Raw genomic sequence first — 71288 nt, forward strand, 5'->3', positions numbered from 1 at the left:
TGGTACATGGGACAAGAGGTGCATGCAGCCTCTCTGTGTGGCTGGGCTTCTTTATACCTGACCACCTCAGAGCAGTCATCTCAGGGCTCTGAGGGTGAGTGTTCCTGCGCTCAGGGTGGGATTTTATGATGGGACCTTTATAGGAACCACCTAGGGTCCCTTCTGACATACACCGTTGGCTATAGCAGTCACAGCCCTACCAGATTCAGAAGGACGGAACACAGACCCCATCTTTCTATGAAAAGAGGGTTCAATAATTTGTGAACTTGTGTCAAAATTGCCACAGATATGGCCCTCCCTTTTCACTGCTCAGTTCAGCCATGGTGTGACCCAGTGCATGGGCTCCGTGTGTCCTAGAGCACCGTCCCTCCCACCCCTGCAAACCTGGGGCAGAAATGCTCCTGGTGTTTATCCTACCCGAAGCCTCCATGTCAAGGATGTATAGGTTTTTCTTTTAAATCTCAACCAGAAATGTCTCTGTCCCTAGATAGCGGGGCTATTTACAGTAACCCAGGTGAGTTCTCTTGCTAAGGGAAGGCTCCTCTGTACTCCTCCCTCTGCCCCAGACTCATCCTGCTAAGGGAAGGCTCCTCTGTACTCCCTCTGCCCCAGTGTGCGACCCTTACTCTTGACATGTGCTTTCTGCTTCTCCTGAGGGCTGGAGGGGTGCACACAAAGCTACCTGCTGCCGTGATTTCCAGATGTCATGGTTACTTTATTTATCAAAGTATAATTTTCAAGAATTTGTAAAACACAAACCTCATACCAATGTATGAGTATGCAATGTAAGTGCATGTCAAAGACCTAATACTAATATGGAAAAAATCAGGTGATAAACCGTTTGTCTTTGAACTACCTTTATTTTCTGAAGAAAGATGAGGAATGAGATTGCTAGATACAAAACTGGTAAATGCACCTTCAGAGAACTAAAACTTAACTTCAGAAATTATCTTTTTTATGAGACAAAAATAATTTGCATTTGTACCCTAGCAAGATTCTAAAAGTTGTTGGAAACAGTGAGTTCCTCTTCAAAATTTACTCTTGTCCTTTATTTTCAAAGCCCAACTACCTTGCCTCCTTGCCCTTAGTTACAGTAAACAGCCTTCCAGCCATTCCCAATCTGTAACCCACATCCATTCCCAATCTGTGACAACCCACGTCTGTTCCTTATTTGGCACCCTTAATTCTGAAACGGCTCTTCCTGCTGCGGCAGTCCCCACCCCTGCTCCATTTTGAAGTAGCTGATTGGGATCGGCTTAGATTGTGCTGTCTGACCCCAGCCAGTGGGGACCGGACACAGTAGTAGGAACTGACTGCGTTAAGGATAAAAACCTGTTCCCTCCTTTGTTTGGTGTGCTCTCGCAGTGACCAGAAGGAGGAGCAGCACGCTTCTGCAAAAGGGTAACTCTAGTACCCTACAGCTCTACAGTTCTGGAGTCTCATACAAGCCTTGGTGGGCTGCGTTCCTTCTGGAGGCTCTAGAGAGAGTCTCTTTCCTCGTCTCTTCCAGCTTCTAGAGGCCACAAGCATGCTCTGGCTCACGGGACTCTTCCTCCACCTTCGGAGTCAGTGGCAGGGGCTGAGTCCTTTCCACACTACGTCTCTCCGACTCTCTTCTGCAGTTACATCTCCCTCTCAATGTCTTCAACAATCAGATCTGTAAAAGTTTTCTTTTGCCATGTAAGGAACATATTCATAGGTTCTGGGGAGTAGGACATGGGTGTCTTTGGGGGCCATTATTTTGACTATCACACATGGCAAAAGAGCCATTCAAAATTCCTGATAGAGCAATGGATTCTAAAGGAAGAGTGAGAAAAGTCAGAGATTCCACGTGGCAGCTAACCTTTTAGAAGCTTTAGAGTTTGTGTCTAGTATCTAAAAAGGTATTAAGATACTCTTCCCCTCCCCAAATACGTATCTGTGTAGAGCTGAATTTTCTCTGTAAACTTTAACCAAACACCATATTGTAACAGACTGCATGCAAAAACAAATATAAGAATCCAACTTTCTTTTATTGAACCAGACATTAAAAAGATTTGCAAAAATATAAAGCAATGCTATTTTTCTTTGGAAAATATTTTTAAAACAAATTTTTAATAAAAATATATTAACCTAATGGGTCATTATAGTTACTTTTAATTAATAAATATTTTTAAACATTCTCAATTTTAATTTCTAATAAGGTGAATATCAGTAGACATAATGTATAGACACTGGAGTTCTTTTGGGTCCTCTATAAGTTTTGAGAATACAGCAATCCCGAGCTGGGTGAAATGGCTCATGCCTATAATCCCAGCACTTTGGGAGGCCGAGGCGGGTGGATCACCCTGATGTCAGGAGTTCGAGATCAGCCTGGCCAACATGGCAAACCCTGTCTCTATTATAAATACAAAACATTAGCTCGGTGTGGTGGAGGGCACCTGTAATCCCAGCCACGTGGGAGCTGAGGCAAGATAATTGCTTGAACATAGGAGGCAGAGATTGCAGTGAGCCGAGATCCACACCACTACACACCAGCCTGGGTGACAGAGCAAGACTCCATCTCATAAATAAATAAATAAATAAATAAATAAATAAATAAATAAATAAAAAGAAATAAAAAGAATATAGCAATCCTGAGACCAAAAAGTTTAAGAACCACTGTTCTAGAGTATACACGAATCCTTGATGGGCCTGTTACACAATGTGCCTGGATGACAATGGAAGGACATGTTATCATCTCTTGGTGGTGTTTCCAAATTGTTAATAACATTTCTTTTTTCTTTTTTTTTGAGATGGAGTCTTGCGCTGTCACCCAGGCGGGGGTGCGGTGGTGCGATCTCAGCTCACTGCAACCTCTGCCTCCCAAGTTCAAGTGATTCTCCTACTTTAGCCTTTTGAATAGCTGGGACTACAGGCGCACACCATCATGCCCAGCTAATTTTTGCATTTTTAGTAGAGACCAGGTTTCACCATGTTGGCCATTGAACTCGACCTCAAGTGATCTGCCTACCTCAGCCTCTCAAGGTGCTGGGATTATAGGCATGAGCCACTGCGCCTGGCCTATAGATAACATTTCTTAACAAATATTTTCTGGAACGTCTGTGTCATGGAAGAAATGTTGATAAGGACTTGACATTGGACTGTGTCACTGTTTATGCATTAACTGGCTGTGTCTCCCTCAGCACACACTGAACTTCACAAAGCCTCAATCTTCTCCTTTGTGAAATGGGCATAAATACTTGTTTCATCCAGCCACAGGGTTGTCAGAAAACAAAACAAGATAACTAAAGTAAAATGTATTCTAATAAAAAAATTGCTACTTAAATGTAAGTTGATTTTTAAAGCATCTATAGGAGGGTATCCAGGGACAAACTGCTTTTGGCTGAGTGGATAAAGGGATACAAAAATAATAAATGAACAAATGATACTAAAACAGCCGGGCGCGGTGGCTCAAGCCTGTAATCCCAGCACTTTGGGAGGCCGAGACGGGCGGATCACGAGGTCAGGAGATCAAGACCAACCCGGTGAAACCTCGTCTCTACTAAAAAAATACAAAAAAAAACTAGCCGGGCGAGATGGCGGGCGCCTGTAGTCCCAGCTACTCGAGAGGCTGAGGCAGGAGAATGGCGTAAACCCAGGAGGCGGAGCTTGCAGTGAGCTGAGATCCGGCCACTGCACTCCAGCCTGGGCCACAGAGCCAGACTCCATCTCAAAAAAAAAAAAAAAAAATGATACTAAAACAATGAATGCCTACCCTAGCCACAGCACAGGGGTGTGTAAGAATTATAAGACACAGCTGTGTCCTGAGGAGTTTATAATTTGTTGAAGAGAGTGATAAATCAGTATATGTGAGTATATTTTCAATGGCTTTAGCCTTCAAGGAAAATAAAAGTTCAGATAAATAACTGAAGGCCTTAGATGAAAGGGGCCAAGTTTCAAGAAAAAGATGAAATATGAGTTGCATTTTGACAAATGAAGAGGATGTGAAGGGCAGAAGGAGCAGAAACTACCAGCAGAGATGCTAAGATGAAAGGTTAGTGTACCAGTAGAGACAGTCAGACTGGGGAAAAGCCTAATATCTAGTATTCTGAGCCATGCGCCATGGCTGGCTTTGGTTCTGGTGCATTTTCTATTCCTGTTGCTTGTCTGGTGCAGAGCAACCTTCAGTCTCTTCCCCTGTACCTCCCTTTAATGTTCTTTCCCCTGATGCTTCTGTTTGATGTTGATATTAACAGACATGTACAGAAAGTTAACACTATGATGAGCCAATTAGCCATCCCACACACATACTTATTAGGACAATAATGAAAGCCAAAAGATGATGACATCTGGTTTACTTCAAGCTAGTGAAGACAAGTCATAAGCCATCATCTTAATCTGGTCCGGGTAAACAATTTGTGGTTTAACTAGCTTCCCAAGCCAAAATCAGCTCCAAGGGTACAAGTAAATTACTTTAATGAAATAACTATATTTTGAAGAAGGAACAAGATAGTATTTAGACTAAATAGACTCTACTTTTTAATCTGTGGCCAAATGCTTGAAAGAGATTAAAGGAAAATGCAAAGATAAATCAATACAAGGAAACAAAATAAAATAAGAAACAAAATAAGAAAGCTCTTTTATTCCTAAACTTGATTTTTAAACATTAATATGGACTTGTGATGTATTTTCTTTAAAACAAACATAAATCAAGGCTGGGCACGGTGGCTCACGCCTATAATCCCAGCACTTTGGGAGGCCAAGGCAGGTGGATCCCCTGAGGTCAGGAGTTCGAGACCAGTGGAGACAGGGTTTCACTCTGTCTCCCGGGAGGCGGAAGTTGCAGTGAGCTGGGATCGTGCCACTGCACTCCAGTCTAGGCAACAGAATGAGACTCTATCTCAAAAAAAAAAAAAAAAAAAAAGAACCAAAAAAAAGAAAAAAACCCATAAATATAACAAATGAGCAAACAAAATTTATTTCCTAGCTCTATCTGCTGAAAAGAGTTAGAAACAAGGACCAACCCAGTGGCAATAAGCACCCCTTGGACCAGGACTATGACCTCTAAATACAAATTTCAACTAAAAAGAATGAGGGTTCCTTTTAACAAAATAAGGCAGGAGTAGCAATATGTGTATTAACTGATATGAAATTTGAGGTTAAGCATATGACAGTACAAAACAGGACTTTAATGACAAAAAGATGAATTTTATAAAGAAAATCAAAAGAAACTGTATCAAGAAAAATAAAATTTTATAAAGAATGTCAGCTGGGCGTGGTGGCTCACACCTGTAATCCCAGCACTTTGGGAGGCCAAGGTGGGCAGATCACGAGGTCAGGAGATCGAGACCATCCTGGCTCACACGGTGAAACCTCATCTCTACTAAAAATTTTTTAAAAAATTAAAAAAAAAATTAGCCGAGCGTGGTGGCAGGTGCCTGTAGTCCCAGCTACTCGGGAGGCTGAGGCAGGAGAATGGCGTGAACCTGGGAGGCACAGCTTGCAGTGAGCCGAGATTGCGCCACTGCACTCCAGCCTGGGCGACAGAGTGAGACTCCGTCTTAAAAAAAAAAAAAAAGAATGTCATGGCCAGGCACAGAGACTCATGCTTGTGATCCTTTGGGAGGCTGAGGCGGGTGGATTGCTTCAGCTCAGGAATTTGAAACCAGCCTGGACAACAAACTGAGATCGTATCTTTATTTTGTTTTGAAAGGCACAGAGAGGCAAGTTGTATTGAAAAAGCAAGACCTATCTCAGTGCTGACTTCAAAAGACTCATCTCATACATAATGACACCCATAGGCTCAAAGTAAAGGATTGGATAAATATTTATTATGCAAATGGAAAACAAAACAAAAAAAAGCCACGGTCACTATTCTTATATCAGATAAAACAGACTTTAAACCAACAAAAGTAGAAAAGGACAAAGAAGGGCATTAAATAATGAAAAAGATTTCAATTAAACAAGAAGACTTAACTATCCTAAATATATATGCACCCAACATTGGAGCACCCAGATTCATAAAACAAGTACTTCTAGACCTATGAAAAGACCTAGACAGATATACAATAGTAGTGGAGGTTTTACACACCCCAGAGACAGCATTAGAAAGGTCATTGAGGCAGAAAACTAACAAAGAAATTCTGGACTTAAATTGGACACAACCAACTGGACCTAACTGACACCTACAGAGCACTCCACTGATCAACCATGGAATATACATTCTTCTCATCTGCACAAAGAACATACACCAAAATCAATCACTAGCTTAGCCATAAAGCAAGTCTCAATAAATTCAAAAAATCAAGATCATACCAACCACAATCCTGGGCCACAGTAGAATAAAATAGAAATCAATACCAAGAAGATCTCTGAAAACCACACAATTACATGGAAATTAAAAAACTTACTCCTGAATGACTTTTGGGCAAACAATAAAGTTAAGGCAGAAATTTAAAAAATATTTTAAATAAATGAAAACAAAGACATAACATACCAAAATCTCTGGAATGCAGCCAAAGCAGTATTAAGAGGAAAGTTTATAGCACTAAACGCCTACCTCAAAAAGTTAGAAACATCTCAAATTAACCATCTAACATAATTCCTAGAAGAATTAGAAAAACAAGAACAAACTAAACCTAACAGTAACAGAAGAAAATAAGTAACTAAAATCAGAGCAGAACTAAACCAAATTGAGACCCAAAAATCCATACACAGAATCAACAAAACCAATAATTGGTTATTTGAAAAAATAAACAAGACTGACAGACCACTAGCTAGAGTAACAAAGAAAACGAGAGAGATAAAAGATCCAAATAAGCACCATTAGAAATGACAAAGGTGACACTGCATCCAACACTACAGAAATAAAAAAGGACCTCAGAGACTATTATCAACACCTCTATGCACACAAACTAGAAAATCTAGAGGAAACGGATAAATTTCTGGAAGCACACAACCTCCCAAGATTGAACCAGGAAGAAATTGAAACCCTGAACAGAACAATATCAAGTTCCAAAATTGAATCGGTAATAAAAAACCTACCAAACAAAAAAAGCCCTGGTTCAGATGGAATCACCGATGAATTCTACCAGGTGTTCAAAGAAGAGCTAGTACCAATCCTACTGAAATGATTCCAAAAAATCAAGCAGGAGAAACTCCTCCCTAATTCATCCTACAAAGCCAGAATCACCCTAATACAACAAAAGAAGTGAAAACCACAGGCTAACATCCTTGATGAACACAGACAGAAAAATCCTCAACAAAATACTAGCAAACCAAATCCAGCAGCAACATACATAAATCAACAAAAGTAATACATCACATAAAGAGAACTAAAGACAAAAACCATATGATCATCTCAATAGACATGGAAAAAGCTTTCAATAAAATTCAACATCCTTTCATGATAAAAGCCCTCAACAAACTAGGCCTCAAAGGAACATACTTCAAAATAAGAGCCATCTATGACAAACTGATAGCCAACACACTAAATGGGAAAAAGTCAGAAGCATTCCCCCTGAGAACCAGAACAAGACAAAGATGCCCACTGTCACCTCTCCTGTTTAACGTAGTCTTGGAAGGGCTAGCCAGAGCAATCAGTCAAGAGAAATAAAAGGCATCCAAACAGGAAAAGAAGAAATCAAACTATCTCTCTTCACTGATAATATGATTCTATACCTAGAGAACCATAAAGACTCCATCAAAAGGCTCCTGGAACTGATAAATGACTTCAGTGAAGTTTCAGAATACAAAATCAAGATACAAAAATTAGTAGCATTTCTATATACCAATAATGTACAAACTGAGAGCCAAATCAAGAATGCAATTCCAGGGTCAGGTGTGGTGGCTCACACCTGTAATCCCAGCACTTTGGGAGGCTGAGGTGTCCAGATCACTTGAGGTCAGGAGTTCGAGACCAGCCTGGCCAACATGATGAAAAGCTGTCTCTACTAAAAATACGTTAGCCTGGTGTAGTGCCAGGCACCTGTAATCCCAGCTACTCAGGAGGTTGAGGTGAGAAAATGGCTTGAATTCAGGAGGTGGAGGCTGCAGTGAGCCGAGATGATGCAACTGCACTCAAGCCTGGGCAACAGAGTAAGACTCTGTCTCAAGGAAAAAGAAAAAAAAAAAAGGACAGTCGCAGTGGCTCACATCTGTAATCCCAGCACTTTGGGAGGCCGAGGTGGGCGGATCACCTGAGGTCAGGAGTTCGAGACTGGCCTGCAACATGGTGAAACCCCGTCTCTACTAAAAAGTACAAAAATTAGCCAGGCGTGGTGGTGGGTGCCTGTAATCCCAGCTACTCAGGAGGCTGAGGCAGGATAATTGCTTGAACTTGGGAGGCTGAGGTTGCAGTGAGCCGAGATTGCACCATTGCACGCCAGCCTGGGCAACAAGAGCAAGACTCCATCTCAGAAAGAAAAAACAAACAAACAAAAAGAATGCAAGTCCATTTATGATAGCCACAAAAACAATAAAATATCCAGGAATACATCTAACCAAGGAGGTGAAAGATTTCTACAAGGCAAACTATAAAACTCTGCTGAAAGAAATCATAGATGAGGCTGGGTGTGGTGGCTCATTCCTGTAATCCCAGCACTTTGGGAGGCCAAGATGGGCAGATTATGAGGTCAAGAGATTGATATCATCCTGGCCAACATGGTGAAACCCCAACTCTACTAAAAATACAAAAATTAGCTAGGCATGGTGGTGCGCACCTGTAATCCCAGCTATTCAGAAGACTAAGGCAGGAGAATCGCTTGAACCTGGGAGGTAGAGGCTGCAGTGAGCTGAGATCGTGCCACTGCACTGCAGCCTGTGAGACTCCATCTCAAAAAAAAAAAGAAATTATAGATGACACAAACAAAGAGTAAAGCATTTGATGCTCATGGATTGGAAGAATCAATATTGTTAAAATGGCCATAGTGCCTAAAGTAATCTATAGACTTAATGCTATTCTTATCAAACTTCCAACATCATTTTTTCACAGAATTAGAAAAAAACTATCCTAAAATTCATATGGAACCAAAAGGAGCCTGCATAGTTAAAGCAATCCTGAGCAAAAAGAACAAAGCTAGAGATATCATACTATCCAACTTCAAACAATACTATAAGTCTACAGTAGGCCAGGCTTGGTGGCTCATGCCTGTAATCCCAGCACTTTGGGAGGCTGACTCGGGTGGATCACAAGGTCAAGAGATCGAGACCATCTGGCCAACATGGTGAAACTCCGTCTCTACTAAAAATATAAAAAATTAGCCAGGTGTAGTGGCGCGCGACTATAGTCTCAGTTATTCAGGAGGCTGAGGCAGGAGGCGGAGGTTGCGGTGAACCAAGATCGCACCACTGCACTCCAGCCTGGGCAACAGATTAAGATTCCATCTCAAAAGAAAAAAAAAAAAAGACTACAGTAAACAAAACAGCACGGTACTGGTACAAAAATCGACACATAGACCAATGGAACAGAGTAGAGAACCCAGAAATAAAGCTGAATACCACATACTTACAGTCATCTGATCTTCCACAAAGTTGACAAAAATAAGCAATAGGAAAAGGACTCCCTATTCAAAAAATAGTGCCGGGATAGCTGGCTAACCATATGCAGAAGAACGAAACTAGACTCCTATCTTTCACCAAAAGTTAACTCAAGATGGTTTAAAGATTTAAAAGACCTCATACTATAAGAATCCTGGCCGGGCGCGGTGGCTCAAGCCTGTAATCCCAGCACTTTGGGAGGCCGAGACGGGCGGATCACGAGGTCAGGAGATCGAGACCATCCTGGCTAACACGGTGAAACCCCGTCTCTACTAAAAAATACAAAAAACTAGCCGGGCGAAGTGGCGGGCGCCTGTGGTCCCAGCTACTCGGGAGGCTGAGGCAGGAGAATGGCGTGAACCCGGGAGGCGGAGCTTGCAGTGAGCTGAGATCCGGCCACCGCACTCCAGCCTGGGCGACAGAGCCAGACTCAGTCTCAAAAAAAAAAAAAAAAAAAAGAATCCTGTAAGAAAACCTAGGACTCACCATTCTGGACATTGACCTTTGGAAAGAATTTATGACCAAGTCCTCAAAAGCAATTGCAGCAAAAATGAAAGTTGACAAATGAGATCTAATTAAAGAGCTTCCGCACAGCAAAAGAAACTATCAACAGAGTGAACAATCTACAGAATGGGAGAAAATATTTGCAAACTATGCCTCTGACAAAGGTCTAATATCCAGAATCTACCATAAAATTAAATAATTTAACAAGCAAAAAATAAATAATCTCATTAAAAAGTGGGCAAAAGACATGAATAGACACTTCTCAAAAGAAGAGATACAAACAGCCAACAAACATATGAAAAAATGCTCAATATCTGTGATTGTTAGGGAAATGCAAATCAAAACCACAACACCAACCAGAATGGCTATGATTAAAAGTCAAAAACCCTAGCTATGGCAACATGGTGAGGCCTCCATCTCTACAAAAAAAAAAAAAATTTGTTTTTTTTGAGACGGAGTTTCACTCTTGTTGCCCAGGCTGGAGTGCAATGGCGTGATCTTGGCTCACCAAAACCTCCGCCTCCCGGGTTCCGGAGATTCTCCTGACTCAGCATCCCAAGTAGCTGGGATTACAGGCACACACCACCATGCCCAGCTAATTTTGTATTTTTAGTAGAGATGGGGTTTCTCCATGTTGGTCAGGCTGGTCTCGAACTCCCAACCTCAGGTGATCTGTCCGCCTCGGCCTCCCAAAGTGCTGGGATTACAGGCATGAGACACCTCGCCAGGCCTACAAAAATTTTTTTAAAATTAGCCAGGTGCTGTGGTGTGTACCTGTGGTTCCAACCACTTGGGAGGCCCAGGTAGGATAATTACTTGAGTACAGGAGGTCAAGGCTACAGTGAGCAATGTTCACGACATTATGCTCCAGCCTGGGTGACAGAGTGAGACGCTGTCTCAAAAAAAAAAAAAAAAAAAAGCCAAAAAACAACAGATGTTGGCAAGACTGTGGAGAGAAAGGAACATTTCTACATTGTTGGTGGGAATGTAAATTAGTTCAGTTACCGTGGAAAGCAGTTTGGAGACTTCTCAATGAATTTTAAAAAGAACTACCATGCTCAGGTGCGGTGACTCACACCAGTAATCCCAGAACTTTGGGAGGCTGAGGCTGGTGGATCACCTGAGCTCAGGAGTTCAAGACCAGCCTGACCAACATGGTGAAACCCCATCTCTACTAAAAAATACAAAAATTAGCCGGGCAAGGTGGCAGGTGCCTGTAATCCCAGCTACTTGGGAGGCTGAGGCATGAGAATTGCTTGAACTTGGGAGGAGGAGGTTGCAGTGAGCCAAGATCATGCCATTGCACTCTAGACTGAGCGACAAAGCAAGACGTCATCTTAAAAAAACAAACAAACAACAACAACCAAAAAAACTACCATTCCACCCAGAAAAAATCCTGTTACTGGCTATCTATCCAAAAGAAAACAAATCATTCTACCAAAAAGATACATGTACTCTCATGTTCATCACAGCACTATTCACAATAGCAAAGACATGGGATCAACTTAGGTGCCCATCCATGGTAGACTGGATAAAGAAAGTGTGGTATGTACATACCATAGAATACTACACAGCCATAATGAAAGAATGAAATCATGTCCTTTGTGGCAACATGGATGCAGCTGGATTATTCTAAGCAAATTAATGCAAGAACAGAAAACCAAATACCATACAAAAAGTGGGAGCTAGGCTGGGCGCGGTGGCTCACGCCTGTAATCCCAGCACTTTGGGAGGCCAAGGCAGGTGGATCACCTGAGGTCAGGAGTTTGAGAACAGCCTGACCAATATGGTGAAACCCCATCTCTACTAAAAATACAAAAATTAGCTAGGCGTGGTGGCCCACGCCTGTAATCTCAGTTTAGGCAGGAGGATAAGACAGGAGAATTGCTTGAATCCGGGATGTGGAGGTTGCAGTGAGCTGAGTTTGGGCCACTGCACTCCAGCCTGGATGACAGAGCAAGACTCCATGTCAAAAAAATAAATAAGTAAGCGGGAGCTAAACTCTGGGCACCTTGTTGACAAGGTGGCAACAGCAGACACTGGAGACTATTATAGAAGGGAGGCAGGGAGCACAGCAAGAGTTGAAAAACTAACTATAGGGTACTACGCTCACTACCCAGGTGACAGGATGAACATACCCCAAACCTCAGCATCATGCAGTATACTCGTGTAACAAACCTGCACAGGTACCCCCAAATTTAAAATAAAAGCTGAAAATTTTTAAAAAATACTTACTAAATATCTATTAACTTAACTGATTTTGTTTGTTTTGTTTTTGAGAGGGAGTCTTGCTCTGTCGCCCAGGCTGGAGTACAGTGACAACATCTCGGTTCACTGCAACCTCCACCTTCTGGGTTTAAGCGATTCTCCTGCCTCAGCCTCTCGAGTAGCTGGGATTACAGGCACCTGGCACCATGCCTGGCTAATTTTTTTTTTATTTTTAGTAGAGACTGGGTTTAATCATGTTGGTAAGGCTGGTCTTGACCTCCTGACCTCAGGTGATCTGCCTGCCTCGGCCTCCCAAAGTGCTGGGATTACAGGCGTGAGCCACGGAGCCCAGCCAAAATTAAATGTTAATGTAATTTTAAACTATTATTTGTAATGCAGAAGGGCTTATCTAAAGTAAAACATCTCAGTTAGTCTAAAATGCCTTGCTTATCTTTTTAAGATAAATAATTATAAAACAGCTCAAGTTAAGGAAGGAGACCACTACTACTCCTGCTGCCCTCCTCCCCTCACCTTGCCTAGTTCACAAGACAAAAGAGAGAAAGCAAAAAGTTAGAAACAAAAGTAAGATAAATAGCCAGACAACCTAGGCACCACCACCCGGCCCTAGGAGTTAAACAAAGTAATAATAATAACATCAACCCCTGACCTAAACTACTTGTGCTATCTGTAAATCCCAGACACTGTATGAAAAACGCGTTGTAAAACTTTTTGTTCTGTTGGCTGATGCATGTAGTCTCCAGTCACGTGTTTCCCGCGCTTGCTCGATTTATCACAACCCTTTCATGTGGACCCCTTAAAGTTGTAAGCCTTTCAAAATGTCAAGAATTTATTTTTCGGAGAGCTCGGCTCTTTAGATGCGAGTCTGCTGATGCTTCGGGCCGAATAAAAAACCTCTTCCTTCTTTAATCCGGTGTCTGAGGAGTTTTGTCTGCGTCTCGTCCTGCTACAAAACAAGCAGCCTAATATCCACATGTGTATGAATATGTGTGTGTATGTGTGTGTGTAAGCTCATGGGTCTTTATCTTTTCCTTTTCAGAGTAAATATGCTTTGAAAATTTGACATCCATGATTAAATGTAATATGTTGCTTTCCTTCACATTTCATAGTAGCATGCTATTTGATCTGATTTATTCTTATTGTCCAGTTCCAAAAAGTTTTTTTCCCTGTGATTCCAATTAGTTAAGTCACACTTGAAGAACAAATTATATTGTGAGAAACACGTGATCGGTCTTTTCTGTTTCTCTCCTGTCCTCCTTTTGTCATAGCCACAGCTCAGAATAAAAGAGTTCCACAAAATGTGTACCACAGTGGCCAGGCTGGCATGGCAAGGCCAAATGTGCTGGGACACCCTGACCAACATGGTCAGACTCCGTCTCTACTAAAAATACAAAAATTAGCCGGGCGTGGTGGCACACACCTGAATGCCCAGCTACTCCAGAGGCTGGCGCAGGAGAACTGTTTGAGCCTGGGAGACAGAGGTTGCAGTGAGCTGTGATTGTGCCACTGACTGCGCTTCAGCCTGGCTGACAGAGTGAGACTCTGTCTCAAAAAACAAAAAAGAAGAAGAAGAGAAAGGGCAGGGAAACACTCAGCAGCTGGCCTTACTTTCTCAGTAAATAAGTAATTCAGAATGCAGAGGAGTTTTTAAGGTGAGATTCTTTCAAGTGTGACAAAGCTCTTTCGAGCTTGAGAATCCTAAACTGTGCAGTTGTGCCATTGCTCTGCCACTGGAATGGCCAGCACCAGATATGGGCTGTTCCTACAGCCTCGGTTCCACAGTGAAAAAGACCGGGGACCACAGTGGCGTCTGACCCACAGCCAGCATGGAATGTGAGCAAATGAATGATAAACGATCAACTTCCGTTGAAGTGAGACACTGAGATTTGGGGGCGGTGTATTATTGTAGCATAACCCAGCAAAAGCTGGCATGGAAACAGGAAACCTGGAGCTAAAGCCGAGAAGAGTTTTGTGGTGAAAGTATCTCGGTCTCTTCAGAATTAACACGGATTTAAGGATGTCTGTTCACAGACATGGATGTTGCCATCCTGTCCCCCTCCCCTCTCCTGAGGACATGTTTCTACACAAGCCAGCAGCATCTTTTAAATCTCATAGTTTTACCCATTTACACTACGTTGTGGGAGCCAATGTAATTCCCATTCTGGCCCCTGCCCACCTGCTTGATGCTGGAGCCCTCTTTGTTTCTGTAAAGCTGGGCGGCTTCCAGAGCCAAATCCAGCCCTTACAGCCGCTGCCTCTCCCCTATGTAGGGTTCTGTTTAGGATCCTGGTAGGTGGAGAAGCAGTCAAGGCAGATGACAGATGCTCCAGGTTCATACCCAAGTTTTTGGGGGTTGAGAGTTTTCCATTTGGATGTCCTTCTTCAAGAACAAGAAGGTAAAATTGTGGATACAGAATGAGATCTGGGGTCTTGGTGGGGCCCAGGCCAGCGAGGGGCTGAAGTTCCTCATTAGCTTCCCATGCAGGGGTGGGGGAGTAGGAGCGGGCAGTACAGGAGGAGGTGACAGGAACTCTCAGGGGTAGGGAGAGCTGTGTCGAAAATAAACAAGGAAGTGCAACAGGAAATGACTGAGTGGCTCTTTCAGGCTGGGTAGGACGCTGCTGAATTTATCTGAGCCCTGTGATCCGATTAAAAATCCCCTCTCTGAGAGTTCTGGAAAATGGCTTCCTGCGAGAGACCCCCTTCTTCCCCACATGACATAGATAAGAGTGATAAGAGTGACGGATGCGGCCGGGTGCTGTCTCCAAAAAAAAAAAAAAAAAAAGAGTGACAGATGCTCCCTCACTCCACCCCCGCACCCATTACTTAGGACAAAGGCAGACATAGATCCTCCAATTCCCATTCTTCGCCTCATCAATGATGAGCTGATCAATAGGAATAATACACTTGCTAAGCAAACTTGGTGAGGCTCCTCTCTTCCCCGGAGGCTGAGCCTCATCTTAGCCTGAGTCAGTCCCTCCTGAGAGAACAGGCTGGTCACGGGGTCAACCTTCTCTGACCTAATGTCCTATGAAGGTAAGTTCTCATCCCACTTCTCCTTTCCCAGTTCGTTCTTTCTCTCTCTTTGTTTTCTTTCTTCCTGTTTTCTTTCTTTCATTCTTTTTTTTTTTTTTTTTTTTTTTTTTGAGACTGAGTCTGGCTCTGTCGCCCAGGCTGGAGTGCTGTGGCCGGATCTCAGCTCACTGCAAGCTCCGCCTCCCGGGTTCACGCCATTCTCCTGCCTCAGCCTCCGGAGTAGCTGGGACCACAGGCGCCCGCCACTTCGCCCGGCTAGTTTTTTGTATTTTTTAGTAGAGAGGGGGTTTCACCGTGTTAGCCAGGATGGTCTCGATCTCCTGACCTCGTGATCCGCCCGTCTCGGCCTCCCAAAGTGCTGGGATTACAGGCTTGAGCCACCGCGCGCGGCCTCTTTTTTTTTTTTTTTTTTTGATGGAGTCTCACTCTGTCACCCAGGCTGGAGTGCAGCCCAGGCTGGAGCGATCTCGGCTCACTGCAACCTCTGCCTCCCGGGTTCAAGTGATTCTCCTGCCTCAGCCTCGGGAGTAGCTGGGATTACAGTCACATACCACTCCGCCCAGCTAATTTTTGTATTTTTAGTAGAGACTAAAGGCCCCCAGGCCCCTGCAATAATGCTCCTCATAATGCCGCTCCTCCCTGAATCCAGATTTGCTTTATATCTGGCAGTGGTCACAACAGCCCCCCTTGACAAGGGGATGTTTAAACAGACTGGACTGTGATTTAAGGGAAAATGAGGATTCTGGGAAGTACTTTTGTTTTAAGAAAATTATTTTTTAGTTTAAAAGAAAAGAGAAAAAGAACTGTGGCTTGTGTCTATATCCTTGAGAGGAAGGAATGAAAAGAGCCAGAAAGAAGTCGTTAAGGAAAAGGAGAACGAGAATAACACCATGACCTGTCGGAGGTCCTGGAGGAGCTAAGGAGGTGTCGGCCGTCCCCCATGTGTTCCAGAGGTGGCATTTTATTGAGGACCAACTGTCCCCCATCCACTGTGCTCAGTGGCGGGGACTCAAGGTGGGCAAAATAGACATGGGTCTCGCCTTGCAGCCTAGAGGGAAAGACAGATATTAACTGAATAATTATTTAAATATTTTGTTTCAAATAATGGTGATGTATGCAGGCAAGGTCCAGGCCTGTGGGAGAGCTGGCTACAAGCCCACCTGCTATTTAGACAGTTACCAGTGGTAGAGGACTCCGAGGAAGCTGCAGTTTACTTGACATGTAAATAGGAATGGCCTTAACTAGCCGTGGGTGTGCGGGCTGGGAAGGGAGAGAGGAAAAACATCTGCAGAGACACTTCCGGGTGCACAGCCCGTGGGCGGGGCGGGGGTGCGGGGGGAACCCGCGCCTTTGAAGGGCTGGGAAGGCCAGGGTGTTGGGGGAAGAGTCCGGGCCTCTGGGACTGGGCCTGGCTGCGCCAAGGTGGGGCTGCCATGAAGTCCCCTTCATCCGTGGGGGGTGGCCCGTCCCTCTAGGAGGGGATCCCTCACAAGATGACTTCCCAGGTCGCGCCCCGAGGCGGCTCTTTGCGGACCCCACAGAGATGCCTTCCGGGCTCCTGGGGCCTGCGGGGAGGGGCAGGTGACGCCCAGAGCTGGGTGACAGCCAGGCCCTTCTAGGAATGTTGGTGCTCCCAGCACCTAGCACCGGGAGACCGGAGAGGTTTCCAGGGGAGTGGCCCGAGTAGGTCCCCTCCTAATTCTGGAGCCGTCCCTCGGGCTTCTCAGTGGTGCGCCGAGGAGGCCGGAGGCTGCGGGAAGCCTGGGCGGCCAAGCACCGTCTGCAGTCAGGAGGTCCCGGGCAGTTTGCAGGGCGCAGTTTTTGAGAGCGGGTGCGGCGTGCGGGCCGCAGATGATGGCTGTCCCTGGAGCGCCGGGTGACCCTGGGGCCCGCACGCCCACTTGCTGGCGGGGGTGGCGCAGACACGGGCTGTCCCCCCGAGGGCAGTCCTCACGGGTGGTCCAGGCTAGCTCCGACCCGGGAGTGGGGGAGTGGCGCAGAGCTGCGTGGGAAGGCGCGGGGTGCCTGCGTGGCGAAGGAACACAGCTGCCTGACACGCCCGCAAGGCCCGCGGACCTGCTCTGACCTCTGCCTCTCCCCGCCAGCCGCGGGGCGGGGCGGGGCGTGAACGCCGGGAGGGGAAGGGGCGTTCTGGGGGGCGTGTCCGCCGGCGGGGGCGTGGCGTACTGGGGGCGTGGCTCTCTGCTCCGGTGCAGGCCAACAGGGCGTCCTTGGCTGGGCTGGGCTGGGCTGGACGCAACTGACCGTGGTCGTGGGCGGACGGTGGCCGCAGCGCGGAGGAGCTGAGGTCGCGGTGGGCCCGGGACGTGCGCGCTTGGTGCACGAACCTGAAGGGGAGCTCCAAGGGGCCTGGGTCGCCAGGGCTGCTGCTGCAATTCTCAGAGCCCGGCGAGGGGCCCGCGAGTCACTGGCTCAGGCCGTCCCAGGGCCCCGGGCGCACCCGGTGGCCGCTGCTCAGCGGAGGGAGCGCGGCGGCGCGGGATCTCGGAGACAGCTTTTCTCCCGGAAGCCTTCCTCAGGCCGCAGGTGGAAAGTGGGGGCCGGAGCGGCAGCAGGCCGCGTCCTCTCCGCAGGTCGGCACCATGCGACCTGCAGCCCTACGCGGGGCCCTGCTGGGCTGCCTCTACCTGGCGTTGCTTTGCCTGGGCGGTGCGGACAAGCGCCTGCGGTGAGTTACCTTGCGAGGTAAAGTGGGGAGCGTGGGAGCCGGGCCCTAGAGCTTTCCACGGGGTGCAGGCTGCTACTCTCGGAGTCGGCGCTCGCTGAGCCCCGGGCAGCGACTGGGGAGGGCAGGGAGAGCCGAGCACGCTCCGGGGTGACCCCTGGGAAGGAGTGGGTTGAGGGGAGCCCTGAGCACGCTCCGGGGTAACTCCTGGGAAGAAGTGGGTTGCGGGGGGGAGCCCTGAGCACTCCCCGGGGTGACCCCTGGGAAGGAGTAGGGGGTAGGGTGAGGTTCTGGGTACACTCCGGCCTGGAGCAGGACTGGAAACTGGTCCCACAGACAGCTCCCAGCCTAGAACGGGACAGAGCAGGTGGCAGGCTTGATGGAGCACGGTTCCTGCACTCGAAGTTCTCCCAGAGGTCGAAGTCGTGGAGGGGACGCTTAATTTTAGCTTCCACTGCAGCGGGTGGTGAAACGACTGTTCTTCCTCTTTTTGAGTGTCCTGTTCTGAATCCCTTACCCTGGCTCGCCCTCCCTCTTTGTGTCTGTGTGTGTGTGTGTGTGCGCGCGCGCGGGGGGGTGGGGGCGGGCAGCCGCCCAGATTAATTAGGGGTAAACAGGCGTTGCTGCAAAGAATTCCAACTTTAATTCTGTGGAAGACACCAATATTTGAATACCATAGTTTTTTCCTTCTATTTGGGTAATGATCGGGTTAATAAAATGATTTCTTACTTACGTAGAAGTTGTTGAAAAGGTGGGTTTTACTTGTTATTTATTTATTATTATTATTCTTTTGAGACAGAGTCTTGCTCTGTCTCTCAGGCTGGAGTACAGTGGCGTGATCTCAGCTCACTGCAACCTCCGCCTCCCGGATTCAAGCGATTCTCCTGCCTCAGCCTCCAAATAGGTGGGATTACAGGCGCACACCACCGCCTGGCTAAGTTTTGTATTTTGTATTTAAGAACTTCTGACCTCAGGTGATCCGCCCGCCTTGGCCTCCCAAAGTGCTGGGATTACAGGCGTGAGTCCCCGCACCTGGCCAGGGTTTTACTTTTTAAACACCTTAGATTTTTAAAAAATCATATACATTAAAAGGTAGCATTATATTTCAATGTTCCAGAAAAGTGTTTTCTGAAAAAGAGCTACATTTATGTCCTTATTTATTGGCCATGAGGTTCAGAGCCTCTCATTGGGGAAGTCTGTGGCGTGCTGACCGGTGCTGGCTGAGTGGGAACTGCTAGTTCACAGCCAGGTGTGGGACGTTTCAGCTCTTTGCTTTGCAGTTTCCTCTTTTGTAAAGTAGAAATAGTAACAGTCTGCCTCACAGAGTTGGCTTCAGGAGAAATCAGTTAAGGCACAGAATGTACTTGGAATGATGTCTGACTGTAAGTAAACGTTAGCATAAAACAGACTGTCATATGTGGATCCCCCATCCCACCCCATAATTCATGCAGCTGATATAATCGGACAACCTTGAGCAGGAGAGATTTGCCAGAATGTGGTTGATTCAGACCACCAGGGCTTCACAGATCAGCGGGTATTTTCCCAAGTTCTAACCGGGTTTGAGACCTTGGTGATTTTTCTTTCTTCTTAGACTTTCTTTAGCTTCTCCATTACTTTCTCCATGAATAGGGGAGGGGGTGTGTGTGTAGGAGGGTGTCTCCTGCACTCACACCACTCTTTGCTTGGTTGTAGATGGAGAGTTTGTTACGAATGTCTGAATCTTGGTAGTTTTATTGTAAGCATATTGATAGTCTCATCTTCCTGGGCGTTGCTAAGCTTTCCAGCCTCAGTTTCCATCTATGTAAAATAAGGTTTTGCACCCAAGGGTAAAAAATCTTTAATGCTTTTCCCAGCTTTAATTCTCACCCTGCAGCTCATCCTCTTTTTTTTTTTTTTTTTTTTTTTTTTTTTTTGAGACAAGGTCTGGCTCTGTTGCCCAGGTTGGAGTGCAGTGATGTAATCTGGGTTCACTGCAACTTCCACCTCCTGGGCTCAAGCTATCCTCTTGCCTTAGCGCCTTCCAAGTAGCTGGGACTACAGGTTCATGCCACCACACCTGGCTAATTTTTGTAGAGACAGGGTTTCACCATATTGCCCAGGCTGGTCTTGTACTCCTGAGCTCAAGCAATCCGCCCGCCTCCGCCTCCCAAAGTGCTGGGATTATAGGTGTGAGCCACCGTGCTTGAACCCTTTTTTCCTTTTGTACTGAGCGCTTGCATAATTAGTTCCAAGGTACAACTAAGTTTTCATACCATCTTAATTGTAAATTTTATACAAATTCAACAGGACTCAATTATTCACAAAAGCTAATGTGTAACAACTTGATCTTTTTACTTGGAATCTTCTCTTCTAAAATTTGATTTATCCTGAAGTGTCTGCTTGACTTATATTCCTGTGTTGCTGCTGGCTTTTTCCATGTGCATTTTTTGCAAGCTGCACTTTTTACTTCAGTCTCGTTGTTAAGTCTTGCAGAATTGGCTAGAGGCCTCCTGCCATGAATAAGCTGAAGCTCCACAGTGGCTTCTGTGAGGTCTTAGAGTCAGATGAGTTTCACAGTGTTCAGGTTTGTGATCTAGTGTGGCCCCGTGTTCTGGGTAACACATGTGATGCAGTGCTGTGTGCATACCATGTCCTGGGTAACATTCAGGATGCAGTGCACATACTGTGTTCAAGTTAACAGTCCTGGTGGCATCTGAAGTAGCACCCTAAAATCAAAGGACACATCCTGCAGAGAGGCAAGTGAAGTCTAAAAACTGAGTCAGGGTAGTGATGATAAATAGTGTTATGCTAGTTCAGGTTATGTTTTGTTGCCGAGTGAATTACAAAAAACTGCCAGGTTTCAAGCTTTTATGGGTTTCACGAATGCAAGGGAGGGATGGTGGGTCTGCGTTTCTCTTGAGCATCCTTAGGAGAAAGGTGCTTCGTGGCTCAGTGGCTTCCCTTCAGTGAGGACCTCCCTGGCTGCCCTCCTAGCTTGCCCTGCCTCTGCTTCCCTTCCTCTCCCCTCCTCTCCCCTCCTCCCCTTCTCCTATTCATGTTCACTGCCACTCAGCACTGGACACCACCACGTGTGCCTTCTTAGTGTAGGTGTTTACCGCCTTCCTCACAGGAGTGTGCGCAGCAGCAGGGCAGGCAGTGTTCCTCGTCCCACAGGCACTCAATGCTGAATGAATGATTGAAGGGATGGATGGGTGGATGAATTTTTTCTGTAACTTTAAAAAAGTTCTTGAAAAATAAGTTTCTTGTGTTTTAACAGTGACAACCATGAGTGGAAAAAGCTAATTATGGTTCAGCACTGGCCTGAGACAGTATGCGAGGTGAGTGTTTCTGCCTTGACGGGCCCTGGGGCCTGGGGAGCCCTGTGAAGAGGGGTTTGCGTGCACGTGCCCATCCAGGGCACCCACGCTGCTGGTGCAGGAGGTGGGCACTGCTCCGGTGGGTGGGCAGTGTCTCCTGCAGGGACTGCCCCCAGGAGGGCTGTGTGTGAGCTTCCCAGGGCTGCTGTAACAAAGTGCCACAAGCTGGGTGGCTAAGAGCCTCAGGAATCTATTCTCACAGTTCTGAAAGGGGAAGTCTCAACCTAGGGGTCAGAAGGGTTGGTTCCTCCTGGAGGGCTCTGAGAGAGTTTGTTCTTTTTTTTTTTTTTTTTTTTTTTTGAGACGGAGTCTGGCTCTGTAGCCCAGGCTGGAGTGCAGTGGCCGGATCTCAGCTCACTGCAAGCTCCGCCTCCCGGGTTCACGCCATTCTCCGGCCTCAGCCTCCCGAGTAGCTGGGGCTACAGGCGCCCGCCACCTCGCCCGGCTAGTTTTTTGTATTTCCTAGTAGAGACGGGGTTTCACCGTGTTAGCCAGGATGGTCTCGATCTCCTGACCTCGTGATCCACCCGTCTCGGCCTCCCAAAGTGCTGGGATTACAGGCTTGAGCCACCGCGCCCGGCGAGAGTTTGTTCTGTTTCTCTGCTAGCTTCTAGTAAGGACCCGTGGTCCTCTGCGTTCCTGGGTGACCCATCACCCCAATCTCTGCCTCTCCTTCACAGTGTGCTCTCCACTTTGTGTCTCTGTGTCTCTTCTGATGAAGACACCAGTAATTGGATTTAGGGCCCACCCTAATCTGGTATCACCTCATCTTAACTTGATGACATCTGCAAAGACCCTGTGTCTGTTGGAACCGAACTCTCGATTCCCTCCTGGGTAGGGGTCGCCGCGAAGGATCACCGACACGAGGTTCACAGCAGAGAGTTATTTATTGCTAGCGCGCTAGGGTCCCAAGCTCTAAGTTGGCCCTGGGACCCCGACTGCTTGTTACAGGCTGTTTATATAGGCAAACACAAGTTCAAACACAGCTTATGGCGCGAAATTCAAACAAAGCTTAAGGCGTAAAATGATTGGGTCTAGCTATAGCCTGAGCAAGGGGTCTTGGTTTAATTGGTTAGAGCAGGACCTTATGAGGTTCTTTCCTGGAGTTGTTGATTCCGGGAACTTCGAGGCAGGGTGAGACCCCTGGAATTGGCAGGGTGGGACCTCATGAGGTTGTTTCCCGGAATTGGCAGGGTGGGACCCTATCAGGGTGGGACCCTATCGAGGCAGGGTGGGACCCTATCTAGGGCCACCTGGTGCTAACTTTTTAGGTTTTGTGAGGCCTAGTTTCATGTCCATGTAGGGTCATGTTCACAGATGGGAGGAGGGGTTAGGACGGGGATATATCTTTTGGGAGGACACAGTTCAACCCACAGCAAGTCTCAGTTCGACTCCTCCCTCTGTGGGTGGCAAGCCACCAAGGTGCCAAGGCAAGAGACCGAGGGCACAAGCTGTTCCAGTATAATAAAGAAAATACATAAAACAAGAATAGCTATACTAGAAATAGATTATAGATATGATGATATATGAATATTATTAATCATCAGTTTGTAGCATTACTCTTTATTCCAATATTATAATAATCCTTGCTCTACAATTATAACCTAGGAAAAACCAGGCCATACAGAGATAGGAGCTGAAGGGGCACGGTGAGAAGTGAGCAGAAGACAAGTGTGAGCCCTCTGTCATGCCCATACATGGCCACTAGATGGCTCCTTGGTCTAGCGGTAACGCCAGTGCCTGGGAAGGAAACCGTTCCTTAGCAGACCTTGGTCTAGCGGTAGCGTGAGTGCCTAGGGAAGGCACCCATTACTTAGCAGACTGGGAAAGGGAGTCTCCCTTTCCCGGGGGGAGTTAGAGAAGACTGCTCCACCACCTCTTGTGGAAGGCCAGACATCAGTCAGGCCCGCCCACAGCCATCCGGAGGCCTAACCATCTCCCCAGGATGCTGTGCTTCAACGATCACACTCCTGTTTCACTTTCATGTTCCACCCTGTACACCTGGCTCTGCCTTCTAAATAGCAGTAGCAGAATTAGTGAAAGCACTAAAAGTCTTTGAAGACGAAATAATGGCGTAAGGTGTCCTCTCTCTCTCTCTCTCTCAAACAGGGAAGGGCCCCCTGTCCGGTGGACACGTGACTCACATGACCTTATCAATCATTGGAGATGACTCACACTCCTTACCCTGCCCCTTTTGCCTTGTATCCAATAAATAACAGCTCAGCCAGGCATTCGGGACCACGGCTGGTCTCCACGTCTTGGTGGTAGTGGTTCCCCTGGCCCAGCTGTCTTTTCTTCTATCTTTTTGTCTTGTGTCTTTATTTCTACAATCTCTCACCTCTGCACATGAGGAGAAAAACCCACAGACCCTGTAGGGCTGGTCCCTACATCCCTCCATGTATTGGACATTATTGAACATCTTATTAACATGTCCTGTGAGTGAAGAGGACCCAAGAGCATCCCTGCCTCCTTTTCCTGTGCTTGGCACCCATGGCACCCACGGCCCTCCAGGCTGGCCCCTCTTCATCTGGCTCCGTTTTGCTCCATGCGCCACATCCCTTCAATGTCCCGTCAGTGTCCGGGCCCTTCTCCTTGGAGCACCCAGAGCCAGGACGCTGCCTGGATCTGCCCCTCAGGGCCTGCCCTGCTCAGTGTATCAAGCCGACCCTGGGGTGCCTCGCACACTTCTACAGTGTTTCATCGTATTGCTGAGCTAGCTCCACATTCTGTCAGGAGCACGCAGGCTTTATGTTTTGCCTCTAGCACTAAGTGTTAATGATTTTCTCTTCTACTTCCTCACTGATTTTTCTGATGACAAATGAAAATGAAATTTTGCTTATCTGGCTCAAATTATGCTCTTGCTCATTTCTGTACATGAGATTGCCCCGTTTTCAGTTTTGCGGACTTAACGTTGCGCTCCTGGTGCTGTTTCCTTGCCTTGGGGTAGGGGCAGCGGACAGGAGGAGCCGGAAGCTGCTTGGCACCAACTTTCAGTTGTTGGGAGTGTGGCTGGCGTTCTGAGATACAGTGAGGGATTCCTGGAGTCCTTGGTTCCTACGGAAGGAAGGACCACCAAGGACCATGGAGGAGGAGCTCGAACTTAAGCACTGTCTTTGACCCACACTGAAGGATCTGCCTCCAGGGCCTGAGACCCGGCTACTCTGCTTTCAGGGAGGCATTTACATGACAAAATATGGGTGTGTCCCTGCACACTAATGTAAATATGCGTGGAGGCACATCTTTGCCTTGAGGCTTTAGAAAAAGATTTTTTTTAAAATCTGTAGCAAAATGTCCTTGTTAGGGAGTGTATCTCCTACCAGGCAGCCATGGTGAAGGGTTCTGTTTCAGCCCAGGTGTCCTCCTAGGCAGTGAGGGCCGTGCCTGGTGCCCTGTCTGATGAGATGCTTGTGTCAAAGGTGCTCGGGCTGTCTGGGGTTCCGGGTGTCCTGGGCTCTCCCACAGCTCCACGCACGCAGGCCTGGGAACCGAGTGCTGTGCAGAGCCCTCAGAGCCCCGTGTGGTGCAGGCTTTGCTCTCCACAGTGCCCCCAGGAAAGGAGCCCAACTTCTGGCTTTGAACCGGGTTCCCTGAGGGATGGAGTTGGGCGGCAGAGGTGAAGTTACAGGTTTTGGCCTCTGACCCTCTTCCTCTAGCACTGAGCAGTAAGGACTTTCTGTTCTACTTCCTCAACTGATTTTTCTGTTGACAAATGAAAATGCAGTTTCGCTTATCTGGCTCAAATTATGCCCTTGATCATTTCTTTTTTTTTTTTTTTTTTTTTTTTTTTTTTTTTTTTGAGGAGTCTCGGTCTATCGCCCAGGCTGGAGTGCAATGGTGCGATCTTGGCTCACTGCAACCGCCGCCTCCTGGGTTCAAGCCATTCTCCTGCCTCAGCCTCCTAAGTAGCTGGAACTATAGGAACCCACCACCATGCCCAACTAATTTTTGTATTTTTAGTAGAGACAGGGTTTCATCATGTCAGCGAGGCTGGTCTTGAACTCCTGACCTCAAGTGATCCACCTGCCTTGGCCTTTTAAAGTGCTAGGATTATAGGCCTGCACCTTTGCACCCAGCCCAGTCTTGCTCATTTCTAATACTAGAGATTGCTCTGTTTCCAGGCATTTTGCCGCTCAGGCGTTCAGTAGCTGACACCTCTCAGCTGAACCAGACTCCCCCTCCTTTCCAGATCAACCGTGAGCTGAAGCTGCCTCCCACAAAAGGCAAATTCGGGGAGAGCGCTGGGTGCGATGGACCCTGGTGCCCGGGCGGGTCCTCTGGGCTCAGACTTGTGCTTTCCTTTGCTGCTCCCACTGTGTTGGGCCAGGCATGCCCTGTGCCTCATCTGCTTCGGTAGCCCACATGTATTTCCGGATGACTGTTTTGGAAAAACTCCATTTTAGCTAAACAATTTGAAGGTACTTAAAAAATGCTAAGCTGAGATTTTTTTTCTCTATTGTTTTATCTTTATGATGGTGATTAAGGATATACTCCTATTCTTACCTTTTTATTTTTCTGGCTTCAAATTTTTTGATACTTATTATTTCACTAATCTATTTAGACTTGGTACCTGAACAAGCATTAGTTTAGCAGGGTACTCTCAGCCTTTTGTCCTTAAACATGTATTTTCAAGTGTATGTTAAGTAAATTATCTCTGGGCAAATGAGTGTTCCCATCAGATTGGCTTAACAAAAACAGCTTTTTTTTTTTTTTTTTTTTTTTTAGATGGAGTCGCACTCTGTCGCCAGACTGGAGTGCAGTGGCACGATCTCGGCTCACTGCAAGCTCCGCCTTCCGGGTTCAAACGATTCTCCTGCCTCAGCCTCCTGAGTAGCTGGGATTACAGGCGTGTGCCACCATGCCCAGCTAATTTTTGTACTTTTAGTAGAGACAGGGTTTCACAGGTTGGCCAGGATGGTCTCGATCTCCTGACTTCGTGATCTGCCCACCTCCACCTCCCAAAGTGCTGGGATTACAGGCATGAGCCACCGTACCCAGTCTTTTTTTGTTTTTTTTTTTGAGACACAGTTTTGTTCTTGTCACCTAGGCTGGAGTGCAATGGCGTGATCTCGGTTCACTGAGTTCAAGCAGTTCTCCTGCCTCAGCCTCCAGAGTAGCAGGGACGACAAGCGCCTGCCACCACACCCGGCCAATTTTGTATTTTCAGTAGAGATGAGGTTTCACCACGTTGGCCAGGCTGGTCTAGAACTCCTGACCTCAGTTGAACCACCCGCCTTGGCCTCCCAAACAAAGTGTTGGGATTACAGGCGTGAACCACTGTGCTCAGCTCATAAAAGCACCTGTTTCTATTAAGTCAAATATTTGAGGAATGGCTTAACAAAAATGGCTATTTCTATTAAGTCAGTTGTTTGAGGATTGGCTTAGAACATCCAGCCCTAGTGTAGCTTCCTCATGGATGTGTTGTTGTAAGCAATTTATTATGAACTAACACTGGTTTTAGCTTGTGTTATTAGCACAGTACCTGTATCTCATTGGCATATATTGCAACTAGTTGCTAAATGTATTTTAATAGGGTTCTAAGTGTATTTTAATAAAGAACCAATCATTTTCTTGTTATATTTTCTCCCTAGGAAATTCAAAACGACTGTAGAGACCCTCCGGATTACTGGACAATACATGGACTATGGCAAGTGTCTCACACAATTAAATCTTAGGCAGAAGAGGCTCTCTGGGAACCCTAGCTTGAATGTATTTATTCTTGTTTATTTTTAGGAGTTTATCTAATAGACCAGATTCTTATTTAAAAATATCTTTAGTCTTTCTAGCAGAACACTGATTCTCTTGTTCTTTAATTCTATCTTTATATAACAATAACACTTTTTTTTTTTTTTTTTTTTTTGAGATGGAGTCTTACTCTGTTGCCCAGGCTGGAGTGTAGTGGCACGATCTCGGCTCACTGCAATCTCCACCTCCCAGGTTCAAGTGATTCTCCTGCTCCAGCCTCCCAAGTAGCTGGAATTACAGGTGTGCTCCACCACACCCAGCTAATTTTTGTATTTTTTAGTAGAGACAGGATTTCACCATGTTTGTCAGGCTGGTCTCGAACTCCTGACCTCAGGTGATCCACCTGCCCTGGCCTCCCAAAGTGCTGGGATTACAGGTGTGAGCCTCTGCGCCCAGCCAGTAACACTTTTTAAAATAGTGTTTACAGATTCTCGGTACATGTTAGGGTCACTACATTTTAATTTTCTCATTTTGTTCTTCTCTTGGGATTCATTATAAATAACTGCATGAAAATACATAAATGTGAGTATCTCTCTTGTACACATTTCGGAGACACTCAAATTTATTTTTCTGGTTTTGTCTGCCTTTAGTTAATTCTTTTCTATTTAACATGGACATACTTATGATGTTGAACTGGGCGCATGAATCGCCCCATCTGAAGGACCAGTTTTGTCCTGCTGCCTCGATGCCGGGATTGAAAAGGGCCCTTTTAGCTTTATTGGTGCCTCTTGGTTCCTTAGGAAGACGGATTGGTGGAAAACAAGTTAAATTGGGATGTAGCTACTCGGCTTCAGGTTTCACTTTCTTCTCAGGCTTGTCAGATGACCTTGACTTCCTGTCTCTGGGGCTCCTGGCTTTCCTAGACTTTGCATGGTGTCCTCTCCCCTGCTGTTGCTAAATGCTCTGATTGTGCCTCTGCTCATCATGGCCGTTTCATTTCTGAGGCTGGAATGAAGCTTTGCAATGCCGTCCAGTCCAGTGCATGGAATCAGGCGGGTTTCAGATGCTGGTCCAGCTGTTGACCCTGAAGACACTCTCCTCCCTGGCCTCTTTGGGGCTCTGAGGGGTCGGGGTCTTAGGAAGTTGGTGACCTTGTGGAGTAAGCAGCACTCAAGAGTCAGAGTTGATATGTCCAGAATTAGATGTGTGAGGATGGAGTTAAAGTTCTAGACAGTGTAAGTGTGTTTGCTACTAAAAATGAAATGAAAATCCTGCTAGCTGATCTTCTGTCATACACTAGGTACTTTCTGACGTGTTACATTTGTCATCTCCTGGAGTCCTTCTCACCATTGAAAGGAACAGACTCTCGCTGTTCTCATGCTGGATCTGTGGCATGGAGATTGGCCAGGGGTCAGCTTACTTAGATCCCGGTGCTAGGGAACAGCAGAGGTTTCTATCAACCCAGTCAGGGCAACCCCAGAGCCCCCGCTCCTAGGTGCTACTAGGCCATCCATTGCGTTTCCTTTACTAAGCAGCGGCCTGTTTGCATTACTCCTGGATGCTCTTAACACAATTTTTTTTCTCTTCTAAGGAAATTCGAACTCTGACTACTCTTACCTGTGTCTTCTTTCTTAAGCGTCCTGCATGGGATAAGGAATTCCCAATTAGAATTTCTCTTTTTATGCTTTGCAGACTTTAATGAAAGTGTTTTCCAAGGTCATGTAGAAGCCACCCCAACCAAGACTCATATTTCTTATTTTCTCTTTTAAATTTGAATTTCCAGGCCTGATAAAAGTGAAGGATGTAATAGATCGTGGCCCTTCAATTTAGAAGAGATTAAGGTATTGATTTTTAATTATATTTCTACTGCAGAGTGTTGACCTAGATTAACTCTTTTCTTCACACGTGTATCTTCAAAGTCATCTTTAAAATTATGGGGTCATGAATGTATTCACCAGGATTGAGCCCTTGGTGCTGTTTTAGTAAGTATTGCTATCTCAACCCCACAAATTACACCAACTGACCTTTCCCCTCTCCTTCCCTCCCCTCCCCTGCCTTGTGCCCAAGCCACTGCATGAGGGGCCTGAGCGAGGGGCTCCAACCAGAGCAAGCCCTGACACTCCCCCGTGCCAACCTTGTGCAGATCCTGACGCTCGCCCGCCAGCCCCACCTCGTCCTAGGTCCCAGGACTCCTGGGTCAGATGGCTCACGTGGGAATCCGGTTGGTGTGCTATATTGCCAGGCATCTCCAGACAGCTGAGGCTCAGAGAGCACAGGCCTGGGGCTGTCCTATCTGGTGAACGGGTTTCTGAGCAGGGTGGACATGCTGGGCCTTTCCAGTACAAGAGCTTGATTAAAGAAAGCTCACAGGGTGGGAATTTGTTAGAGATACTAGCAGAGGCGTTCCTTTGAGATACCTGTACCTCATATGGCATACGGAGTCTTCACTCATACGCACGCCCTCATCTTTCCTTAGGGGTGCCAGCAGTTCCTGTGTGTAACCAGTATATGTCAGGGTAACTGGTCCTGGACCCAGGGAGGCGGTGGTAACTGGGGCCTTCTTTAAAATATGTGGTAGAATGGAAGGATTTGTGGAAGTTGTGGGTCCTTCCTAGGAATGGTACATTCCCCAAGGTCATTAGTTGCAAATCCATCACAAGTTCTTTCTTTCTTTCTTTCTTTCTTTCTTTCTTTCTTTCTTTCTTTCTTTCTTTCTTTCTGTCTTTCTGTCTTTCTGTCTTTCTGTCTTTCTTTCTGTCTTCCTGTCTTCCTGTCTTCCTGTCTTCCTTTCTTCCTTTCTTCCTTTCTTTCTTCTTTCTGGCAGAGTTTCGCTCTTATTGCCCAGGCTGGAGTGCAATGGTGCAATCTTGGCTTACAGCAACCTCTGCCTCCCAGATTCAAGTGATTCTCCTACCTCAGCCTCCCGAGTAGCTAGGATTACAGGCATGTGCCACCACACCCAGCTAATTTTATATTTTTAGTAGAGACAGGGTTTCCCCATGTTGGTCAGGCTGGTCTCGAACTCCCAACCTCAGGTGATCTACCCACCTTGGCCTCCCAAAGTGCTGGGATTACAGGTGTGAGCCACCGCACCCAGCCCACAAATTCTAATCCGTATGGAATTGTTTTCTTTTTCCTCCCCATGAAGACCTTCAGTGGGATAAGCCAAGAGGCTGGGGATGGCCATGAGACTTAGAAGGGACACCCCAGAGCCTGGTGCTGTCTGTAGCTCCTCACGCAGACTCTCCTCCTCTCCTCCAGGACTCACTGCAGGGAATGGGCTCTGGGGAGGCGTGATGAAGAGGCCACTTCAGGATATGTTGAGTTTGAAGTGCCCTTGAGACCTCCAGGTGGTGACATAGAGGATCTTCAGGGTCAGAGGAAAGGTGGCTTTAGGCATAATTAGCATGAGGATGGTGAATCGAAATGACAGGTGTAGGGATGTACATGGGTCTGTGGACATGGGTGGATGAGAGGCCAGGGCTGACAGGTGTGGGTGTGGGTGAGTGAGGGGGCAGCGCTGACAGGTGTGGACATGGGTGGTTGAGGGGACAGGGCTGACAGGTTTGGGTGTGGGTGGGTGAGGGGGCAGGACTGACGGGTGTGGACCTGGGTAGGTGAGGGAGCAGGGCTGACAGTTGTGGGTGTGGGTGGGTGAGGGGGCAGGGCTGACAGGTGTGGGTGTGAGTGAGTGAGGGAGCAGGGCTGACAGGTGTGGGTGTGGGTGGGTGAGGGTGTAGGGCTGACAGGTGTGGACCTGGGTAGGTGAGGGAGCAGGGCTGACAGGTGTGGGTGTGGGTAGGTGAGGGAGCAGGGCTGATAGGTGTGGGTGTGGGTGGGTGAAGGGGCAGGGCTGATAAGTGTGGACATGGGTAGGTGAGGTGGCAGAGCTGACAGATATGGGTGGGCTGAGGGGACAGCACTGACAGGTGTGGGCCTGGTGGACAGAGGGGCTGGTGGAACCCCGTGATAACAGCCAGGTGAAAAGGGGCATGTGTGCCTGCAGCTGGGAAAGGCAGAAACCCGGGAGAGGAGAGATTCGTGCAGAGGCACCATGGGATTGCATCTCCCCGGGGCATCCAGGACAGGAAGGCTGAAACGCCTTTTGGGTGGGGGTGGCGGGTCATGGGTCTGTGGTGACCTGAGCCGCCGCTCCTCAGAGTAGTCCTGGCTTCCTCGTTGTGTAGTGATAGGTCCAACTTTGCATTGACCCAAACGGAAGTAGCCCAGTTTGCACAGTCAATCATATCGTGGCCTAGATCATCCTGAGGGCTGATGGGGCTGAAGCCAGCATGGTGGGGCAGGAGAGGCGGGGTGGGGGCTGCAGGGGGTCAGAGCTGTGCCCACACGGGCAGGGGCTGTGGGGTGGGGGCCGCATTACAAATGGGCTGAGGAAAAAACCCTTATATAGGGTGCTGGAAAACAGGAGAAAGGGAAGAAAAATGAAGTTATCCGAAGTTTGTTATTGGGTTTTTTTGGTGTAGAGGGTGTGTAGAAATTGAAAAGTAAACTCCAGTTCTGTTGAATTTAGCATGACCAGTGCAGTGTGGAGCCCAGGCTGCCCAGCTCACACAAGCTCTTCTCTGGGAAAAGAAGAGCTTGTCCTTTGTTTGTTTGTTTTAATTGATGGTTTATTGTTTGTTTTTTAAGACGGAGTCTCACTCTGTCGCCAGGCTGGAGTGCCCTGGCTTGGTCTTGGCTCACTGCAACCTCTGCCTCCCTGGTTGAGGTGATTCTTCTGCCTCAGCCTCCCAAGTAGCTGGGATTACAGGCATGTGCCACCATGCCCAGCTAATTTTTGTGTTTTTGGTAGAGACAGGGTTTCACCAGGTTGGCCAGGAGGGTCTTGATCTCCTGACTTTCTGATCCGCCTGCATCAGCCTCCCAAAGTGCTGGGATTACAGGCGTGAGCCACCGCGTCCAGCTGATGTTGTTTTTAGAACAGTTTTAGGTTTACAGAAAAATTGGATGGAGATTATAGACAGTTCACTCCCTTCCCCCTCAAATCTCCCAATCATTAACATCTTCTATAGTGTGTTACATTTGTTACAATTAATGAACTGATACTGGTACTTTATTATTAAATAAAGTTTAGCGTTAACATTAGGGTTTATGGCCGGGCGCGGTGGCTCAAGCCTGTAATCCCAGCACTTTGGGAGGCCGAGATGGGCGGATCACGAGGTCAGGAGATCGAGACCATCCTGGCTAACACGGTGAAACCCCGTCTCTACTAAAAATACAAAAAACTAGCCGGGCGAGGTGGCGGGCGCCTGTAGTCCCAGCTACTCTGGAGGCTGAGGTGGGAGAATGGCGTAAACCCGGGAGGCGGAGCTTGCGGTGAGCTGAGATCCCGACGCTGCACTCCAGCCTGGGTGACAGAGCGAGACTCCGTCTCAAAAAAAAAAAAAAAAAAAAAAAAATTAGGGTTTACTCCTGTGTTGTGCGGTTGTGTGGCTTTGGACAAATGCAGGAGAACAAGTCCCACCCAGTGCGGTGCAGAGCAGCCCCTGGCCTCAGACCCCCTGAGCCATACCTCCCCTTCTTTCCTCCCCTTGAACCCCCAGCAACCGCAAATCTCATTTCTGTCTCTTAAGACTACCTTTTCCAAATTGTCACATCATCGGAATCATACAGTATGGAGCCTCTGCAGATTGGCCTCTTTCACTAGCAATATATGTTTACAGTTCCTCCAATGGCTTTTCATGGCTTGATAGTTCATTGGTTTTTGTTGCTGCAAATATTCCATTGTTTGGATGTACACTTTATCCCTTCACCTGTAAGAGCTTGTATTTTCGTGTGCAGTTTTATGATTACTCAAATTGCACTTGTAGATATACTTAACAAACACTTTGTACAAAATAAGTATAGGGTTATTTTACTCACCCAAGTATTGTTAATTAGCAGAGCTCAATTCTTTGAATGTGTCAGTTTATCAAATTTACCTTCTGGGTTTGGAGTTTATTATTAAGATCCTGCATAGACTTCTTTTATTTATTTTTTTATTTTAATGCATAGGATCTTTTGCCAGAAATGAAGGCATATTGGCCTGATGTAATTCACTCGTTTCCCAATCGCAGCCGCTTCTGGTAAGTCCCAGCCTCTGATTGCTGTCTTGATTGCTGTCTGAGCGGGTGTGGGGAGCGTGATGAATCGCTCTAAGTGGAAACTGTGTGGGAAGCAAGATAACAGAATCTGTCTTATGGGGCTGAGCAGTTTGAACAACCTTTTATGAGATATGATTCTGTTATGGCATTTTTGGTGCCTTTCTCCAGTGTATAGAAAAATGAAAACAAGTGGAATTTACCTTATAAGCCTGTTTTCTAACCTATGTGATATTTATTACTTTGCTTGAAAACTTTTCTCAGCCAGTCACAATGGCTCATGCCTGTAATCCTGGCACTTTGGGAGGCTGAGGTGGGCGGATTGCTTGAGTCCAGGAGTTCGAGACCAGCCTGGTAATATGACAAAATGCCGTCTCTACCAAAAATTTAAAAAGTCAGCCAGATGTGGTATTGTGTGTCTGTGGTCCCAGGAGCTCAAGGTTGCAATGAGCTGTGATCAGCTGGGGTGATAACTAGCCTGGGTGCCGGGGGTGGGGGGGGGGAGCGGGGGGAGGTGAGACCCTGTCTCAAAAAAAAAAAAAAAGAAAGAAACAAATTTTCTCTTCTGAGGCTCAACAAAGTCAAATGCTTGCATATCTAAGAATTAGTCTATATCAGACAGGAGAGAATATTTCTTAAGGAAATTGTGCTCTGGTCTTGAAATACATTAAGAAAAAAGAGAACAGCCATAGCAGTTCACACCTGTAATCCCAGCACTCTGGAAGGCCAAGGCAGGTGGATCACTTGAGGTCAGGAGTTCAAGACCATCCTGGCCAACATGGCAAAACTCCATCTCTACTAAAAATACAAAATTTAGCTGGGCACAGTGGCATACACTTGTAATCCCAGCTACTTGGGAGTCTGAGGCAAGAGAATCAATTGAACTCAGTAGGTGGAGGTTGCAGTGAGCCGAGATCACGCCACCGTACTCCAGCCCAGGTGACAGGGCAAGATTCCATCTCAAAAAAGAAGATGTCTTCTAAGATGATGATCTCATGCCTATGACTTAGGGAGGAAAGAAAGTGAGACTTAGCATGTGAGGCTGAGACCTCAGTCAGGGTGAAGTGCCTTTAAGTTCAGCCGAAGCTGAGCCTAAGACCTAAATGCCATGTTGAATTCAAGGTAGCTTTTAAAATCATGGTTTTTTTAATAACATGAAATGAATTCCTTTTATTAACATTATGTTAACTGAAGGTAATTATTTTCTCCCACTTCAATGTTGCAATTTATAATTCAGATTACAACCCATCAAATTTTAGGTAGGAAGGTTAACCTAGTAATATTTTTGTGTGTAATTTTCAGGAAAGTTAAAAGTTAAGTTTAGAAGAAAGCTTTTTAAAATAAAATGAAATGGAAGTGATGTCCGTCTTCCTGGTTCATCGGTGTGGCAGTGAAGTGGCCTTAGGATTCATGGACCCTCAATCTGTGTATTGAATCACCCTTGAGTACAGAGAACCACTCTTAATGAAAATTCGGATGGTGAATGGTTCAGGTCTCAGTCACCTATTCTGCACAGCCTGTGTTCCAGAAAATTATTTCAAAATAATGGCCATGATAAGTTGAAATGGAAGAAGATAGGAAAAAAAATTGTATGTCACTTCACAGTGTACTTCAGATAATGAGCGTATGGTAACTGAGTTATATGAAAGAGAATTTTTCCAGTTGTTACAATGTTCCATGATAGAGTCTGTCAGACTAGCCAAATGGCTGAAAATAAATCAGCAAACATGCAAAGGCCTTCAGTGAGCTGGATCTTGAGCATTTAATCAAAACAGTGTGGGCAAAGTATGCATTTATTTTTGTGCTCTGATAAAGGCAAGATGACTTACTTTAAATTTTCAAGTTGATAGTTGAATTAAACACTTAAAAAAACTGCCTGGTTCTAAATGAAAAGGATAAATCTCACACACAAATTAATACTTATATTTTTGAGTGCTCCTAAATACAAAATATCAGGGAGGAGCTCCTGTCTGGGCTGTGTCACCCAGTCCCGTGCCTATCAGGTCACCTAACTCCATGGGGGTTGGCCTCTGGCTTCTCCACCTCTGCTCCTTGGGCAGAGGAAGGTGTCACAGCACTGCTGTGGAATGTGTCTTTGGGCATAACCGGCCCCGAGGATTGGCTGCCTCTTGTGGCCCAGTGGGCCAGGTGACGGTGGGTGGGTGAGCCCGGGACATCCGCTCCTGGCTGCATCTACGCTTGGTGGGTGAGTCAGGGTGTCTCTCAGCATAGAGGGCAACACGCTGAGTCACTTCGCATTGGTGACTGACCGTTTTGATGCTTAAAAATAAAAAAGGTCCAGTTCCAAATGAAGTGTGAGTGAATGTCATCGAGCTCCGTGAATATCAGTCTATTTCCAACATCTGTTGAGTTAAGCTTGCTCCAAGAATAATGATGGCTGACATTTGCAGTTTATTGTGAGCAAGGAACTGTTCTCATTCGTGTGGAAGGGCTCGGCGCACCTCATCTCACCTGCAGAATTACCTCTGTTTTATGCAACTAAGTCACCTGGAATTCAGGTTACATTTCTATTAGTTTAAAATAATCTCTTTTTTTCTACCCCATAGGATATAACAAGTTATCAGGTAATTCGCTCTGGAAAGTCTTCTAGATGAAGATAGTTACTCATCCACTTTTATCCTTCCTGTTTTCAACTTTTCATCGTTTTCTGCGACTTAAGTCGATAGGAATTATTTAAAACTAGTATTTTGGATGAATTTTGCCAATGAATTAATGCACATTAGGTTATATTTTTAAGACTGCATATAAGTGCTTTATAAGTGGTTGCATGAATGTTATTTATTAAAACATCATGAATTCATCACTAATGAAGCTGAGGAAATCTGATTCCCATTTTGTCTTTTCATGCTAATGATGATAAACATCTGAATGACACGCCGGTCATTCTGAAGGTGGCTGTCAGTCTTGTCAGCAGTGGATTGGACGGCAGCCCAGTGCAGTGGGAAGGGCGCTGACCTTGGACTTGACAGTGGCCTTCAAGGGCAGGCTCTGAGTGACCTTTCAGCAAGTCCCCTGGCCCTTCTGGGCGTCCGTTCCCTGTCTCTAAACTAGCAGTGATATTTTCGCCTTGCAGAGTTTTGAGAACCAAATGAAGAACGTGAAAGATTTTTGTAAGCCTGTAATCTGCAGTAAAATATCAGGAATCATTGTCAGTGACCACATGTTTCTGGAATACAAATTACGTTCATGTGCAGGCCTTTGGTTATGGGCTGTTCAGTTGTTCTTATTGTCCTCTATGTAGAATGGATGCTTGAACTATAATTTGTAGCAGCTGAAATGGAAAATGGGCCTGAGGTGTTTCCTGGTAATTAGCTGTCCTGCCTTTCCGTGGCTGGTTGCTTAGAAATGACAGTTTGTGCCACTCTGCGAAATTCCCTGGCTGCGAAGCACCCACTCGCTGCAGGAGACCACACGCTGCTTTGTGAATCAGTGGGGGGTTAGGGCAGCATCGTGTTCTTTTTTCTCAGCTTTGATTTGTTGTTAATTGAGCAAGCTGTAATTGTAGATGTGAACTGAAACTGATTATTTCATCGTGGGGGATTGAAATAATCGCCTATGTTGCATATAAGGAATTTTATCCTTCCTACTTTGTAAAAGAAATGACATGCCTACTGCACGGGAATGGTCTGTGCTAAGAGAAAACATGCTTGAGCATTTTTCTTTTTTTTTTTTTTTTTTTGAGACGGAGTCTCGCTGTGTCGCCCAGGCTGGAGTGCAGTGGCGCGATCTCGGCTCACTGCAAGCTCCGCCTCCCGGGTTCACGCCATTCTCCCGCCTCAGCCTCCGAGCAGCTGGGACTACAGGCGCCCGCCACCACGCCCGGCTAGTTTTTTGTATTTTTAGTAGAGACGGGGTTTCACCATGTTAGCCAGGATGGTCTCGATCTCCTGACCTCGTGATCCACCCGCCTCGGCCTCCCAAAGTGCTGGGATTACAGGCTTGAGCCACCGCGCCCGGCCTGAGCATTTTTATTAGGAATCAGTTTCATTGCCTTTTTTTTTTTTTTTTTGAGACGGAATTTCTCTCTTGCCCAGGCTATAGTGCAATGGCATGATCTCGGCTCACTGCAACCTCTGCCTCCCCGGTTCAAGCGAATCTCCTCCTCAGCCTCCTGAGTAGCTGGGATTTCAGGCACCTGCCACCACACTTGGCTCATTTTTTTTGTATTTTTAGTAGAGATGGGTTTCACCATGTTGGTCAGGCTGGTCTCAAACTCCTGATCTCAGGTGATCCACCGCCTTCAGCCTCCCAAAGTGTTGGGATTACAGGTCTGAGCCATTGCGCCCAGCCTGTTTCATTACTTTTAAGTGGAGATTTTTTTCTAATCCTCACAGGAAGCATGAGTGGGAAAAGCATGGGACCTGTGCCGCCCAGGTGGACGCGCTCAACTCCCAGAAGAAGTACTTTGGCAGAAGCCTGGAACTCTACAGGGAGCTGGACCTCAACAGGTGGGTGCGCCCTTCCCCCTGCTGCTCTTCCCAGTGGGGATCCCTGCTGTCTCCCAAGCCTGACGGCTGGATCCAGGGGAGTGAGTGTAGACCACGCTGCCCTCCAGCAGCTTCTGCGTGTGCACTGTTTGGCCAGTGGGATCATTCCTGAGGAATGTTCTGTGCCTACCGAGCCTTTCCGGATCATTCTACATCACGATCACACAGAGTGGGTGCAGAGTATTGGGATGCCTGTCTGGGCACCATCTCATCATCAGAGTCGGCCATAGGGAAAATGAGAACTCCAACCAGAGCGTGCCTTTCTCAGCCATGATTCCTGATAAAGGATGGTGCATGAACAGGTCGTTTCCTTTTCCTTAGAAAGACGGAACCTCAGGAAGTCTGTGGGTCTTTGTCACAGAGCTCCTGGAACAAGCAGGCAGGAAAGAGATGTTGGCCAGGGTTCTTTAAACCCCAGAAATGATCCAAACCTGCCTAAATCGTCCCTGCCTGCCCTCACCTCAGTTCTCGAGAAGGGGAATATGTTGTCACCACTTGAACCAGTGAACTTGTAAAACAAAGTGCCTCCCGAGGGCCACGCCCAGCCCACTCACTGTCCAAATCTGGTTGCTAGAGAACCAGGGTGTGCCCTTACCTCTCCGTCTGGACGTTTCAGTATGTCAGTGTCTTAGCTGTTCTCACTGACCTTCATCATAAGAGGTCATAATAAACCAGTGAAGTGCTAAAAAAACATGACAGGCGATTGCACTGCCTCTGTGTTGCTGCTTTTGCAATTTACGCAGCTTGTTTTAGAGCAATTCTCCTTCAAATCAGAATAATACCAGGAGCCTTTGCTAATCAGCTGTATTTAAGGTTTCTGAATTAAATCTGCTTAAAAGATGAATAAACCTCCATTGCTTATCTAGACATGTGCTTTACCTCAATGCACAAAATTGTCTCACACAGATGGTCTCCTGTGTCATCTGATGAAACGCGGTCTAACAGCTGCGACTTGGGTGGGATAGAGCTCAGGCGCTGATAGAAGAGGGGCTTGGCATGGTTAGCGGGGACCAAGATTACATCAAATAATGCCCTGTGAATAAGCTTTTTTAAAAATCACCTCCCAGAGCGCACGGCTTTAGGTGGGCCTTTTCATCCTGGTTCTGACACTAACTAGTTGTACAATTTGTGTATCTGACCTCTAGATCTTCTTTCCATGCTGTAAAATAAATGGATAGGTTGCCATCAACCCTGCAGTCCCTTCTAGCTCTTAAAATCTGCACTACCAAGTACATACGCTAAGAAACGTACACAGACCTATACACTTTGATTTGTATATAGTTTGTGTATATAATTTGCTCTATATAATTTAATCTTAGGTTTTTAATAGAGGAAGCATTGCTTTCTTGCAGTAAGAGCAATATTTTAGGAAACATTTTCTCACCCAAAAAATGTAGCTAATTAGCTGTTCAAAAGTCATTGTGGGCCGAGTGTGGTGGCTCATGCATATAATCCCAGCACTTTGGGAGGCTGAGGTGAGTAGATCACCTGAGGTGAGTTCAAAACCAGCTTGGCCAACATGGTGAAATCCCATCTCTACTGAAAATACAAAAATTAGCCGGGTGTGGTGGTGCATGCCTGTAATCCCAGCTACTCGGGAGGCTGAAGCAGGAGAACGGCTTGAACCCAGGAGACATAGGTTGCAGTGAGCTGAGATCGTGCTATGGCACTACAGCCTGTGCAAACAAGAGTAAAACTGTCTCAAAAAAAAAAAAAAGTCATTATGACGGTTAACCAAGAGAGTGTCTTAGGTAGCTCCTGGAGCACAGGAGACTTACAATTAAAAAGAAAGTCTGTCATTGCTGAAAGACTGGAAGGGTAGGAACCACTTTGGAGATAACAAGAGAGATGCCCTCTGTTTCAAAATATGGGTCTTACGGTCCCGACCCTGCCGCAGAGTGCTGGTGCTTTCCAGGCTGACTCCATAAACCAGTTCATTTAATCAAACAGAGAAAGGAGGATAAATGGATACTGCCGAAAATTTTAAAATCGGTTTTCTAAATAATTCATCTCTGTATCCAACAAATAGCTTATTAAGTGGCTCCTACTTATACTTGTTGAAACTCAGTAGCTTTCCTGCTATGGTTTGGATGTGGTTGGTTTATCCCCACCAAATCTCATGTTGAAATTTGATCACCAGTGTGGAGGTGGGAGGTGTCTGAGTTGTGGGGAAGGATCCCTCATGAATAGATTAATGCCCTCTTGCAGGGGTGAGCGAGTTCCCACTCAGTGCCCCAGAGAGCTGGTTGTTAACAGGAGCCTGGCACCGCCCCCACCCCCTGGCTTCCTCTCTGGCCATGTGATCTCTGTACACACCAGCTCCCCTTTGCCTTCTGCCATGAGTGGAAGCTTCCTGAGGCCCTTGCCAGAAGCAGAATCTGGGTCCATGCTTCTTGGACAGCCTGCAGTCCCGTGAGCCAAAGAAACCTCTCTTTTAAATAAATTACCAAGCCTCAGGTGTTCCTGTGTAGCAACACTGGACAGACTAAGACACGCGCGCGCACACACACACACACTCACACACACGAGACACGTGCAGAACTCTTAAGTCCTGGAGTCCCTGTGGGGATTCAGCAGGGCCCAGTGCTGCCCCGCCATTGATGTAGATGGGGATGATGGGTCCTGTATTCATTCATTCATTCATTCATTCATTCATTCAGTAAATGTTCACCGAGGGCCTGCGAGGGCAAAGCACTACTGAGAGTATGTTTGCTAGAACCTATAAAGAACAATTATAGAAAAATTATATTCTTAGTTTCTGCAAGGGAAATCTATAATTCTTAGTGCCTTAATTTTAATCTAAAAATAAAATTAAGAAGTCAAAATTTAAGACCCCTCATTTTTCCTTGTAAACTGGTATCACAAATTATCTTTTTCTCATAGGTTGGCTTTTCAAATTATCATAAACTGTAACAGGCCGGGCACAGTGGCTCATGCCTGTAATCCCAACACTTTGGGAGGCCAAGGCCAGTGGATCATGAGGTCAGGAGTTCACGACCAGCCTGGCCAACATGGTGAAACCCCATCTCTACTAGAAATACAAAAATTAGCTGGGCATGGTGGTGCACCTAATCCTAGCTACTCAGGAGGCTGAGGCAGGAGAATCTCTTGAAACCAAGAGGCAGAGGTTGCAGTGAGCCGAGATCACACCACTGCAGTCCAGCCTGGGCCACAGAGCAAGACTCTGTGTCAAAAAAAATAAAATACAATACAAAACTGTAACATTTTTTTCTTCACTTCATAGTATGAAGGCAGCAAACCTGAAAAACCACAAATCATCTTGAAGCAAAGTTCTCAGGGTTCCCATAGACTCAGATGAGCTGATGGCACGTCCTAGAGTACCCACAGATAAAGACCTGGGATGAGTGCCAAGCTCATCTCAACTCAGCAGAAAGCATGGTGCTGGGCTAGGTGCTGCATTCCCCCACATCTTTCTCTCTTTGCCTTACTCCCTTGATCACCCAGGTCAGGAGCATGGTACCCAATAGACATGTAACACGAGCCACAGATGTCATTTAAAATGTTCTAGTAGCGTCATTAAAAGAAGCAAAAAGAAACAGGTTAAATTAATTTCAAAAATATTTTATTAAACTCAATATATCAAAAATAGGATCATTGAAACTTAGGATAAATATCAAAAAATTCATGAGCTAGTTTACTTTTTTTTTTTTTTTTTTTTTTTGCTGCAAAGTCTGAAACCTGTTATTCATACAACACCAACAGCTAGGGTATGCGAGGTCCTGTGGGTTCGGGCCATGTCTGGGGCTGAAAGGACCCTGGCCTGGCATCTCAGTCCTTGTTCCAGGAACTCTGTGGCCAAGACAGTCTGACAATCAGTTAGTGCCCACAGAGGCTGTCAAAGTCCTTGTGTCTACTCTGTGATCATGATCTAGAATTTTCTACAAAGGCTTGAATATGGGGAACTAGGATATTCTTCTGGAATGATTCAGAATTTTTACAGTGTACCTTTATAATTTAATAAGTCAATTCTGTATATAGTAGTTTGGTAGGATTCTGTGTAGCAGGGCTTTAGGAGGCGATTGAAAGCTATAGGGACTTAACATATGGTTGTGTATTGCTTAGTGATGGGGTATAAAATTGTCATTATGTGAATATCTTGGAGTGCACTTACTTAGCTGATACAGCCCACGACACACCTATGCTTTGTGGTATAGCCTGTTGCTGTGAGGCTAAAACCTGTACAGCGTGTGACTGTATCGAGTACCGTAGGCACCTGTATGTAACACAGTGGTAAGAATTTGTGTATCTAAACATATCTCAACATAGAAAAGGCACAGTAGAAATATGATCATATGGGACCGCCCTCGTACCTGCAGCCCTTCACTGACTGAATGTCGAAATGTGGCGCATGACTGTGTTTGAAGATTTGACCAAATGCGGTTTACCAGGATAAGCCTGGAATCCAATTTCATTTGCTATCTTTTAAAGCAGGTGTGGCAAATGGGTGGTGCTCTGTGTGCCACCTCCACTTGGCGGTGGCCCCTGTGATCCCATGCTCAGAAGGAGTCAGGAACTGGAAAGGGTGTCTGGAGCAGTTAGTGTGTGTGCTGAGGGGTGGGAAGGCGGCGGGGATTGGAAACCATCTATTTGCTGTCCACGTTGACACATTTGTTGCATAAAGTCATAGAAAAAAAGCACTTTCCTTTAAGAGTGTCTTAATTTTTGCCATGAAATGTGATATCTGAAAAGAACAAGAAAGGAAAATGGACCTTCATTATACAGCTAACTTTTTAAAATTTAAATTTTAGTGTGCTCCTAAAATTGGGGATAAAACCATCCATCAATTACTACCAAGTAAGTCTTGCTTTTGCTTCTTTTCTCATGCGTATCTCCTGGGGACCTCCAGCAGGGCCATTTCAGCCTCTGAGTCAGTGGACTGTAAAGTGACCCAATGCAAATTCCCTTCCTACTTAACCGTTATCATTTAAACAGATTTTATTTGCATTTTATTTTTCTGTGTATGTTGTGTATGAACTGAAGGCTTCTTAGACCAGTGATTTGGAAGCACAGATTCACGGCTCCTTTTGTGAGAAGCGTGTGCCCCAGGGTCTGGCAGAGCAGGTGGAATCTGCAGTTTGAAGAGTCACATTCACTTTTGTAACACAGTCTTATGTTTGTGGTTTGTTTTCATGATAAAATTGTGATTTGTTTTATGATTAAAAAAAAACACTATAGACATTTAAGCATGACAAGATGTTATTAGCTGGTAAGCATATACAAAAAGTTGTTTTTGGCCAGGTGTGGTGTAAATCCCAGGACCTTGGGAGGCTGAGGCTGGAGGATTGCTTGTGGCTAGAAGTTCGAGACCAGCCTGGGCAACAGAATGAGACCTCTACAAAGAAGTAAAAGCAACTGAGCATGATAGTATGTGTCTGTGGTCTCAGCTATTCAGGAGGCTGAGGTCAGAGGATTGCTTGAGCCCAGGAATTTGAGGCTGCAGTGAGCCATGGTCGCCCCACTACACTCCAGTCTGGGTGACAGCCAGATCACATCTCTTAAAAGGAAAGAAAAAGTAGTTGTTTTCCACTCTTGGTTGCCTGTTTTTGTCAACAAAATTGTAATCCTTTATTACTTGGGGATGCTTGTGCTCCCATGATGTAGCTGCCGTAGAGACCCATGTGTTACTCACAAAGCCTGGGATATTTACCACGTGGACCTTTACGGAAAATGTTTGCAGACTCTTGCCTTAGAGAAATGTGTCAGATTCTTTGAGATAGTTTTTGTATTTATCACATGTTGTAGATTTAGAAAAAGGTTCAAAGTCACTGATTTTAGCAGTTCTGGGGTGATGGCTGTATGTTGAACAATTATTTTGGTGCCTTGACAGTTTGAGAAATAAATTGGCAACAGTGTCTTTGCTCTCAGTGGTGTCTGCTTACCTGTGCAGCCATTTTTCCAGGGTGTGGGGAGCAGTGGACTTGAGGAAGGAGTCTGCCAGCCCTTTGCAGACTCTCGCACAACCCCAGCCCCGGGAAGCCGTAAGATGATTGCTTGCAGGGCCCTCACAGTCCTCACCCGGACTCATGTGCGAATAGATGAGGGGAATGTGCCTGCCATGGTTGCCCAGAACTTGGCGTTCAGGGAACTGATTCCAGTGGTGGTAAAAGCCACAGCGACCACACACTTGCTGAGCTGCTTCCAGGTGCTAATGGCGTTTGATTGGGCATCAGAAACAGCACGGTGGATACTCAGAGTTCTGTCCTTTGAAAGGAGTTTGATTTATCGTCAGGAGAGACTTTCTGCTTTTACATCCAGCATCCAGCCACTTGTCCACTCATCTGTTTTATGGGAAAATCAGGGCTGTGGGAGAACCCAGGAGAGTTGCTGACCCAGACATTTCCTGGGAAATACGTTGCTGAGATGGAGGCCTGCAGCCTGCCCAGGCCCTGGGGGGAGTGGCTCAGTGGAGCAGAGCTGGGGGCTGGAAGATGTGAGACCAGTTGCCACTTGAGGGGCATCAGGGGGAGAGCAGGAAGTTTGGGAAGAGGCCGGGTGGGAGCCACAGACGTGAGGACTTCATCCTCCAGCAGTGCTGAGCTCTGAGTAGGCTGGGGTGTTTGCTTGTTGCTGTGGTTGCCTGGTGCTGGGGAGAGACTAGGGACAGAGACCCTCCAAGTAGGCCACATGGTGGGGGAGTCTTGGCCCATGGCCATGCAGCTGGAGAAGAAGCGATAGTGTGAAGGAGGCCAAGGCGTTGGGGCAGGAATGGCAGCCAGTAGCCAGGCGGTCAGTGGAGCAGGTGCTCAGGAGGTCACAGGAGAGCTTCCTGGAAGGAGTGGACAGTGTCTGGGCAGACAGGCAGGCAAGGGGCAAAAGGCATCTGCTGGAGCTGGTGACCCCAGTTCAATGCCCCCAAAAGCCAGAGCATGAGGCTTAGAGGATGCAGGTGTCCTCCTAGGAGGTTGGACTCAGAAGGCACGAGGCAGAAGCAGTAGGGGAGGATTCCCTCAGTACAGCGGGGAGGAGGCCTCTCGTCCGAGAGGAGGTTGGAGCACACGGGGGTCTAGGTTTGCAGTTTTGGGACCGGTACCTGAGGGCTCCCAGGGCCTGCCTTCTGTGAAGGAGAATGTGTCCGCCGTGGGAAGGGGGTCGGGAGAGAGGGAGACTTCAGAGTGGGCAGGGCTGAGAAAGCTTTGTGGGCCATGAAAGGCGGAGTAGGAGTCGGTGGATGAGGGTGGCTGTGGCAGGTGGCATTTCAGGTGAGACAGCTTGGGAGGGAGTGTGGGGCCCGGAAAGACACTGGGAGGAGGAAAGCTCTGCTCTCCAGAGAAACAGGAATAGAGAGAAAACAGAGCCGCAGTGAGCAGCTTGTGGTCTGGGGATGAAACCCAGGATGACAGCATCCTCTGCTTTGCTGGTGGGAATGGGAGCTTCATTCTCACACCTGTGCTGGGTTCTGTCCCTGCCAGCCAGGGGAGAGCAGGACCCTGCCACTGTTGCACTTGGGATAGCCCAGAACTGTCAGATCTTTTCTGTTGAAGTTTAATTTCTAATATACTTGTATTTAATATCAGGTTGCAGATTTTAAAGATGCCCTCGCCAGAGTATATGGAGTGATACCCAAAATCCAGTGCCTTCCGCCAAGCCAGGTTAGACAGTTATGTTGTGTCTTCCTTTTTTTCTCAAAAGACAGGTTCTAGTTTCCTGATGACTTTGTCTTCACCATACAGTTCCCATGGGCAGACTTGTATTTGTGCATTTGTGTCTGTATATGTGGGCATGTGCTGTGTGTGCGTGAGTGTGTACATGCATGTGTACATGTGCTGTGTGCACCTTTTTGAGTGTGTACATGCATGTGGGCATGTGCTGTGTGTGTGCATGGTCCTGTGTATCTGTGTGCATGTGCTGTGTGTGTATGTGTGCACGTATGGGCATGTTCTGCATGTGTGCACAGGCCTGCGCATCTGTGTATGTGGGTGTGCGTGTATGTGGGAGCATGTGCTGTGTGTGAGCAGGCATAGTTCCTTGACAGCATGCGAGGACAGGGTTGTCTTCTTGCTTATCTTTAACAAGAATATACCTGTTCTTTTAGCAATAGGGTACTGTTGCCCTTTTGGCCTACAAAAGCCGTTTTTTTCTCCTAATATCTTAATAGGTATGTTGAGTGCTGTTGTATCTGTGTCTTTGTTAATTTTCTCTAAGATAAAAGCAGAGGCTTTTCACCGGGGCTGCCAGGCTGGCCTCTGGTGGTGACCAGGAGATCCAAGCCCCAAGCCCAGCTCCACTGCCCACAGGCGAGTCTCCTAGAGCCACCCGCTCCAATTTAGTGCATGTCAGCCTTCTGCTAAATGAAGGGGTCTGTTCTTGGAAACTCGAACCTGTGGTGTGGAGCCTCTGCTTTTGTTATCTTCAAGTTCTGAAAGTTCATGATCATAAGACCTTGATGATAATCCAAGATCTGAATTCTAAAGTGTCTTTCATCGTTTATTTTTAGGATGAAGAAGTACAGACAGTTGGTCAGATAGAACTGTGCCTCACTAAGCAAGACCAGCAGCTGCAAAACTGCACTGAACCGGGGGAGCAGCCGTCCCTCAAGCAGGAAGCCTGGCTGGCAGATGGGGACACTGAGAGCCGGGGTCTGAGGGTCTGTGAAGATGGCCCAGTCTTCTATCCCCCACCTAAAAAGATCAAGCACTGATGCCCAAGTTTTGGAAATATTCTGTTTTAAAAAGCAAGAGAAATTCACAAACTGCAGCTTTCTAAAAAACAGCTCCAAAGGGAAGTTTCGTGTGTGCTTTTTCACAGCAAGCCTTTCTGTTTGCTTTGCTGTTTCCCTTCCATGCCTGTGAATTGGATGTTGTGGTCCATGTAGAGTGAGTGTGCGCAGCGTACATGGGGAGAGAGGAACTGTCCCACGCCTCAGTGGCTGTTTTGTCCTTTGAATAAAGTTCACAGATTGTTTTTTTTTTTCCTTCTCTATTAAGCTCGTCAGTGCCCTGGTAAATCAGGCAGGCATACTTGGAATTCGGACAGATGGCGCCGATTCAGGGGACTCTCTTGCTTGCGTTTACCCCTCAGAGCCTGTTGCCTTCTTGGCGCAGGGACCCCGTCCAGACAAAGAGCTCTGCGCATGGCAGGCGCCCATGCCGATGCCTGGTGGGCCCGGGCGGTGTCTCTAGCTCAGATTGGGTCTGTTCCATGTGGCCAGAGCCCCAGGACATCGTTCCTTAGCCAGCTGCTCCCTTGTTGGAAGCCTTGTGTGGTTACGGGTGTGTCCTGGAACGGTGACTTTGCCACTCCTGCCCTAGGAGATTTGGGTGTATTCAGAGAGCAGCCAGCCCCTGTCTCCGTCAGAGCAGTCTCTTCCGGGTTACTGGAAGGGCAGCTTCTGTCAGGCCTCACTTCCTTCTTATCAGAGGGTCCCTGCACTGACACGTATTTAGAAATGTACATGGAGCCCCCAGAGAAATGTGCCTCCGTCGTGTGTTCCAGAACCGGAGGTGACCTTTCCTTCTAGATATGTGATGACACGGCTCTTGTCAGGCAGACTGCTGCACCCATGGTCTCGGCCTGCCATGCAGGGATTTCGCTCGTGGAGTGAGGCGTCTGGGGGCTGTGCAGTGGGAACTTTCCATGTGTTGTTAAGACAACCTGTTGGCATTGTCTTCTCCCACGTCTCCTGGCCTCTTCTCTCTCTAAATCCTTTTCTCTCTTTGTCTTAATCACGTTAACATCCTATTTATGTTTTATGCAACACACATTTACAATAGAACTTACACTGTGCCAGGCGTTGTGTTCAACACGTGAAATATTTAATCCCCAGAATAACCATATTGTCAACATAATTTACCAAAAAAGCCAGCTGTATCAATGCTTGTGAATATTTGGCTTTACTCGCCCATTTAAAGAAGAGATTTTCAAACTGGCTCAAAGCAAAACCTCGCTTCATGGTGTCTACAAGACAATCTGAAATGCAGAATGTTCAGAGAGAGACAAAGGTTTACCAGGCAGATGGGATAGTGAGAAAGCAGGTGTTGGCAGTCTTGATCCTAGACTAAGTGCCCTCTGTGTCCCCCGCAGGCATTAAAGGAGACGCAGGACGGCCCTCTGCCCCTCCGGAAATGAGCTCTGCGGTAAGAGCCGGTTCCCTGAGACAGGCAGCACCCAGCCAGGCCTGACAGCTTCTTCAGACGACAGAGGGAGATGATCAGGGATTTCATGGAAGCATTCCCTTTATTTTGCCTCCTCTGTAATAGAGGGAGGAGCTCAGCCCTCTTCTGCATGCTGGGGGGAAGGCTAGTGGAGCCCAAGGGTCCAGGGTCCCCATGTTGTCATTGTCCCTCAGCCCTTCTCTGAGCTCATTTCTGTCTCCAGTGTTTTTCTGCGGCGTGGCAGGGCAGGATTTGTTTCTGTCGGGAACTGGTGATTTGTGTTTGGATGCCTGTGAAAGGGACAAGGTCTGATTTGTTTTGCACCTGGAAGGGCATTATTCCTGCATTTGCTCTGTGTCCTTGGGCAGTGGGTGTACTTCAGGGTGTGGACCCTTAAGCCTCAGAGTCCTTTAAATGATGTCAATTCTTTTTTTGAGTCATTTTGCAAACACGGCTCAAGGCTCGGGTTTTATCTTCATTATTCCCAGATGAGCTGGTGGATTTGAACAGCCTTCCTATTCAAATTGCATTTATTTTATAGCCTTGGGGGGGTCAAGGAAAGCAGCTCCTCAGAGGCTGTCTGCAATCGGCTGCCTTTGCAGTTTTTAAACAAGTCATTCTTTTTTTTAAGTAGTGTGTATTTATTATATTAGTCTGAGCATTTGAGAGCGGACTGGGATGCCAACAGGGTTACATCCTGGTGGGAGGCATGGGTTGCGGAGTAAAACATCGTATGCTGAGTGCTGGTTTCCTGCCATCGTCACATCAGCTAAATGGAAGAAAGCACTGATGAGGTGCTGGAGGGTTCAAAACACCAGCACAAGCAAATGCTTGGATCTCTTAATATTTCTTTTTTGGCCTAGAGCTTAGTAGCAGGTAGAACATAAGCGTTTGATAACCTGCATCAGATCACTTAAGTATAAGGCACTCATGAGCCACGGGAGAAGGGGAAGACTCTGCGTTTAAGGTTCGGTGACGGAGATCAGATCCAAGCACATGTTTTTACATCATTAAACAAGTAGGTCATGTGCATTTTCCAGATTCAACTCAGAAAGATGCAACTCTGACCACATGGTTCTCGCTGTTAACACTGGGCAGAGGTGACTGAGAAAGGCCTCCCATGTGAGCAGGGTCTGAGGCTCGTATGTGTGGAAGGAGGAGCAGGCAGGGCTCTAGGATCAGAGCTGGGGGTACGAGGGGGGCAGAGGAGCAGGCACATCTCAGGACGGAGAGCAGCCAGTAGGGGCAGCTGGCCTGGGTCTCAGCCAGAGGAAGCTTCTGCCTGGAGCATCTCTGCAGCACCGTGGTAAAGAGGAGCCGTGAACTAGGCCGCAGGGATGAGTGGAACTTAGTGGAAAAAGACACCACAGATAAAAGTGAGAGAAGAAAACCAGGTTCCCATGAAACTCCTCCAGACCAGCCCCTTCTCAGCAGGGCTGTTGCTGTACCTGAGAGCATTTCTCTTGCCCCGTGAGGGGACAATGCTTTGTCACCTAGAAAGCAATGCTTCTCTCCAAGCTAGTAGTGGAAGGTCATTATGTGCTTGAATTACTAACACTAGCAATTGTATCATATTCAGAACTAGGTATCTTTTCTTTCTTTCTTTTTTTTTTTTGAGATGGAGTCTCACTCTGTCACCCAGGCTAGAGTGCAGTGGCACGATCTCAGCTCACTGCAACCTCTGCCTCCTGGGTTCAAGCAATTCTCCTGCCTCAGCCTCCCGAGTAGCTGGGACTACAGGCGCACGCCACCATGCTCAGCTATTTTTTGTATTTTTAGTAGAATCGGGGTTTCACTGTGTTGACCAGGCTGGTCTAGAAATCCTGACCTCAAGTCATCTGCCTGCCTCAGCCTCCCAGAGTGCTAGGATTACAGGTGTGAGCTATCGCGCCTGGCCTAGGTATCTTATCTTTCCACTGAAACTTTCGCCTCCATCTCAGTGAATAACATCACCATCCACTTATTCCAGGTAAACACCTCAAAGTGAACTGGCAACTTAAAAAAAAATTTTTTTTGCCTAAATTGTGAAAGTATTCTGAATTATATTCAGTTTCTCCTTCTCATTATTGACTTAGTTCAGAGCCTCAGTTTCCCATCTGGGCCACGCATTGACTGCCACCCCACCTGACTGTTATTCTGGACACTAGCACTGCGTTTGTGTCACTCTCCGTAATCAACCATGGCTCTCTGCTCCCAGATCACACCTCCAGCCCCAGTATGGCGGCTCAGGGACCTTCCCTCAACCCCACCTGCCTTGTCACCAGTGCCTCCACCCACTCCCCCACAGCCCATGAGGGCTCTGCTTAGCACTTCCTCGTACCTGGATTCTCCCGCGCAGTTTGGGTGACCTGGAGTGCTCTACTCATCTAGTTTAGCATGTTCCACTGGATGTCAACACCCAGCTCCACATTTGGCCGTTAAGAGATCTCTGCAGTCCTAGGCGGCTCTGGGCTTCCACATCCAGGGACCAGGGCCTCCCCTCCTCCAGCTCTTGTTGCGTTACAATGAAGGTGCCGGCTGGATGGCACAGGGGAGGGCTGTATAGTGTAGGTGCAGACAATGTGGCATAGGTGAGGACTGGACAGCAGAGGCAGTGGCTGCATGATGGAGATGAGGGCTGGACGGGGGAGGTAAGGGCTGGGCAGTGTAGATGAGGCCTGGGTGGCAGAGGTGAGGGCTGTGCCATGCAGGTGAGGACTGGACAGCAAGGGTGATGCCTGGACAGCAGAGGTGAGGGCTGGGCAGTGGAGGTGCGGGCTGGGCAGTGGAGGTGGGGGCTGGACAGCAGAGGTGGGGGCTGGACAGCAGAGGTGAGGGCTGGGCAGTGGAGGTGGGGGCTGGGCAGTGGAGGTGGGGGCTGGACAGCGGAGGTGAGGGCTGGGCAGTGGAGGTAGGGGCTGGGCAGTGGAGGTGGGGGCTGGGCAGTGGAGGTGGGGATTGGACAGCAGAGGTGAGGGCTGGGCAGTGGAGGTGGGGATTGGACAGTGGAGGTGAGGGCTGGGCAGTGGAGGTAGGGGCTGGGCAGTGGAGGTGGGGATTGGACAGCAGAGGTGAGGGCTGCAGTAGAGGTGAAGGCTGGACAGTGGAGGTGAGGGCTGGGCTGCAGGAGTGAGGGCTGGATGGCATAGATGAGGCCTAGCAGCAGAGGTGAGGGCTGTGCCATTCCGGTTTGGGGCTAGATGGCAGGGAGAATGCCTGGATGACTGGGTAGAGTCCTGGGTGGGAGAAGTGAGGTCTGGACACTGTGGGTGAGGGCTGGATGGCATAGATGAGGCCTGCGCAGTGGAGGTGAGGCCTGTACGTCTCCTGCCATTAAACCAAGAGCTCTTTATTGATTCCACACTTTCTTTTTTTTTTTTTTTTTTTTTTTATGGGGGCTCCCTCTGTCACCCCGGCTGGAGTGCAGTGGCCGGGTCTCAGCTCACTGCAAGCTCCGCCTCCCGGGTTCCCGCCATTCTCCTGCCTCAGCCTCCCTAGTAGCTGGGACTACAGGCGCCCGCCACCTCGCCCGGCTAGTTTTTTTTTTTTTTTGTATTTTTTAGTAGAGACGGGGTTTCACTGGGTTAGCCAGGATGGTCTCAATCTCCTGACCTCGTGATCCGCCCGTCTCAGCCTCCCTGATTCCACACTTTTTTCAACACTTCCTATGAGCCGCCTGTCTCCTTGGCACTGGGACATGGCCATGATAGGGATCTCTTTCCTCTTGGCGCCCACTCTAGCACAGGGCGGCAGACAGCACGGGAAAAGAGGAGTGCAGCTGGTGCATTTGATGGTGGTAGGTTGGAGGGAGGGAGGAGGTCAGGGTTATGAAGGTGGTCAGGGAACGCTTCCTCGGAACCTGAAGAAAGGGAGGCAGCAGCCGCAGGGAAGGACCTGTGGGTCCTAATGGCCGTGTCACACTGCAAAGGCCCAGACTTTGTCCAACTCGCTTCTGTGCTCCATGAGTGCACCCGTGTCTGAGGCACATCAGCTGTAAGCCAGCGTTCTCTAGTGACTGAGTGAATAAATGAGTAAAATAGAAAGCAGAGGCCAGGCGTGGTGGCTCACGCCTGTAATCCCAGCACTTTGGGAGGCTGAGGCACGTGGATCACAAAGTCAGGAGTTCAAGACCAGCCTGGACAATATGGTGAAACTCTGTCTCTACTAAAAATACAAAAATTAGCCGGGCGTGGTGGCAGGTGCCTGTAATCCCAACTACTTGGTAGGCCGAGGCAGGAGAATGGCGTGAAACTGGGAGGCGGAGCTTGCAGTGAGCCGAGATTGCGCCACTGAACTCCAGCCTGGGCGACAAGCAAGACTCCGTCTCCAAAAAAAAAAAAAAAAAAAAAAGAAGAAAATTAAACATGAGAGTGCAGCGCCCGTCCCAGCGGAAGATGCCTGCTGTTGGCTTCTCGACACGCCCAGATGAGGAAAACACGCAGATGGCCTGTTTTCACTTTTTGTTTCTGTGAACTTTGGATCAGGAATAAAAATAATTTAATCCAGGTCCTAAGGCAACTGAGAATTGTAATGTAAAATATTTTCGGAATTCAACTATACTGGCTAGATCTATCGCTGCAGAAGGCTGGGAAAGACTCAGAAGTTAAAATACTACTTTTCCTCACAAGCTCTAGCTCCTGAAATGAAATGACCAGGATAGATTCACAGATACAAAGTCAGTATTTGCACGTCTATGGAAGATAAGTCCATTGCATTGCTTATGGGATAAGCTACGTTTCCCATAGAAAAGGGAGTAGTGAGGGTTTTCTTATCTGAAGCAAAATCTCTGACAGATGATGAGAAATTCTGCAGTTTTATGTCATTGTTTTCTGATAAGAATTCTATTTTTTTTTTTTCTGAGTGACTGTAATGAGCGTTCTATTTATTTTAGACAAAAAGGACAGAATTAGCATTTTAGGCTCAGATGATAGAAAGTTTGAGATGGGCCGGGCACAGTGGCTCACGCCTGTAATCCTAGCACCTTAGGAGGCCGAGGTGGGCGGATCACTTGAGGTCAGGAGTTCAAGACCACCCTGGACAACATGATGAAACCCTGTCTCTACTAAAAATACATTAGCCAAGTGTGGTGGTGGGTGCCTGTAATCCCAGCTACTCAGGAGGCTGAGGTGAGAGGATGGCTTGAACCCAGGAGGTGAAGGCTGCAGTGAGCCGAGACTGTACTCAAGCCTGGGCAACAGAGTAAGACTCTCAAAAAAAAAAAAAAAGGCCAGGCCCAGTGGCTCACGCCTGTAATCCCAGCCCTTTGAGAGGCTGGAGTTGCAGGGAGCCGAGATTGTGCCACTGCACTCCACCCTCCAGCCTGGGCGACAGAGTGAGACTCTGTCTCCAAAAAAAAAAAAGTTTGAGTTGGATAAAGTTGAGATCCATTAAATGTTGTAATGACTTTATGCTGATGTGCTTTTCACATTTCAGACCTGTGCATTCTTATGCATTTACATTCCCTTTATTTGAGGGAGCAAAAATTACACGATAACCTTTTCTTACCTGCTTTTAACACTGAAAAAAAGTCTGCAGAGTGGCAGTGGCCCATCTTCACCAGCGAAGACATTGAACCTGGTGTGTACAGCTTTGGTGGCTGGTACCTGTCACCATCTGCTCTGCTGTCTTGATGACCATATGTCTTGGGCTGCACCCTGAGATGTGGGCTCCTCGTGCTGCCCCAGTACTCAACATAGCTACTTGGGTATAGTAGGTGTTTTGAAAATATTTAACCTGAATTGAGGAAAGAGAGTCAGCAGTGGCCCAAAGATAACAACATATATCAAAAGCCATGCACTGGTTAAATTTAGAAGATTCAGCCAGTCACCAAGATGCTCCCAATATTCAGGGGCTTGATACCTCATTAATCAAAACTGAAATGTCACCCGATTGGTTTTTCGCTGAATGTTTTAGAACAGAATAGACCCAACTATGGGAAGAGATATTTGAGTGGCCTCTATTCGGGTTGATTCGAGTTTCCCCCAGGTTAATCATTCCACTTAAGTCAATGAGTGAAATTTTGTACGTCTGAGAATCTAGCCTATGGCGATTCCTGGAAATCAAGTGGTTTTTGTGACAGGGGGGTCAGTGGGATGCAACTTGCTCATGATGAGAGATGAGGTGTAAGATATTATCAGGCAAACGCCAATGAAACAGGATTTACTATAACTCGGAGCACTGCACTTTTCGAGTGTGTCAGTGAGTAATCCATAATCACATTTATAGATACTTCTTTCACATTTATAATAATATCCCCAACATAAACATGTAAACACGATCAACATATATGCTTAGCAGTTAGGATCCTTATAGTTAGAAATTTAAAAAGGAAGCTGTCTTTAAAAACAGAGAGAATTAATTGACTCAAGTAATTGAAAATTTCAGTTTGTCCACCTAAATGACAAACAGGCTCTCTAAAAGAAAATGATATTTATTTGGGCATAGAGCATTGCAATAACCATGTGGCCTATCTTCTTATTTTGTATAACTTTCCCAGAGAAATTTATCCAGGTACAGCATGTGGTATTAACAATAGTACAGACATTTTAAAATTTAACCAGTAGATACTAAGGATTTCTTGGATCAGGTTATGTCAAGTTATAATAGACGTTACTAATTGTGAAATTTCAATTATACCATTATCCTGCCAAGTGAAAAACGTGGATATTAAGAGAGATAAGTCTCATATGATATGGAGTCTCGTTCTGATGTCATGGGAAAAGCTGTCCACAGCATGAAAAACATCAACTTATCCAAGTTTGCTGTTGGAGTGTCACTGGGTTATAGCATTGAGCAGTTTGGTGAACTTTCTGCATGGCTCATACATCAGACTTTAAGAACAAAGCAGTTTCCATTTTTAGTAATTCTGTGGAGGACAGTGAGATTGGAGGAATCTGAAAGAATTCAGATCTAGTTTAGCCTATAGATAACAAGAACTTTCAAACAATGAATGGGGCTACAGTCTAATAGCAGGTTTATTTATTTTATTTATTTATTTATTTATTTATTTATTTATTTATTTATTTATTTTTGAGACGGAGTCTCGCTCTGTCGCCCAGGCTGGAGTGCAGTGGCACGATCTCAGCTCACTGCAAGCTCCGCCTCCCGGGTCTACGCCATTCTCCTGCCTCAGCCTCCCGAGTAGTTGGGACTACAGGCGCCCGCCACCTTGCCCGGCTAGTTTTTTGTATTTTTTTGGTAGAGACGGGGTTTCACCGTGTTAGCCAGGCTGGTCTTGATCTCCTGACCTCGTGATCTGCCCGTCTCGGCCTCCCAAAGTGCTGGGATTACAGGCGTGAGCCACCTCGCGGGGCCAGTAGCAGGTTTATGACAGTCTTTTAGAAACACAAATTTTTCTCTCTGCATTGATCACATAGGAACCTCAGGTTTAAAAGCCTCTTAAGGCCAGGAAGCCAACCCAATGCAGACTTCAGGTTTTCCTTACAGCCTTAAGGTTCCTGGGCCTGCCAGGAAGTGATATATTTTCCTCAGTCACTTAAAACTGGGAACTCTTGAAGACAGACATTCTACACACATTCTTGAATATGAAATTTGGTCAAAGCCTTGGTAATATAACCAAAGTTTACAATTTTATCCTGCTATAAAGATAACAGGTTTTTATGGAACTTAGGCACACTGTCATAAAAAGAAAGAATATGAATAGTTACCACATTTTGGAGGAATCAAGTAGGAAGAAAAAGCAAATGCTTTCACCTTTATTCACAAAAGTATACTTTACCAAACTGCTGTAGACTATAGATAGCTTAAGATAGAACAGTTTCTTAAATCTGGTGAACAAAACATTTAAGTAAAGAACTCAAAATGTTTTAAACAAAAGTTATAAAAACGTGGTCAGTTACTTAATTTTATGTAATTAATTTTTTGTTTTGCTTGATCTTGATTAGCAGTTCCATGAATGCTTCAGTTTTTGGTTAGAGTTCTGAAAATTGTTATTTAGCCCATTGATCTTAAGGTTTTCAGAAATCTGTGTTCAAGAATGCTTGTTAGGGTCGTTTCCATAAAAAGCAATTTTAGACTATAGCTAATTGCAAATGCTTTTAGAGAAAAATTCAAACAGTAACTGTGGATGATAAAAGCTTACACTAGCTATGGGTGAAAATCATATGACAGTTCACAATTGACAAGAAAGTTTATTTCTTTCTATTGTGGCATCTTAAGAGAACACCCAGAATCATGAATGGCAGCATCACATCAAGACCATCGGACTTTCATAAATTCTACATAACTTTTAGAATACATCAACAATATTCATATAAATATAACTTAAAAGAAGGTTTAGCAACCAAAACTATGACTGATAACATACTAGATCTCTAGAAATGTATATAGTTTTTGAAACATTCATATCAGTACCATTCCCATAAATGTAACTGAAAGAATATCCAATATCACTTATCATTTGATTATGTTTCCCATACAATTTACTAAATATGTCTAATCATCTAATATCTCTATAAGATGAGAGATACATTCTTTCAGGCTCCCCAGGGACCTAACTGGAAACCCAAAGTTAATTCTAGGTCAAAAGACTCACGTTAGAATTTTGATCCCAGGGAAACCTGTCATATATGTCAAAAGGTTTAAAATGCTTGCTCAAAACAATCATAGGTCACTGTGCAATAACAGTCATTTAACAAGAGTGATAATCAAAAGACTTTGAGAGCAATACAGAAAGTTACATGGATGTGAAAACCTTAACTTTTTCAAAGCTCAGTTTCCCTTAGTAATCAAAAACCTGAGAAAGACAACACAGAAAATTATCTTGATAAAACATAAATTCTTTTAGGCCAGTTACCAAAAAGGCAACGAAAAACCTCTTACAGTGTAAGTGTTCTCCTTGTGGAAAGCTGGTTTAGATAACCTGGAAGCCGGACCTTTTGAAAATGATACTTGAATTTAACTGAACACAGGAAGAATGTGTGTCCAAGCTATAAGTGTACCCCATGTTATAGGGAAGAAACAAGAAAACTCGGGCAGGGGAATACATAGTTCTTAGAGAAAATAAAAGTATGTGTAGATTCTTGGTTGCATGGAACCATTCAGGCACAAGAAAAGCCAAGAGCACAGAATCAAGTTATATTGGAAGGAAACATTACTTTCCGAGGCTTTCAAGATAAATATTTCAGTGTCACGTTATAATAGCAGATATAGAACTGGAGAAAAAAGTTACAGGAGTGACAAAGATTGAAGCAGAGGATTATCATCACGGTCTTCTCAAAGAGAAACAGCTGAAGGCCATGCTTTGTGACCTGCAAATGATGTGCTGTGAGATACAGCAAAAGCTGAGCTTCTGAGATAGGAATCTGAGAAGGTTTAAGAAGAAAATTCTTCCATAAGAAAGGAAACTTCATTCTGAATGAAAAAGATGGCATTTCTAACCTCTAACTAGGAAAATTAAAATAATCTCAGTAAGAAATGTGGCAGAAAGAGAAACCCTCTGCAATTTAGAAGATAACTTGAAGAAACCGATTTCAAAGTTAAAAATCAAAACCTCCTTACAGTTTTACTAGGAGCAAATCAATTTTTTTTTTTTTTTTTTTTTTTTTTTTGAGACAGAGTCTCGCTCTGTCGCCCAGGCTGAAGTGCAGTAGTGCGATCCCGGCTCACTGCAAGCTCCACCTCCCAGGTTCAAGCAATTCTCTGCCTCAGCCTCTTGAGTAGCTGGGATTACAAGTTCCTGCCACCACACCCAGCTAACCTTTTTGTATTTTTAGGAGAGACGGGGTTTCACCATCTTGGCCAGGCTGGTCTTGAACTTCTGACATCGTGATTCACTCACCTCGGCCTCCCAAAGTGCTGGGATTACAGGCATGAGCCACTGCACCCGGCCGAGCAAATCAATATTTCAAGAAAACCCTGTTCTAACATATGGGATCAAATTTTTAGTTTTCTATTAGTGTATTTTTATATCAAAGCTCAAACTTCAGAAAGAATTATAATTTCCTTCTAATTGTAGCCAACTTGATACTATGAAATTTCTTCATAAATTGATCCTTCATTAACCTTTATTTACCTGCTTAGAACTTTTACAGAATGTTTAGACTTTCTGCTTTGTCCTATACTTTCTTTTTTAAAAAACCAACCAGTCACTTTATTTTAGTACAAAAAATTATCACACAAGATTCTCATACAAAATTATTATCTTGTCTTTTCAACCTTTCTAACCAAAAGTGCATCTTCATATTCATAACTTTCTTTACATCTCTCCTGCTTCCTGATTTCCTTGTATCTTGTTTCTGTTTTCTTTCTAACTCCATATTTTAAACAACCTTTAACCTTCAAGTTAGACAAAATTATTCTTTAAGTAACACATGTTTAATGCCTTTTTAAAATGGTTTTTATTATTAAAACATCTTAGGTACACTTTATATACAGTTTGTAATTATTAATTAGAGTTTTAACTCTTAATAACCTTAATTTTTAGCAAGTAATTTTAAACTATCACATGATGGTATTTTATAGATGAGAACCATTTTATAATTTAAAAAAATGTTTCTCCACAACATAAATTTTATGTACATTAATAGAACCAAATACATTTAGTCATAAAATTTAAGAAGCAAAGAACAAACATTTATGTTCAGAAATTTCTCAGTTTTAACTTCATTTGGAAATAACCCAGATATTTAATGAATATTAATTTAATGTAGCTTTAATATTTCAAATTACATGAAAGTTAATTTATAAATGTTTATCCCATTTACACTTAACTAATTTATCTGTTTTGAACAATATACCTAGATTACTTGTGAAAACCAAGATATTAGATAAGGCTGGTTATTTCATTTTTCTTATTGTCGTTAACTATTTTTATAGCCTAAAGAATATCACATGTTCACCTAAATAAGAATCTCAAAATTAAGTAGGTGAATATTTTGCAAATAACTCAGAAGACACAGCTATTTATATTAAACCAAGAATATTAAATTAGTCTTATCAAAGAGTTGGACAAAGATCATCTTGTTGTTGACTGGGTTTATGGTTTTACAACCTGTATGTTAAACCTCGATACCTTAAAATATCTTGTAGAGAAAGACTTAAAACTGTCTGACCAATAAACTCAGGCAAAAATGTATTTTGACAATTCTTAAGATATTTTTATTTTTCCAACAAGTTTAGAGCCAGTTTATTAAAGATTTACTTAAGTCATATGAACTAAAAGTGAATTAGTGTATATTTTATATGAGTGCTTTTTTATCTAAGACAATCTGAATAAAATTCTTAAGAGATTTCTGGCTGAACATGCCAGTTTTTGCCATGGAGACACAACATACAATATAATACATGTACATATGCACAAACACACAAATTCACACACAGAAACAAAGCTCTTATAGCTTTCATTTTAGAATTTTAGTCATAATACTGTAAAGCATGCAAACTCATTAGTTTATAAAAGACAGTTGGATCCAAATTGTATTTCTGACAAAATTGGGACCTGTTCACATGACTACACTTTGTTTGCCCAGATAAGTAAATATAATACAAGCTGTGGACCAGAATTTTGAGTAAAACAGTTTGGTTTTTAAAAAGAATGAAAACACCTCTTTTAATCCTTTTTTCAGTTTCAAATGACGTTAGGGTTAAATTTTCAATGTTTATATTTTAGCTAAATTATATAAGAAGATCTCCAAGTGGCCTTGGATTTTAGTAACAATTTACCTTTTTGCTGGTCTGTTTTGCTAGACTAGTCATTGTGGGTGGGGAAGCATTACAGTAGATTATGTTTTGGCTTCACCCCTATGTGGCAGACAAAGCAATTTTTATGCCAGATAGAAATGTCTTATTCCTCTGAGCTCAGGAGTTCGACTTGTTTTATTTGAAAGCCTAATCTTTATATCTTTATAAACATTTATCTACTTCTTTTAGTTTTATATTAGCCAGTCCTTCAATTAATTATTAATATCCTAAGCAATTGTTAGGCAAGCCCAAATTTACATTAAAAGAGTTGACCCGTAGGTCTAGTTTCTTGGTTACCATTGAGCTCTTGTTATTCGTAAAGCTATTAATTTGAATGACTTTTAGGACCTTTTATAAAAATATTGGCTGGAATGCAATAAGCAGTGAATTTTATCTGAACACCAGTAGAAAAGTCAGCAGATTCAAAGTAGGCAGAAAAAAATTGAAAGAGAAAGTTAGAGAACTTAGAAGGCACTACATGTTAACTCTATAGTTTCAGGGGTGTTTTTAGAAAGTTTCAATAAAGACCATTTCAGCCTCTGAATTTTCCTTGATGTAATTGGGCAATCAGTTAAAAAACATGCACAAGAATGAGCCATAATATCTCAGAAAACTTAGCATGCCTTTATGTTTGAGAATCCCATTCCATTTCTTGTTAATCTCTGAAGAAAACAAGATCCTATAAATCTTGTCAGAAGTTTGGACTGATGTTTTAGACAGCAGCAACCACCCTGATGGCTTTTAGCCATTTAGAATGTTTATTTTTTGCTCTCAGACTATACTCAAGAGTGTTCATTTTAACCCAGGGATGATGATCAAACAAATTATTCAACTAGGTGCATAGAACAAACATAAGTTCACCAGAAAATACATGCCTCATAGATAGAATATAAATTCTGTGGAAACCAGGGCACTCAAATCAGAAAGATTCTTGTTTTTATACTAGAAATGACTTGCCAGAAAAGACAGAAAGTCTTTTATCATCTCCAGGAAGGATGTAAGATCCTTTATTAAGACAGCCTTGTAACCAAACAAAATCCTGAATAATATAAAAAATTCTCTACCAAAAAGAGGGAGGCTTGTCCTGAGAGAAAGTGCACCAGGGCAGAGAAAGTGATCTCTGGAAGCAGAGCATTCAGCAGTCTCAAGTGAGCAGTCCACACCAGGTCCAATAATCACTGGTGCTTTCTGATGGTCTTTTTCAAGGTCCCACTTCTGACACCATTTATGTCATCCCAAATAACACATAGACATGGGCACTCTAAAGAAAAATGATGGCCAGGCGCAGTGGCTCATGCCTGTAATCTCCGCACTTTGGCAGGCTGAGGCAGGTGGATCACAAGGTCAGGAGATCGAGACCATCCTGGCTAACACAGTGAAACCCTGTCTCTATTAAAAATACAGAAAATTAGCCGGGTGTGGTGGTGGGCACTTGTAGTCCCAGCTACTCAGAAGGCTGAGGCAGCAGAATGGCGTGAGCCTGGGAGGCAGAGCTTTCAGTGAGTTGAGATCACACTACTGAACTCCAGCCTGGCGGACAGAGCAAGACTCAGTCTCAAAAAAAAAAGAAAAATGATATTTATTTGAAGATGGACATTGCAATGGGAATACATGTGCCATAGTAAACTATGGGCATATTTGGGGAACTAAAAGAAGACAAAGGTTTTTAAAGGAAAAATGCAGGAGAATGACATAATTGTTTTGTGATAATTATCCTTGGCTACAAGGATCAATAATAAAGATGATGCTATTCTGAGACTGGAAAGGCAGTTGCTGGGCAGATGTCCTCACAGAAGCACTTTTTGTGTAAGTTTGTGATGGCTCTGTGCAAGGTTGTGTTTTAGTAGCCTTTTGTGACAGTTTTGTTACCAGGCATGCAAGCATGAGAACCCCTTCTTCATATCCTTCCCCAGATCAATTTGTCACGGTTCTGTTTTCGTTTTTGTTATCTTACACAAGTGACTTCATTTTGATTCTGAAAACTTTCACAAGGTACAGTTTGATCAGGGGTCCAGGTTAATTGTTTCCCAGGTCGCTGGGCTCTGTCCTGCTTTATATTATGGCTTTTCTCTTAGCTTGTCTTCCATGTGAAACAAAATGGTAGGAGCCATGCCGGGACTCCAATCCATCTGGGGGAAAGTTCCCATTTATTTTCTTTGTAATGCAAAGAAACTTTCTCCAAAACCAAGTCTCTGAAATAATTTTCTCTTTCATTTTTTTTCTATATAGGATTTATGAGGACAAGTGGTCCCTTTCTTATAGGCACTATTAAGAGCTGGAGATTCTAATAGAATAAGTCATTTTCCATCTTATGCATAATTGTAATATATAATAAGTGCAAAAGTGCACATGCTGGGCATTTTACATATATGTTCCTATTTAATTGTCACAACAGCTCTGCAAAGTATAGTCCTTGCCATTTTAATGAAGCATCAAAAATAGACATGTTAAACAATTTGTCTAGTGACACAGTGATGGTAAGTGGCATTTTTAAAAAAGCATTTGAACTGTTAAAATCACTAGTTGAGCACACTTCCAATCACAACACAGATTTTGATTTATCTTTGTGGAAGGAGTCAATGATGCTGAATGAACAGGCTGTGCATTTAAATCATGCAGCCTTTTTGCCAGCCTCTGTCAGTGTGTTGCGCAAATAGTTGGTGCTGTGTGATTGCTTGCTGAATTGAATTGAAGACGTCATTTCATTCCAGGCCATTGTAAACAGCTGCTAGTTGCTGGCATCCTCCAATTTTCTTTGTGAGTTTGAGACTGAAGCTTGAGATGTGAACTTGAATGCCTTTTTATGATCCTCTCCTTTGGGTCCTAGCTCATGCAAAGAAAAAGAGAGTTTGGGGAGAGCCCCAGTGGAGCAGGGCTTCTACAGCAGAGCTGCACTCACAGAGGCAGGGCTGACCTGGGCGAACTGAAGATGGAGGTCAGCAGGAGTCACCCTTGCTGCAGCTTGGTGAACAGAAGTAGGGCCCCATGGGCCATGTATCAGTGAGGTAAGGGACTTCAAGGTCACCATACCACCTTTTCAAACAACATAGGACCTGTAGACCCTCAGAAAAGCAGAGACAGGCACAAGCCTTGAGGGACGGAGTGGCTCTCTAAACCTAGACTTTAGACAAAGCACCCCGAATGTGCAAGGTGTAACATACAGAAATGTACATTTGCACATGCAGGACTGTGATGTCTCTGGGCTCTGTCCTGTGCCCATCTTGAATGGGGAGTGTAGCTGCCAGCACACATTGAACAGTGATGCTGAGAATGCAAGAAGATACGGATTCTTCTATTTCCTGTCCTTGTGCTGTTCTCTGGGGACTCTTCACTGGTGAAGAATGCAATCACCGAGTAATTTTTTTATTGGGTAAATTGGGCTTACAATGACATCTTCTTCTCCATAGTTCTTCCAAGAGAGCAGGCAGGTGGCAACCAGGACTTGTAATGGGTGTTTGCTAAGCACATCCCGCATGGAACCAGCATATCATCCTGCATTACTGAGTCCTGATAAATGAAACTGGAACAAAGTAGACTTCTTCTGTGCTGAACACCTGAAGCGTTTGTGTTCTGAGGATAAGAGCCCTGAAGATGATGTGAGACTTTCTTTTAAGCAAAATAGCTTCCTGATTGTGTCCTATTTGTCTCAAGTTCAATTTTTAAAATCTGAGTTATACCAGATATGGACAGGATCTTTGATAAAGGGAAACTAAACCCAACAACAAATTGAATTGGGTTTGGAAAAGCATGTATGGAATTCAGCCACTCCTCCGAATCTCATCTCTCTTCACCACAGATCGTTGGGGGCTGCACGTTGCTCATTGCTGTTGTTGAGAATTAGTTTTTTCATCAATAGTCCATATTTCTAAATTGGAAAATATGGATGGGCCGGTTACGGTGGCTCACGCCTGTAATCCTAGCACGTTGGGAGGCTGAAGCGGGCAGATCACTTGAGGCCAGAGGTTCAAAACCAGCCTGGCCAACGTGGTGAAACTCCGTCTCTACTCAAAATACAAAAAAATTAGCAAGGCATGGTGGCGTGTGCCTGTAATCCCAGCTACTTGGGAGGCTGAGGCAGGAGAATCACTTGAACCTGGGAGGCAGAGGTTGCAGTAAGCCGAGATCGCACCAGTGCACTCCAGTCTGGGTGACAGAGACTGGAGTCGAGAGAGAGGGAGAGAAGGAAGGAAGGAAGGAAGGAAGGAAGGAAGGAAGGAAGGAAGGAAGGAAGGAAGGAAGGAAGGAATGGAATGGATGATGACTTTCTAAGATGATCACCAGGAGGTGGATGGCAACTTGTTTTTACTCAGGCACTATGACTTGTTCAATATAAAATTAGGAGCTCTTCCCTCTTCTCTGAATGTTGTTGCTGGTGATGCTGTCACTTCTCTCCGCCCCTGGCATACAGTGTAGTGATCAAAATCAGATGTGCAGAGGAGTAGAAACAATGGGTTATCAACACACGGACGGCAGAACCAGGGTGTGTTATGAAGTTCACCTTGCTCTTTCATGATCACTTTTGTATTTTCCTGTCGGATGGGATACCTGTTCCTTTATCAGTGAGTTTCTCTAGTTAGCAATCTTTCTAAGAAAGGGTTGGTCAATCTCTTAAGAATGTGGTATGTCTTCTACTTATTTTAATGTCAACAGACTGGTTGCTAATTTTTACACTGAGGTCAGGCGAGTTGCTTCTTTTGTGTTATCTTTTCTGCTGCTGTGAGTCAGTAGACAATTTCTGATACATGGTAATGCAGGAAGTGGTGACATGGATGTTGGGAACATATAATTGCGTTTACATTTGGCCATATCTGTGAAGTTTAGGCAGTTTAACACATTTGCATTAAAATAATGAAATTATAACATAAAAATATAGCCCAGAAAAATTGAAAAATTGTTCTACTTTCTTTCAGATTTTCTGTTCAACATAGTGGCTAATTTCATGCATCAACTTGGCTGGGTTCAGGGTGCCCAGATATTTGGTTGACATTATTCTGCCTGTTTCTGTGAGGATGCTCTTGGATGAGATGAGCACTCAAGTAAGTGGAGTTGAGTGGAGCAGATAGCCCTCCCTAATGTGGATGGGCTCATCCTGTCAACGGAGGCCTGAATACAACAAGACTCACCTCCCCCGAACAAGAGAGAATTCTCCAGCACACAGCCTTTGGGCTTAACTACAGATTTTGGACTTGCCAGCCTTAGTAATCACATGAGCCAATTCCTTAAAATAGATTGATCTCCCTCCACACACACATCCTATTGGTTCTGTTTCTCTGGAGAACCCTGACTAATCTATCCACTGTGAGTCAACATCGTCTGTTCGGTGCACGCAGGCGCCCACACACCTGACCTCCCTGGGCTCTCTCTGAGCTGTTCCTGGTGTTCTCCTTTTGGGGGGAAGATGAAGAAATAACATATGGTTTCATGCAGGGCTTCCTGGATGGCTTCCATTCCCAGGAAAGAACAAGTATGCACAGACACAGATTTCACTACCAACGTGAACAGAATCGGTGGAAACAGTCAAAATTCAGAACCAAAGGGTATTGTGACAAGTAGGCCTCGCTCCCAGCCCCATCCCTTAGTCAAGTAAAGCCTTTCCCTAGATGTTTGGACACCTGATTCCGTATTTCTTTTTCTTTTAAAAAGATTTAAGTTTACAAGAAATTTGCAAGAATGGTGCCAAGAATTGTTTTCCCCCTGAAACATTTGAGAACAAGTTGTTGATATGACGCACATCACCCCTAGATACTTAGGGCACGTTTTCTATAGAGGATGTTCTCTTACACCTCACAACATAACCACCTGGATCAAGAAATGGGCCCTGACACATCTCTGTCACCCCATCCATAGGCCTCATTTCACTGTCACCAATTGTCTCAACACTTTCCTTTCGAGCAAAAGCATCCACCCAGGATGCACAGGTGTTTGGTTGTTGGGTCCCATGGTCTCCTGCAGTCTGGAACGCTCCCTGGGGTTTCTTGACTTTTGTGAAGATGCAGGCGGTTATTCTGTAAACTGTTCTCAGCTTAGCTTTGCCTGGTGTTTCCTCGGGGCACGCTTCTGGGGTGAGCAGTGGGGCTTCTCCTTGTGGCATCCTGTTAGATGGCGTGTGATCCTCACAAGACTCACTGGGGCTGGGTCTGTCAGCTTCTCCACTGTTAGGTTTGCATTTCTTCTTTGTAATTAATAGGACTCAGAAGTTATGTAAATGTTCCATTGCTGATTTATGAATTTAAGTTGATATGAAGTTAAGGAAGTTAAGGATTCCTGTTTCATTCTGTGAGTTAAAACCCATTGCTTTCATTATGGCTTAAAAAGGTCTCATTTGGCCAGTGAGAGACCCTCAACCTGGTGTCTGGGTCATCTTCTCACCTCCAGGCCATTGTTTGAGCCTTTCTTTACTCTTGGGCAGTACAGTGCTTTCTAGCTCATATGCTTCCCAAAGCTGGAGCCAGCCATACCTCCCAGGAGAGAAGTACTGCTCTCCACACACATGGATGTCTGCATTCATATCTGCATTGATCCACATATACTGCAAGCCATGGGTTCATACCAATGCTTTTAATTCTAGCCTAATACTGCAGAGATCATTCTAGTTTTTTTTTCTGTCCATATTTGTAACTTTCTCTAATATTGATAAACCTGGCTCCCATTGTCTTTACTTATTTTATCAATCTATGTGTGTGTTACCAAGCTGTGCTGCTATTCACCCTGCAGATGGGGGTGACACCTTCCCCTCAGCGCTGACATGCCCTGCTGGGCCTCTGCCATCCTCCATTGTCAGTTCCTCACTCCACTGGGGCCTAACACCCTAGAACGAAGAAGGGAGGAAGGGAAGAAAGAGGGAAGGAAATTACCACACTTCAAAGCATTATATGTTTTCATTTTTACAATCTGTAAACTCTATTCATGTGCACATTTATGTATTAAAATTCTCACCAAAGAAGTTAAATGCAAGCACAAGACCAAAGAGAGGAGGATGTGTGTTGTGCTCTAACAGCTAATGCACAGACCATTGCATCCCTGTCATCTGCTGTGTGAGTCCCTGTGGAGGACGGGGAAGAGCCTGATTCTCAGTGCAGAGTTAAGACAGGAGGCTGCCCTGGGTATTATCTGCCTAAGGCTGGCCTCCAAGGCTGCAGCATTCATCCTGAGAGGCTTTGTTCCTGGCGTGCTGTGGGACTGACGGGTCCCCTCCTCTGTTGACCTACAGTGCTATTTCTAGTTCCGTTTATCCCATATTTTTGTGATGCTGTGATAACATCTTTTCACAACAATTTGTTTTCTTCTCTCTCCTGCTTCCCATGCTGGCTGTGGCAGGGAGAACAGGGGCACTTCTGTGGAACGTGTCTGCCCTGGCAGGAGGGAAGGCGTCTGCTGGGAGCCTCCAGAAGCCGCACTGCAAGCAGCTGAGCTGAGCTGAGCAGAGCAGAGCAGAGCAGAGCTTGTCAACCAGAGGAGGGAGGAAACAGTTCAAGGGAAAGGCTAAGTGAGCAGGCAATGTTCCCTCTGCAACCGCCAGGCATGAGAGAATGTCTTTGGGCGCAGGAGAGAGAAATCACATTGCTGCACTAACATTTGTGCTTCAAAGAGCTCACGCGATGCTGTGCAAAGCTATAGCTATTTGCCCAGGTCCTAATAAAGTTCTGTGCCCATGGATGAGGACGGAATCTTGTATTCAGCATCCTACTTCCCCGGTGTCGTCTCACAGAGCAATCTCCACTCAGAGTTTCTATGGTGGATGTGATATTGCAGAGTGTTTGCTTTTCTCCCCTAAGGCTTACCATAGAAGGCCCTTGAATAGGAGACAGAGGAAGCAGAAATGTGGCATGATGGGTGTTTAGTACATGGCACTTCTGCTGTGTGCATGCCATCTTTTTTTTTTTAGACGGAGTCTCGCGCTGTGTCACCCAGGCTGGAGTGCAGTGGCGCGATCTCGGCTCACTGCAAGCTCCGCCTCCCAGGTTCACGCCATTCTTTGCCTCAGCCTCCGAGTAGCTGGGACTACAGGCGCCCGCCACCACGCCCGGCTAGTTTTTTGTATTTTTAGTAGAGACGGGGTTTCACCATGTTAGCCAGGATGGTCTCGATCTCCTGACCTCGTGATCCACCCGCCTCGGCCTCCCAAAGTGCTGGGATTACAGGCTTGAGCCACCGCGCCTGGCCGTGCATGCCATCTTATGTTGGTTTCACCCCAAATAAGATCCCAGTGAGCAGACACTGATTGCTTTGTGAGTCATTGGAGAATCTGCCACATGCCTGAGGTTCCACAGGTCCATGGCCAGGCAGACACTCAGACCTAGGCCTCCGGCCCCAGCCAGCTCTCCCTGACTGTCGCATCTTCCATAAACTGCTTGTTGAACCAAGGACAGACACAAAAGCAGGCACCAACACTGCCCAGTCCCCATCCTCTTGCCTTCATTATCTTACGAGGGTTTCTCTTGTGCTCTGCATGGGAGATATGCTGGGCCAAAATGAAACAGAGGAAATCCCAGATGAGCACAATGCAGCTAAGTTTTGTACTTCATAGAAAAACCACATGAATCAATAATATTCAAGGGCTATTTTTAAATTAATAATATTCAGTCCATTGCTGATGAGCAGTTGAGGATGCTGCTTACCTAGTGTCTGACAGCTGAGAAAGCCATTGAGAGTGGGGAGAAAGGAACTGGTGTCTTGCCCTGGAGTGTGGGTTAGGGGACAGAGTGGGGGTCCTCAGTGTAGAGGAACATTCAGAAAATTCCCGAATAAAAGTGGCTTTTATTCTACATGTTTTAGCTTAAGAAAGATATCCACCTTGATTCGAAGGTTGACTATGAGGAATGATTGGCAAAATGCAAGATGGATTAAATTAAGATATACTCAGAAAGCCAGTGTATTAGGATTTACTAGCCAGTAATAAAGACATTCAGGCAGATTTTCATCTAATCCAGGTGGTAAGAGAGCAAGAGAAGCACGAACAGGGCCCCATTTCATGAATTCACCACTATGTGGAAGTCAGCCCTGTGTCTGCTGAAGCCTGCTGCTCAGGGAGCTAAGCTGGCAGGAGGAATTGGTGGGGAGAGCGGGGCTGGGCAGGGAGGTGAGCTGGCATCGAGGAGTTGGTGGGGAGAGTGGGTTGGGCCTTCAGGGTGGGTGGACGGTGGCAGCAATGACATCAGCGGGTAATGACCGGGGCATGCAGCAGCGGCGGGTGGAGATGGTGGGGTGGCAGTGCAACTTGTGAACAGGAGTGGGCAGCGTAGGAAAGGGGTTCAAGGCCTCAAGGAATATGCTAAGGTGCAGGAAGTGGAGAAGGAAGAAGCATTGGCAAAACCTGCAGCAATTGCTTAGGGGCAGGGAACTGGTGGTCAGAGGAGAGAGAGTGGGGAAAGAAGCCAGAGGACTCAGGCCTGAAAGCACGTGAGGCACGAAAAGGCAAACACAGCCCGGTGCCGGCGGGAACAAAGGCCCGCTGCAGAAATTTGGCATTTGTCCCTTGCGCTACTGAGTGGGAGGACAGAGTGTGACTGCAGGCTGCGGGGCTGCAGGGCCACGGGTGTTCTGCTGGGGATGATGGGAAGGCAGTGGGAAAGGCCCGAAGAGATCCTGGGAGTCCTAGCTGGTTCCTGGATGGAAATTCCCTATATGTCCTAAAGGGAAAAGTGCAGGAGCTCCGGAGAGGTGAGTGCTCTACACATGGAGTTGTGCTCCGGAGGGGTGTGTGTTCCCACACACGGAGCTGTCCTCTGGAAGGCAGTGTGCTCCCACACATGGAGTTGTGTTCTGGACGAGTGTGTGCTCCATACATAGAGTTGTGCTGTGCTTCCACGGTGCGGGCAGCGTGTGTGTGGGTGTGTGGTGGTATAACTCATGGCGTGGGAGATCTCCCAGGAGTGTGGTCCTCCTGCTGTTCCTGGCAACTCTTGCATTTCCCATTGAGTCTCACCTTTATTTCATTCATTGGCTCACTTGTTTATTCAGCAACTATTTGCAGAGTTCCTGCTCTGGGGGAGGAGCAGTGAGCCAGGGGTTGGGAATACCCAATGGGAGGAATGTGGTCCCTGCTGCTTCCTGCCTTTCAGAGAGGACACACGCCTCCCATGGCTCTCGAAGGGGATGCACACAGTGCCGTGAGCACAGGCGCTGTGTGGAGCACAGGGAGACCCAGCACCACCCAGCTCCCCCATCCCTCTTCAGGTAGGCCTGGCACCACCCAGTCCCCCCATCCTTCTTCAGGTAAACCCAGCACCACCCAGCCCCTCCAGACCTGGCACAACCCAGCCCCCCATCCCTCTTCAGATACCCGGAACCACCCAGCCCCTCCATCCCTCTTCAGGGAGACCTAGTACCACCCAACCCCATCCCTCTTCAGGGAGACCCGGTACCACCCAGCTTCCCCATCCCTCTTCAGGGAGACCTAGTACCACCCAACCCCATCCCTCTTCAGGGAGACCCGGTACCACCCAACCCCATCCCTCTTCAGGGAGACCTAGTATCACCCAGTCCCCCATCCCTCTTCAGATAGACCCGGAACCACCCAGCCCCTCCATCCCTCTTCAGGGAGACCTAGTACCACCCAACCCCATCCCTCTTCAGGGAGACCCGGTACCACCCAGCTTCCACATCCCTCTTCAGGGAGACCCGGTACCACCCAGCTTCCCCATCCCTCTTCAGGGAGACCTGGTACCACCCAGCTTCCCCATCCCTCTTCTCTCTGCTTCTCCATTCTATTTCATTTCTTGACCAGAGAATCTCCCCCTCCCACTGTCTCTGTGTGGTTTCCAGAATGGAAAAAACGTAAATGTCTCTATACAACCCCCCACCCCTGCTGCCCCAAATAATCTCAGGAGGTCAAGACCCCTGGATCTCCTTGCACCTCTGCTGTGGATTCCACGCAAGGCTTCGCAGAAGCCATGTGAGTGTGCAGGAGACATGGAGCCCGTTTGCGCCTCCATGGAAACCCAGCTCGCTTGGGCTGTGCCGGAGGCAGTGCCCCTCTCTGTTGGCTGCAGTCAAGGCTGTGAGCAAAAGGAGGGAGGCTGAAGGCCGGTAAAGTAGAATTGTATTTACAATAATACAAAGCCACATGCCACTCTTTCTACTCAGTGGTGGGAATGACAGCATAAGAGTTTAATGCCTACATCCAGTTAGGATCAGGCTGGAATTTGGGTGTTTGGTTCCCCATGTTTTAACTCACATTCCTTTAATTGGGTCATAGTCCTGCCCTTGCTGTCATTTTTGCCAGCTGCATGGTTCCCTCTGAGCTGCAGAATCAGGTACATCAGAAGACCCAGGTGATGCTGGTGTTTACCTTCTTAGTTGGGAATTAGTTGGCAGTGGCTGCATGACTCTGATATTCATTTCAAATATAATCTGCAAGGAGCAAGGAAGAGACTGCAAGCAATACACCTTTTTCACCCTCAAATTACATCCCAGCTGAGACCGCTGCCTGGGATTTTCTCAGCATCCTTCCTGCCCCTCAGTAGGACATGCTGAGCTGTTCTGAGCCAATTTCACCTGTGTTAGGAGCCGTGGAGGGAAGTTAGGCAGAGCAGCGGCTTGACTAGCTCATTTGCCTCAGGTGACTCCTGCTGCCTTTCTCCTCTTCCCATGCGGCCGGTGGCCAGCCAGCCCCTGCTGTCAGCACTTCTGAGCTAAGATCTCTCTGACTCCACAGGAACTGGCAGTGGGAATCCAAAAGTCACCATGGTGACCAGTCACTTAGGAGTGTGCTGTTTCCTGATCCTGCAGCAGCCATGGGGGTAGGTTGGGCAGGTGTGCTTCTACCCACTTTAAAGGCCACCCAAAGCTGCCCACTCGCCAGTGTTCCTCCAGTGTGGGCCTCGGCCCGCAGCACTGGCGTCCTCTGGGAGCTGTTTAGAAATGCACATGCGGGCCCTGTGCAGTCCTGCTGCTCAGAG

At 46.0% G+C, this 71288-nt stretch overlaps 1 protein-coding gene and 1 pseudogene across 2 annotated transcripts; both read left to right on the forward strand.

Moving 5' to 3' along the window:
- Window positions 1-17417: 17417 nt before the first annotated feature.
- Window positions 17418-46340, forward strand: RNASET2 (ribonuclease T2). The gene is made up of 9 exons (XM_025381629.1): window positions 17418-17953; window positions 21207-21267; window positions 26895-26950; window positions 28772-28829; window positions 33004-33074; window positions 37445-37558; window positions 42367-42412; window positions 45133-45207; window positions 46053-46340. Exons 1-9 carry the CDS (start codon window positions 17868-17870, stop codon window positions 46254-46256), a joined length of 771 nt encoding a protein of 256 aa, XP_025237414.1. The 5' UTR covers window positions 17418-17867; the 3' UTR covers window positions 46257-46340.
- Window positions 29606-30546, forward strand: LOC112622274 (annotated as a pseudogene). The gene is made up of 2 exons (XR_003118967.1): window positions 29606-29691; window positions 29809-30546. The product of XR_003118967.1 is annotated as a protein GVQW1-like (transcript).
- Window positions 46341-71288: the final 24948 nt, after the last annotated feature.

This window comes from Theropithecus gelada, chromosome 4, assembly GCF_003255815.1.
Source record: "Theropithecus gelada isolate Dixy chromosome 4, Tgel_1.0, whole genome shotgun sequence".
NCBI classification, from domain to species: Eukaryota; Metazoa; Chordata; class Mammalia; order Primates; family Cercopithecidae; genus Theropithecus; species Theropithecus gelada.

What these genes read in the sequence shown, in the direction of transcription:
- RNASET2 (XM_025381629.1), top strand. Translation starts at nt 17,868, where the DNA reads ATGCGACCTGCAGCCCTACGCGGGGCCCTGCTGGGCTGCCTCTACCTG. An exon ending in GGTGCGGACAAGCGCCTGCG is followed by an intron (nt 17,954 to 21,206) that starts GTGAGTTACCTT and finishes GTGTTTTAACAG; the next exon opens with TGACAACCATGAGTGGAAAA. An exon ending in AGGGAGCTGGACCTCAACAG is followed by an intron (nt 37,559 to 42,366) that starts GTGGGTGCGCCC and finishes TTTAAATTTTAG; the next exon opens with TGTGCTCCTAAAATTGGGGA.